Source organism: Primulina eburnea, chromosome 11, assembly GCF_022965805.1.
Source record: "Primulina eburnea isolate SZY01 chromosome 11, ASM2296580v1, whole genome shotgun sequence".
NCBI classification, from domain to species: domain Eukaryota; kingdom Viridiplantae; phylum Streptophyta; class Magnoliopsida; order Lamiales; family Gesneriaceae; genus Primulina; species Primulina eburnea.
The window spans coordinates 9,732,315-9,804,403 of record NC_133111.1 but is presented as its reverse complement, the minus strand read 5'-3'; the positions used below and the strand labels follow the sequence as shown (position 1 = coordinate 9,804,403).

The following is a 72,089-nucleotide window of genomic DNA, read 5'->3' as shown; positions in this document are numbered from 1 at the left end:
GCAATACACTCCTGAGGGAAATTTATTTTTCGCACTAGCTTGTTAGATAAAAGATTTAAAGTATTATGGTTAAGGAGTTTATCAGGGATTTTATGCTTTATTTTATTGTTAGTTGATCTTTCTAAAAGATCGATGTAAGATTTTTGGTTAGTTGACAATTTAGAGGTTTTTGGGCACTTGAGAATTTAATTGTTAATTTATTATGATATATGAAAATGTTAAGTTACTTTTATTAGTCATTTTTGAGTTTAGTGAACGTTTCATTTAAAGCATTAATTAATACATCCGTTGATTCGTCCTTTCTGAGTGTATCAACATTCTTCTGACAATAGTACGATGTTCCAGTATGTTGTTCGGCGCTCCTTCTGTTAGTTGCAGTATGATTAGTATGATTTGTCGATTTAAAGCTGGTTTAACTGATGACGTGTCAAACTGACTATTCGACTGATCAATTGAACTGACTTAAGGCTTCCAGTTCAGTTCCAACTGATAGTTTAGTTGTCTTATCAGATTCAGTTAGCTATGTTCAGTTCGATTTCGAAACCTTAATTCTAACAATTTCCCCCTTTTAGGTGTTTGACAAAACTTAGATTTCGAGAACTGATATAACTGATAGTAGATAAAATAATCTTCAATAGAAATGTACAGATTCATACGAAATAAGAATAAAGATCGAATTAACTGCTGAACTATTGAATTGATCGGACTATACATTATTTCTTAGCTTTCTTATCAGCTGGTCTTTGATCAGTTGGATATCCAGTTCTTTTCTTTGAAGTACCAATTTGACCTTGACTAAGCTGTTCCTCTTCCCCTTTTTTGTCAACACCTGCCATGTGAGAGAGAAGGCGGAGTTCTGAACTGACTTGAGATACTGCTTGAAGCATTTGTTCTTGCATTAAGTCCATTCTCTTGGACAAATTTGTATGCATGAAGTCAATTCTATTGATGATCATATCCTGGGCTTGGAACAAAGCTGGAACCGTGACTCTATCTTTCTTCAGTTGGTCAACGGCAAGGAACAAGGCAGTGATGCCTTTTGTGACCTGCTTGAAGTCCTTCATTGCATGATCTTTGAAGGAATCAAATCTTAGAGTACACATCAGTTGCATTGATTTGATTTCTGAGATTGTAGAGATCAAATTGTGAAAAATGGACTGAATGCCTTCGATCATAATATCAGCTGGAATTGGCATTTCAGAGGAGCTTGTTTCAGTTATAGTCGGTGCTTTTCCTTTGCTCTTCCCACTGAAAGTTATCGTTGCTAAGGCTTAGGATCCAGTCTCAGTTTGATTTTCCAATTCAGCAATGACTTCTCAACTTCATCTTGTTGTTGATCAAAAACTGAAGGATGATTCAGAGGAGCAGTTAAAGTAGATGGTGCTTCAGTTGCAGTTTCTTCAGTGATTGCTGCGTGTTGTTGCAACTGAGCCGCTCCCGATCGTTGTTCAGTCATAACAACCGACTGAAATTCTTCTTCAATGCATTTAAACATAGCCTCCAAAGCTATTTTTTTCTGATAAGCTTGGTTCCTGCATTTTGCTCAGCTAGTTGGACAAGTGCACAATTCACCTGAATATCAGTGGTAACTGATCTGACCACTTCGTCAACGTTGGGTTGTGATAACCCAACATCTGTGTAAAGAGTTTGTCCAGTTGGTGAAGATCTAGAAGGTGCAGAAGAAGTGGATGGTTGAATATCCTCATGAAAAGATTCAGTTATTTGCTCATAACCTTGTTCAACAACTTTCTCCTTGATTGGTTCAAACTGAGCTTCTGTTGGCTGAACCTGCTCAGCTGACTGAGGAATACTGATGTCAACTAGTATATACAACTGCTGATCCATCTCCCAGAGTTTTATCTTCATTTGAAGAGAGATAAGTTCAATTTCCAGTTGTTTAAATACTGCTTTGTCGGCATAGGCAGTTGGACTAGTTGGGTTATAGTTCAGCTTCAGTTCGGCAGTCACTTCAGCTAGCCTCTTCATCCTCACTAGATCAAATAAATAAATTTTCCTTTTCAAGGCATGTGCGATTGTTATTGCTTTGACAGTTTTCAGAACCATAGTCTCCAAAGCAATATATTTCTTCATAACTGACTTCTTCTTCAGGCGTTCGAAAAGACTACTGTTCTGAATTGAACCCATTCATCAAAATCCTCTAACTCTGATTCAGCAAACTCATTAATGTCACTCCAGATGAGATCAATGTGAGTCTGAACAGAGTTGATTGGCCTGTGTTCTTCAATTAATTTGCCCTTTCCGTTTGTATCAGTCAGAGTATGAGAAATACTTATCCCTAAAGTAGTTGCGTCCACTTTCTCGCGAATCACCACATCCTTAGGTCGTGCGATCATAAGAATAGTAGGTCGGATCACTGTGGTAGGAGGTGCTTGAAGACCTATAAGCTTCAAGATTTCACCAGATTCGGAGATGAGCTTTGAGGGATGACCAGCTGGTTTCTTCAATTTAGGTTCTTCAACTGATTGCGTGACTAGAACTGACTTGATTGAAATGGAAGCAATGGGTGCCTCAGCTCTAGTAGACCTCAATCTGATCTCTGGAATGACTTTGGAAATGACAACTGATTTGTTCTTCTGAGACCTCGGTTTCTTCAATATTTTAGGAGAGGGTGTTTTCTCCGAAGCACTGACATGGAAAATAAGTTTCCATTTGATTGTTAGTTGACAAGCCACAGCTTTGGCTTTAGCAATCTTCACAAACTTGGAGATACTATCATTCCAATCTCCTGCTTGATTTTCACGAACTTTACTCGTGAGATGTCCAGCTTCATTCTGGTTGGCTGAACATTCTTGATGTTGAACACTTTGAATTTGGACATCTTCTCAGATAAGGGTGTCAAAATCAGACACGGCCCACCAACCCGACGCGGTTCAACCCGAAAAAAATGAGGTTTGGGTTTGGGGTTTTCGGGTTCGAGTCAGATCGGGTTGGACCCTGACAACTGACACGAAAAGAATGATCGGGTTGGGTCGAGTTCGGATTGACCCGAAAATTTTAATTTTTTTAAAAAATATAATTAATAAATATTGCCTACATTTTTATATATTGAATGTCTCAAAAAATATTTATTATATATTTATATAATAAATTTTCATAATTTAGTAATTATTTTGAACATTTTTTTATTTTTTAAATAATTTTTTATTTGATTTAGTAAATTTATTTTATTTTTCCACAATTAGACTTTCAAATTTAAATCATATATATGAGGGTTGATTTTGTTATTATGTATTTAAATAAATTGTTTTTTGAATTTTATTTAATTTAATTTTTTAAAAATTCAAAATCGGGTTAATTGGGTTGATCAGGTTGATTCGAGTTCAAGTTTGGGTTGATAGTTTTCGGGTTGGCTAGGGTTCGGGTTGGGTTCAGATTGAGCAATTTTTTAATAGTAATATTGCTCAACCCGACCCAACCCACCCAACTCAACCGAATTGATACCCTTATTCTCAGCTGTGTCACTGAGAATACCTGAGCTCTCCAACAAATAGCTTAGCTACAGGGCGAATTCATTTGATTGCTTTGATGATTGAACCATATTTTTCAGAATGTTGAAGATGATTGCTGACCATTTAAAATTTGTGTCCTTCATAATTGCAGTCACCACTTTAAATTTCTCCAGAGTAAGGGCAGTAAAGGAACCTGCCTTGACCAGAACGCCCTTGGAAGCAATATCAGTCAGCAACTGTATCTCTGGCTTCAGTTCCTTCTTTGGGTCAGAGATCTTGATCTTATTCCCATCAGGAGATAGCAGAATCTGCATTTCTTCAATATCAGCCATGGTAACTTCAGAGAAGTGAGACAAACCTTCAGTTGATAGTTGGAAAAGATTGTTGAAAAACGCCTCATCTATAATTAGTGTCTGGTTGTTGACGTTTATAGTATTCTTGCCATTTTCAGAAACTGAGTTCATGTCATAGATTGCTTGAATCTCCATTGTATAGATATCTTGGGTTGCCATTCCCAAGATTTCCTCAAACCCGTAGCTTTGAGCTTCAGAAACATGCTGCGAATAGGTTCATTCGAGACGGATAGAATCGAATCGAAATCAATAGCCATAGCGTTGAGAATATAGGTTTGGTTTTGGCTTTTCATTTGCTTAGATTTTCTGCGAAAAGTATTGCTCTGAGTTTTAGGTGTGAATGAATGAACTGAGGAAAGACGACACGAATATATATGTTTGTGACTGTTCAAATTTTTGAATACGTGACAGTCCAAGGTTAATCCGTACAAGTATCATTTACTTCAACCGTAAATTTAAAGTGTAAATCAATGGAACTATTTGTAACCGAATTTCTATTAATATTCATTGAATGTTATAATTAATGAAGTAATATTAAAAGTCACAAAACTTGTTATGGAATCTTAACCGAATTGATAATTAGTTAACATATATGATAAGATTAGTTGGGCCGAGAACTGAATGATCTGTTGGGAACTAAGTCAGTTTAGTTCAAGACTAACTGATAATTGTCTTATCGGTTAATTAATCAAAATTCAATGTTCCTCCTAAATTAAGCATTAAGATAAATCGGTAAGCCCTAAAATATTTCTAAAGTAATAAAACTTAGTCTCGAGTAATGGCTTTGTGAATATATCCGGTGCTTGTTGTTCAACTGAATTATTCAGTCTGATGTCCTTCTTGAGAGCATGATATCTGAATAAGTGATGTCTGACATCTATATGCTTTGTCCTGGAGTGAAGAAATGAGCTATATATAATCGCAATTATGCTAGTTTTGTCACAAAAGATTGGTGAATCATCCGATAACACCATAGTCTCTTAGTTGTTGCTGAATCCAGAGCAGTTGAGCGCAACAGCTTCCAGCAGCTAGATATTCTTCTTCAATTGTGAAATTTGCGATGGATGTTTGCTTCTTGATGAACCAGGAAATCAGTCTGTCTCTCAGGAACTGACATGATCCACTAGTTCTTTTTTGATCAAGTTTACATCCTGCATAATATGCATCTGAAAAGCCAACTATTGAAACATGAGTCTTTAGCAAACAAAGCCCACATTTTGTGTGCCTTTAAGATATTTTAATATTCTTTTGACAGCTGAAAAATGCGATTGTTTAGGATTTGCTTGAAATCTAGCACACATACAGAAAACAAATACAATATCACGATGGCTAGCAGTTAGGTAAAGTAAGGAACCTATTATACCTCTGTAGAGTGTCATCTCAACTGATATTCCCCATTCATCTTCATTTAATTTAATTGATGAACTCATGGGATTATTTGCAGCTGAATATGTTTCCATGCAAAACTTCTTAAGCAGTTCCTTCGTATATTTAGTTTGACTGATAAATGTACCGGTTTCCATTTGATTCACTTGCAGACCAAGAAACATTGTCAGTTCACCCATCATATTCATTTCGAAATTATCCTGCATCAACTTAGCAAATTTCTCGCATAATTTAGGGTTAGTTGACCCAAAAATAATATCATCAACATAAATTTGTACAAATAAAATATGATATTTCTTTGTAATTTGAACAATATTTTATCAACTGTTCCAACAGTAAAATCATGATCAATTAAGAATTTTGATAATGTTTCATACCAAGCTCGGGGATCTTGTTTGAGGCCATATAATGCTTTGTTGAGATGATAAACACGATTAGGAAATAAATGATTTACAAAACCTGGTGGTTGTTCAGCTTAAATTTTTCTTGTAACTGACCATTGAGAAATTGCTTCCAGTCGAGCAACTGGTGCATAAGTTTTGTCATAATCGATTCCTTCCTCTTTTCTGTATCCTTGTGCAACCAACCTGGCTTTGTTGCACACAATGAACCATCTTCGTTCAGTTTGTTTCTACATTCCCATTTTGCACCTATAATTGACTTTGAAAGTGGTCTTGGAATTAAAATCCAGAAATTGTTATGGGTAAACTGATTTAGCTCCTCTTGCATAGAATTTATCCAGTTTGGATCAGCTAGAGCTTCATCAGTTTTCTTAGGTTCAAGTTGAGAAACAAATGCAGAGTACACAAATAAATTAAATGTTTGATTTCTAGTTTATACCAGATCAGATGGATTACCTATCACCAAGTCTTGTGGATGTGATTTACTCCATCTGTAGTTGGAACTGGTTGGATCATTTTTCGTAACTGTCTCAGTTTGTAACTGAACATTTCCTTCATTTTCAGAGTCAACAGTTTCAGTTTGTATTTGAATATCGTTGTGTTCCACAAACTGATTGTTAGGAATAATTTCATATTCAACTGTTTGATCAACCACCTCTGATTTAGGTGTTTGAAGGATGATTCGATTGATGTGAACTTTTTCTTCACTTTCATCGTCCAAGCTAATTTCTGTTAAGCGATCAGTCAGCTCAACTGGATCAGTTGACTTTGCAGTTAGAGTAGATTCATCAACTACAATATGAATTGATTTTTTTACGTTTAAAGTACACTTATTGAAAACTCAGTAAGCCTTGCTAACTGATGAATATCCAAGGAAAATTCCTTCATCTGATTTAGTGTCAAATGCCATTAAATGATTTTTTCCATTGTTATGAATAAAGCATTTGCAACCAAATATTTTGAAATAAGACACTACACTTTTCTTTCCATGCCAAATTTCATATGGTTTTTTCAAATGATTTTTACTAATCATTGATATGTTTTGAATATAACATGCAGCGTTTACTGCTTCTGCGCAAAATCTCAAAGATATAATAAAATCAGTAAGCATTGTTCTAGCTGCTTCTTTAAAAGCTCGATTTTTTTTTTTCAGCTACACCATTTTTCTGAGGTGTTCTTGCGGCCGAGAACTCATGTTTGATTCCAGATTTTTCTAAAAACAGAAAAAAATTTGGATTGTCAAATTCAGTCCCCCGATCAGACCTTCTTATGTCAATTTTTTCCAACTGATTTTTCATTTAATAATCGTTTGAAAATTTTAATCAGTTGTGCAGCAGTTTGTCTTTTGATTTGAGAAAGTAACACAAGTAAATCTTGAAAAATAATTGACAATCACTAAAGTGTATTTCATTCCCCCTAAACTCATGATTGGTATAGGACCAAACAGATCCATATGCTACAGTTCTAAGCATCTAAAGGAAGATATACTCCCTTTGTTTTTTTTTTAAAAAAATCTTACTTGTTTACCAAACTGACATGCTGAACATATTATATCTATTGAAATTCAATATTAGTCAGAGCGATATTTTTTAAATTCAAGTGGTTCAACTTTATATGCCATAACCAGTTCATGGATAGTGTTAGTATCGGTTGGGAGTGAAAAAAAAAATTTTAAGGAAGGGGGGTTGAATAAATACTTAACAGTTTTCACAACTTTTTCGAATAAAGAGTCAGTTTAGTGATAAACTGAATTCAGGAATCTTGTTATCAATATCAATCAGTTAACTAATGAAAGTGCAGAAATAAACTGAATGAAAAATAGAATAAAATTGAAATCAAGGGACACAAGGTTTGTGGATGTTCGGAGATTTGAAACACTCCTACGTCACCCCTTCTATATCAAAGATATGATATTCACTAAAATACTTTGATCTATACAATGAATTATACAAACCCACTTCAGTTTGGACTTAACAATGCCAAAACTGAAACTCTTAGATTCAATATGATTTATCAGTACTCAGCTGATATGTAACTTTCTTAGTACAACTGATCTCTACAAGATCGAATAATATAACAATAAGTGTTTTGCTTTTATGCTCAAGGTATAGCCTGAAAGCTATGAATGCGTATGTTGAGCGTGAGCTTTTGAAAGCTTTTAAAACTAAAATAGTATGCACAGAGTTCTGCTTGATAACTTGAACAATTTCGTAGCTTAATTATTCTTCTACTGATCTTTCTCGGCTATTTATAGGCTTTGCTTCCAACGGTAACAATGAATACATTTTGAATCTTTATATCCGTTGTATAGCCACGTCAACATTCTTCTGTCAATCGTACACTGTAGCTTTTCTAAAATGCGGCGTTCCCACTACATCTTGCAGTTCGCTCTTTTACAATGGTCGGTTGATAGCTACGTTCCTTAACTTTTGACGTGTAAAACTGATTTATCAGTTGACAAGGCCGATAGGATTAACTGATTGTTCTCAACTGATTGTAGTGTAACTGATCAGTTTCAACTCATCCAGTTGAATACAATGTTCAGTTAGCTTAGTTCAATTGCCTTAGATTATATGCGCACTAATCTTCAGTTCGGGCAACTATCAGTTTAACGAATCTTTCAGTTCAGTTACCTTCAGTTTCTCAATTAGTTGTTCACTTTTTTCACGCTTAATTTTTCAAACTCCGAAATAAAGATATCAACGATTTCCCATATTTTTGGCGTTTGAAAAAGCTTAGAATTTATAAACTAGCCAAACTGAACTTCTTGTAGATAACATACTCTTTTATTGATAACTTATTCAATGTACATATTCATACAAAGAATGAAAGAATAAAAGATTTTGTATAAAAGAATCTTCTACTTACTGATTGAAAATCTGCCAAAAAATTTCACTGAATATAAAGACTGTCTTCTAACTGATCTGGACTTCTTCATTTCTTTGCTTTCTTCTCAGGTGGTCCTTGATCATTTGGTTGACTTAGTCTTTTCTTGGATAGCTGCTACTGTTCTTTTTCCTCTTCCCCATTTTTTGTCAAACCCATCAACCTTGATAGATACTGCACGGACTTCCGAGGTGACATTAGATATAACAGACAATAAATGTTCTGGCATTAGATAAATTTTCTTTGTCACAATTGTTTCCAACAGTTCAATGCGATTTTTAAACATGTCTTGAGTCTGGAAATGTGCTTGAACCGTCACTCGGTCTTTCTTCAATTGATCTAGTTGGAGAAATAAGGAAGTTATATCCTTTGTAACCTGGTGAAGGTTCTTCATTGTATTCTCCTTCATAGATTCCATCTTTAATGTGTGCAGCAATTGGGTTGACTTAATATTTAATATCAAAAATAGATGAAATCAGATTATGGAGGTTGGACTAATGTCTTATATCATAGTTCAGTAGCCATTGGTATATGAGGAGACAGAGCTTCAGATGATTCGGATTCTTGCTCCTCATTTGCTTCATTAAAAACTACCAAGGCCCTATTTGGTGATTCAGTCTCAACCATTTCTGAAACCATTTCTTCAACTACTTTTTGTGGAGCTTGTTGAGAAGAAGTAGGAATCTGAACTGCAGTTGAGCTGATAGGCTCTTCAGTTTTTTTTGCAACTGATACGTCACTTGGTACTTCAGTTGGTGCTGATTGCAACTGAGTCATTACAGTTTCAGCTAGGACTACTTGTTCAGTCGTGGCAGGCGACTGAACTGCTTTTTCAACTGCTGATATTACTGGCTCTGAGGCTGGTTGTTTAGATGTGCTTGGGTCTTCAACTGATTCTTCAGTTATCACAGTCAGCTGGATGTCATCGGCAACTGACTGTATCACTTCATCAGTATTTACTAATGACAACTCAACATCAGTATAGAGTTGAAGACCTAACGAAGCAGAAGATGATGGTTGAGCATCCCTTGAAGAAGGAGCAGTTACTTGCTCATTTTGTTCAGCAACTGTTTCCTGAGATGGCTCTGGCTGATGATTTGATGGTTCCGCCTGCTTTTCTGAAGAAGAACTTTGGGAAGGTGTTAGAATATTACTCTATGAAGGAAAACATAATGAAGAACCTGCACCAGGTCACCAAGGACATCACTTCTTTATTTCTCCAGCTAGATCAATTAAAGAAAGACCGAGTGACAGTTCAAGAACATTTTCAGACTCAAGACATGTTCAAGAATCACATTGAATTCTTGGAAACTGTAGTGACAAAGAGAATGGATGTGATGCAAAAACAACTAATGAATGTCATATCAGATGTCACCTCGGAAGTTCGTGCTTTATCCACCAGATTTGGTGATTTTGACAAAAAGGGGAATAGGTAGAAGAACAACAGAATTTATCCAAGAAAATACCTAGTCAACTGACTGATCAAGGACCAGCCGATAAACAAGCTAAGCATTAAAGAAGTCCAGATCAATAAGAAGACAATATTCTTATTCAGTGGAGAAAATTTGGCAGATTTTGAGGATTTTTAGAAGATTCTTTTATTCTTTCATTCTGTGTACGAATCCGTACATTGAAAGAGTTGTTAATAAAAGATTAATTTATCTACGAAGAGTTCAGTTTGATCAGTTCATATATTCTAAGTTTTATCGAACACCTAAAAAGGAGAAATTGTTAGAAATGAACAACTGATCAAGAAGACTGAGTGTAACTGAAAGAAAACAAATCGTAAACTGACAGTTCTGTGTAATTAAGGCAACTGGATCAAGCTAACTAAATTGCGTAGTCAACTGGTTGATCAATTGGAACTGATCAGTTAAACTACAATCAGTTAATCATATCGGCTTTGTCAACTTATAAATCAGTTTGACACGCCATCAGTTAAGGAACGTAGCTATCAACCGACAATTGTACAAGAGCATACTGCAAAACATAGTGAGAACTCCGCATATCAGAAAAGCTACAGTGTACTATTGTCAGAAGAATGTTTACATGGCTATACAATGAATATAAAGATTCAAATGGATTTATTGTTACTGTTGGAAGCAAAGCCTATAAATATCCGAGAAGATCAGTTGATCAAGAGTAATCGGTGATCTAGAATCTGTAATCCAGAAATCAAGCAATCAGATATCAAGCAATATTTGTGCATACTCTTTCAGTTCTAAATCTCTCAAAGCTCACGCTTAATATATATTCATAGCATTCAAGGCTATACTTCAAGTTTAAAAGCACAAACATTCACTATTGTATTATTCGATCTTGTAGAGATCAGTTGTGCTATGTAGTTATGTATCAGTTAAGTACTGATAAACTATATTGAGACTAAGAGTTCAATTTGGCATTGTTAAGTCTAAAACTGAAGTGAGTTTGTACTAATCGATATATAGATCAAAGTCTTTTAATAAATATCATATCTTTGAGATATATGGGGTGACATGGAGTGCTCGAAATCTCCGAACATCCACAAATCTTATGTCCCGTAATTTCAGTTTTTATTCTATATATCATTCAGTTTATTTCTGCACTTTCTTTAGTTAACTAATTGATATTGACAAACAAGATTATTGAATTCAGTTTATCACTAAACTGATTCATTATTTGAAGAAGTTGTGAAAACCGTTAAGTGTTTATTCAATCCACCTTCTAAACATTTCTTCACTCCCAATCGATCCTAAGAAATAACATGATATTATTCAAATATATATATATATATATATGTACAATAAATAAACAGTAACACAATGAAAATATATAAACGGTTAATAATATAATCACAACACGTTATTATAATGAAGTATCATAGATTTTTTTTTATATATGACATGATATTGTATATTAAATATATACACAATAAAAATACATAAACAGTAAAATAAATATTCTTACTTTTGAATATTGTTACCTTGTGTTTTAGAGCTTGGAAAAATATGGAAAATCTTGGAGTATCGTGCTGATAACGTGTTAAAATAAAAAATATATGGTAAAAAGTAAAAATCTCAAACTCACAAAATATATTAAATTACACACTTTATAAAAATATCTTCAATCAATTGTGTTTTCTTCACATATAAATAATTACACTAATTTTCAATATTTCCAATTCTTATTTTCAACCATTATCACTTAAAAGTGAATTTTCTTGATTATCCTGCGAGGAAAAACGAAGATAGATGGTCCCTCACAATCAGACATCATATAGAGAGTGACAGCAATTGGGGGAGGCAAACAAGAATGAGGCTATCAGAAGCTAAAGAAATAATGGGACTTCATTCATTACCCAAAAGAAAGTCTCGAAGAAGTGAATACAGTAACCGTCATATGCCTCCTTTATATCAATACAAAGAAATATGAAAAACACGCTCATGCCTCTAAATGGGAGAAATAAGAAAAGATTAACAAGGACAAGTAAAAACAATACGCCCCCTCAAGATGGAGCATGGATGTTGTGAATCCCCATCTTGGACAATAACATGAGTAAGCGAGTCGGTAGTAGCGACTTGGTAAACAAATCAGCAAGCTGTAAATGTATTGAAAGATGCAATATCTTGATGAGTCCACTGTGAAGTTTTTCTCACAATATGGGAATCAATCTCAATGTGCTTCGTTCTCTCATTAAACACAGGATTGGATGCAATATGAATGACCGATTGACTGTCACAAAATAGCACAGCAGGTTCATCACAAGAAATGCAGAGGTCCTTCAATAATGATAACAACCAAATCACCTCACAAGTAGCATTGGCCATCGACCTGTATTCTGCTTCAGCGGATGACCTGGAAACAGTTTGTTGTTTCTTGGATTTCCATGTTATTAAGGACTCACCAAGAAGAATACTGTAGTAACCCGATTCCTAATTTGAGTTAATTATCGGATTAATTATATTTTCGGTGGGATCGGAAGGACCGAACAAGTTCGGATCGTCCGATGAGTTCGGATCGTCCGATGAGTTCGGATCGTCCGAGCCAGTGTCGGACCGTCCGAGACAGGTGGCTGGACACGTGGAAGGGTTCTGGACACGTGGTAAGGTTCGGATCATCCGATTGGGGTTCGGATCGTCCGAGACAGGTGGATGTACTCGTGGAAGTCATGCAAGGATCGGATCGTCCGATCCGAGTTCGGACCGTCCGAAGTGTGCCGGATCGGAGCTTCCGAAATGGTTCGGATCGTCCGAACATTGGCTATAAATAGAGGCGCGAGGCTTCATTTGTGACTCGCCAATTCAGAGAGTTCCATAGCATTTCAGTCGTTTTTGTGAGATTCTAGTCTTTTTCCGAGGTTCGGGCACTAGCGGGGAGCTGCTGGTCTTGTAGCGGAGCTGTGCTCTAGTTGGGAGCTAGCGGCATCAGTGGGCTAGCGACGGACGAAGGTTTGGAATTGTATCAGTATTATCTCAGGATTATCTAGTTAAGTCTGGTAGATAAGTTTTAGTGATGGTTTTCACTTGATGAATAGGCTTGGACTAGACCTGTTGTCTGGTTATTCCAGTGGATTAGGATTGCTGTGATAGAAGTACGAAAGTACTATCCGAGATATCCTGGTCGAGTATACATTCTTATATGTGTTGCATGATTATGTGGTGCATTGATATATGTCATATGATGCATGCTATTATGTCACGTTTATTACTGCATGTTGCATTTCATGTTGAGCCGTATCTCCTTCGAGATAGCCTTTACTGTTGAGCTGTATCTCTTTCGAGATAAGATATATATCTTGTGGGGCCGCTCAGCCCTGTCTTGTCTTGTGGACGCATGGACACCGAGAGTACACAGTGGCCGACGGGTCGGGAGGGCTTCGGTGATCCGGGACATTTTAGGTCCACGTCTGTTCTTGCAGTGGATGCAGTGACCCAGAGGTAGTACCGCGCGGCACTATCCACTTGGCGCCTCTAGACTGAGCATTTTGAGATCTTTTGTGACTCCTGTTTCTTGACTACCCTGGTATCATATCATAGCATGTGCATTTCATATAGGTTTGTATACTCATGCTTTTGTACTGGGCGTTCTTATCGCTCACGTCCTCGGTTTTGTTTATCTTGGACACCCCATTTCCACGGGGCAGGCCTCAGGTTGGATGGCTCAGGAGGAGCAGGAGGAGGACATTGAGTAGCTGGTTGGTTTAGTTTTCAGTGTTTTCCATTTGATTTGATATAATTGTAGCAGATTCTTTCAGTTAGTTGAGTATTTTGGATTTCGATTGGGTTGTATAAACTATTGTTGTTAACCATATTTCCGCTGTTATCTCTGATTTTTATTAATTAAGTTAATTGCATGCTTAGTTCTCAACTAGTAGGTGATTCTGGAACGGGTCACTACATTTAGGTGATTCTGGAACGGGTCACTACAAATACAATATCCAGAAACTTATCGCCGAGTGTCTTGACAAGCTGCCCAATCCGAGTCAGATAAAAAACTAAGTTTGAATGGGGTTGATTGTCCATAAAAGCGACCTTGACCAACCGTGCCTTTCACATACTTAAGCACTGAATACACAGCTTGTAGGTGTGGAGTTCGAGGCTTAGATTCAAACTGAGTTAGCTTGTTAACTGAATAGGCAAGGTCAGGTCTTGTGATGGTTAAATACAATAGCTTCGCCATTAGCCTTCGATAGAGAGAAGGATCACTCAATAAGTCACCATCTTCATTATTTAGCTTTGAATTGACATCCAAGGGTGTTGTGCGAGCATCCTAAAAGACCCGCCTCAGTAAGTAGTTGAAGTGCATAGTGTCGTTGACAAATAGAGATGCCACAAGACGATCTTGCAACTTCTATCCCCAGAAATTACTTCAAGCTGCCCAAATATTTTAGTTTAAAATGACTATTCAAGAACATCTTCAAGTCTAAGGCTTCCTTCTCATTATCCGTGGCAATAACAATGTCGTCCACATAAACCAACAATGCCAAAAAGTCATCACCCCGTGATCGAGTAAACAAAGAGCTATCAGCATGTGACTGATGAAAACCAATGGTGAGCAATGTAGATGAAAATTTGGAAAACCATTGACGTGAAGCCTGTTTGAGGCCATACAAAGATTTGTGGAGCTTGCAAACTGCATTCATGGGAAGATTTACCCCTTTTTTTTAATATCCTGAAGGCAATGACATGTACACCTCCTCATTTAAATCACCATGTAGGAAAGCATTGTTGACATCGAGTTGGGTAAGAGACCAACCACGGATTGCAGCCAACGCCAGTAATGTTCTGACCGTGACAATCTTGGCCACAGGTGAGAATGTTTCAAAATATTCCAACCCCTCCTGTTGTGTGTATCCCTTAGCAACCAACCGTGCTTTATACCTCTATAGTGTGCCATCGGCTCTAAATTTAGCCTTATACACCCAGCGAAACTCCACAACACTCTTCCCATGTGATAAAGAAACAATAGACCAAGTTCGATTGCTTTCCAGAGCTTGCAATTCAGCATCCATGGCTTCGCGCCACTCTGGTTTCACAACAGCTTGGGAGAAAGTATTTGGTTCAACAATGGAAGATATGTTGTGAACAAGAATTTGGTAAGGAATGGAAAGTTTATGGTTGCTAAGAACATAAGATAAAGGGTGAGTTGTGGAGGTAGGAGGGGAAGATGCAATGGCATAACATTGATAATCAGTCAACCATGCTGGCTTATTTGGAACTCGATGTGGACATGCAACAACATCATTATTGGAGCTTGCAGCCGGATCATTTAAAGGATGCGAAGAAAAAGGGGCTTGGGTTGGTAAAACAGAATCAGAGAAGAAATTAGAGTCCACAGAAGGAGAAAATTCACATTGGAAAGGGAAAACATTCTCGTGAAATGTTACATCTCAAGATATATAAATTTCATTAATGAGAATATTATGCAATTTATATGCTTTTTAACCAGGAGGATAACCGAAGAAAACAGATTTGATTGCTCGGGGAGAGAATTTGGTATGATGGCTAAGAAGAGTTGAACCATAGCACAGGTAACCAAACACCTTTAAATGAGAGTATGAAGGACTTTTATGAAAAAGTATATCAAAAGGAGATTTATTTGACAAAAGGGATGTAGGTGTACGATTAATAAGATAAACGGATGTGAGAATGCAATCACTTCAGTATGCTAAAAGGATATTAGACTGAAAAATTAAAGCCCTGGCCACATTCAAAATGTGTTGGTGTTTTCTTTCTACAACAGAATTTTGTTGTGGTAGTTCCACACAAGAATGAAATGGAATAGTTCCTTCGGACAGACTTGAAAAATTCAGAGAACCGAAATTCGGGAGCATTTTCGGATCGAATTGTTTTATTTGCTTGTCAAACTGTGTATGAATCATCCGACAGTAGGAAGGAAATATATGCAGCACATCGGATTTAGATTTAAGCAAATAAATCCATGTGTATCGAGATTGATCATCAACAATTGTGAGAAAATATTTGAAACCATCAACACTTAAAGGATTAAATGGACCCCAAACATCAATATGAATCAAATCAAAAGGACTATTGGACAATGAACTATTGGAAATAAATGGCAATCTTCTTTGTCTTGACAAAGGGAATATTTCACAGTTCAATATATCATTGTTATTGATGGGATTGGTGTCCAAAGCTTTTCCCAAAATAGATAACTTGGGAAAAGAAGCATGTCCGAATCTATAATGCCAAAGTTGAGACGTGGAAAGGGAAACATTATAAATGTAGTAAAAGCTAGAAAATGACATAAAATGTACAGGTCGCCCACTCTTCTATCCATCCCAATCATCTTGTCCTGGTTGAAAACCTGGATTTGACAAGAATCAGGAAGAAAAGAGACCGAGCAAGGAATTTGTTTGGTTAAGGAACTGATGGACAACAAGTTAAATTTGAAATGAGGGACATAAATAACATCTTTCAAGATTAGTTCACTGGACGATTTAACTGTCCCTATGTGGGTAACCGATGCAATCGAATTGTTAGGCAATGTGACACTAGAATGAAGCAGTTTGAAGGCATGGAAAGACTTCAAAGAACAACAAATATGGTGTGTGGCACCCGTGTCTATGATCCAAGATAAGGTAAGAGCAGAAGTAGAGTTAGTGAATAATGAGGATGTACCGGAAAAAGTGCAGTATCAGGTTGACACTGTGAAACCAAAGTATTGTTGTCACCAAGCTGAAGTTGCGAGCTTAAGAATGCAATAAGCTGCCGGCAATGATCTGGATTCAGAGTTTCACCAGTTTTTGGCGGTGTCACATCAGAGTAGCTGCGAGCATGATTAACATGGACTCTTCCTTCACTCTCTTCACCAGTAGTTGGCAGTGGCACATCAGAATAGCTGCAAGCATGATTAACATGAACTTTCCTTCACTCTGTTTCTGCTTATACCTTGGATGACTGAGGGTATCCGTGCAATTTGTAACATTTGTCAACAGTGTGATTGGGAAAATGGCAATGTGAACAAACAGGCCTATCAAACTTGGTTCCCTTAATGTTAGGAGCACCTCTTATAGCTGCAACGTTCGAGGTATTGAAGACTAGTGATTGATCAGGTAGAGTTACAGAAGCATCATGATGTATAGATCTTTGACTCTCCTCCTGAACAACCAAAGAGAAAGTCTTTGAAATCACTGGCAGTGGCTCCATCATTAAGATCTGAGCACGGATTTGAGCATATGACTCATTTAAACCCATTAAGAATTGCATCACACACTCCTGATTGTGATAATCCAACCATTCTTTTATCAAACCACAGTGACACACGAAAATCGGCTGGAAATCTTTCAATTCGTCAAACAAAGTTCTCATTCTAGTGTAATATGAACTAATATCCATAGAGCCTTGATGTAGTCCGGTCAAGAGATTCTTTATTTGAAAAAATCTTGGAGCATTACTTTGATGGAATCTATCTCTTAGATCATTCCAAATTTCATATGCCGTGGATATGTATAATAAGCTATCCACAATCTCTCGACTGACAGAATTCAAAATCCACGAGATCACCATGTTATTACAGCAAATCCAAACAGCATATAACAAATCACCAGATGGAGGGCGTAATTGTGTACCATCAACAAACAAAAGTTTATCCTTAGCGGTCAAAGCCATTGACATCGCTCTACTCCAGGTATTATAGTTGTTACCTGTAAGTAAATGAGAAACCAAGACCAAACCAGGATGATCGCCATTTTGCAGATAGAACAGTCTACTCGAATCTTCGTAAGATACTCGACCACCTGAGTTGTTTGAGCTTGTAGCTTGAGACGAAATTGGTACTTGATTTCCTCTCGCCATTGAAGATAATCAGAGTTTCAGCTTAGAGATTAAGCTTTGATACCATATCAGAAGCTAAGAAAGAATATCAGAAGCTAAAGAAATAATGGGACTTCATTCAATACCCAAAAGGAAGTCTAGAAGAAGTGAATACGTTAACCGTCATGTGCCTCTTTTATATCAATACAAAGAAATATGAAAAACACGCTTATGCCTCTAAATGGGAGAAATAAGAAAAGATTAACAAGGACAAGCAAAAACGTGTTTTGCTTGTTAATAGAGGCCACAGTGGGTATTGTTTGGAGACTCACTGACACAACGATCATTTGAATCAGGGGGTTGGGGTGCTGCTCTTGCTAACATTTATTCAAGAAAGGTGATCTTTCTCTTAATCTCCGAAGATTTTCATTTGGACGATCTACTTGTTTATATTTTTATTTGGGTATGCAGATAATCTATCAAAAACTTGGCGTTTTGACGTTTGCAGGTCGATGTAGCTCTTCGTGGGTATGGTGGATGTTGGATCTCGGTTTTCTACGTGTCCAAAAGCAGCGGAAGTTTTAAAAAATTTATTTTGACATTCAAAATTATTTTGGATACTCGTATGGTTTTAACAATTAAACATTCATAGGGTGTTGAAATTTTATATCTTTGGTGAATGATTCACATGGCTCCAACTATTTCGGAGTTAGCGGAGATAGCTCTTGATGAATTCCCTACGAACTTTCTTCGAATCTCATTTTTTCAATCTTCGAATCAGGTCCATGACCGGATTACTTGTTCCTCTTTAAAATTGCACTAGAAATTTAGAAGATATTTTTCGTTGGAGATTAAAATTAAAGGTGTCACAAATAACCCCTAAAATCCTAGGAGTGGAGGCCGAAAATTTTGAGAGGAAAGACGAAGTGTTTTTCGAAAATTTGGAGACTAGTGGTGGCTAGGTTTTTAGGTCTCCCCTTTAAATAAAACCTCCATGGCCCTATTACCATAATATAATACTTAGGCCTATTTAATTAATATTGATGAGCTTGATTAATTAATTGGACTAGTCTAACTAGTTTAATTAATTAATCAAAGTCCACTAAAACTTTAATTATTTAGTATGTTGGACTTGTACTCCTACAAGCACATTTAAACATACTTCTCACTATATTTAATAAACTCAACTTTTGAGCTTGATGATTTAAATTCCCAAATAATATAAATTCAACTCCTTGAGTTTATTCTCTTCAAATTTTATAAATTCATAAATTCAACTCCTTGAGTTTATTTTCTCAAAATTTATTTATCATAAATTCAACTCCTTGAATTTACTATATCATAATATAAATTCAACTTCTTGAATTTATTTTCTCAACGGCAACAAATGATCCAGTGCTTCTGTGACCCTCAATGGTTCAGGGATACAGCTAGCCATTGGTTCACAACTCTTTGTGACTCAGGACATAATCCTTTATTTGGACTTACCCTAATTCGTCTCATTCTATGTATCAACAATTTATCATGAGGATGTCAGAAATCATATTTCTGATTAAACCCATTGAATCATGGTAAGATCGTCTAGTAGCATCGGCCCATGATTCCCTAGGTATCACTGATAGTGCCTGCAAGAACCAGTCGATTATGATTAGTGTACAGTACGGTCCCTTCATATCATATATCGCGATCGAATCTGCAACCATTGGTTCATCGAGGGTGCATATTAATTCAATAACTATGTGACACATATAAATAGTGACATCACATGTACTATTGGAGAACTTTTTCTCCAACGTACATCTCATACTCTAGCTAGAGATTCCACACACTATTATTTCATCAGATCACATAGGATATCCACACCCGTAGGTGAGAGGTGAATCCCCGACTACAATGCACTGGCTCCTATATGTGTCGCAACTGTACACAATCTCGCCACCTGATGACTCTCCTGAAGCCGGTAAACGAGTCAAAAAACAGCCCTAGCATATAAAGCCTCAGTGTTGTCTCGGGTCGTAAGGACTATTGGTGTACAATCATAACCACATACTTATCCTTTTAATTAATGATAACCACTTGGAAAGTCCGATGGATAGTGGTTCGATATAATCATCATATGACTACCCATCTGCATGTTTGGACATCTCTATGCCCTTACCAAGAAACGTGGTACACAACATCACAAATGCTAGTCTCAAGCTCCAGCGAATTTTATCCATTTTCAGGCGGCTGAATCGAGTATGAACGAATTTAGATCATACAGTGTTTACAAATGAGTTTCAACATCGAATTACGATTCATTTGTATTAAAGTATAATCAAGGTCTTTATCTATGTTTGACAATATGGGTACACAGATAAAGAAATAACAAACCATGAAAAAATGAATTATATTAAAATAAAGATTGTTTATTACAACTGAGTTAATAAAATCACTAGCCAACAGTTGTCTTGCAGTGCATCTACTCTAACAGTGGATATAACACTAGGTGGGCTCTGTTCTTGTTGCATCACCTTTTGCCTCTGGTAATAATCAACATTCTTGACGTTTAACAAATGTTCATCTCGTGTTTGTTTAATCGTGTCGTTTTTTTTGTGATTCTTTCCCTTCGAATGAATTCGGTTCAAGTGTTCTCCAATAAAATTTGATTATTCCTATTTTTAGTACAATTTGCGGGATCCCATAAGTTGATGTAGATTGAATGGCTTTCTCTTTGGCCCATAACATATTGCATTGAAATGTGTAAAGATTAAGATGACTCCCGAACAATAAACTATCCTTTTGATTTCTATTTTCCTCTCAAACTTCTATCCTGATCTTCGTTGTTTTATTGATATCGGGGCTAATGATGCTGCTCTATTAGGAGGCACTGGTGAAAAGCAGCATGTGCCCATGGAAGAGTACAAGGAAAATCTTAGAAAAATGGTTCAGCATGTTAAGGTTTTATTCTCCATTGTGAACGCCAATGTAGCACGAACATTCTTAATTTTTTTGAAGTATCGAACACGGATACGAGACACAGATACGTGTGTCGGATACGGCAAAATCGATGTCATTAACTTTTGCATGTTTGACCAGTTGGATACGTCATAGACACGGCTAGGATACGTCATGAACACGGCGGGGACACGTTTTTGGATACATTTCGAAAAAAAATGAAACTTTTTTAGCATTTTATTTTTGAATCACTCCCTGAAGTTGTGCATTGTATATATTTACATCTATGTATATATAATTCTATAATATGTTTATATAAATACGTATATCTCAACAATTTTTAATACTATATATATATATATATATATATATATATATATATATATATATATATATATATATATATATCTTTTAATAATTGTCGTTACTTAGCCGTATCGTATCTTATATATTCAAAATTTTTCGTATTTGTATCGTATTCGATACGATATCCGTATCCGTATCCATGCAACATAGGTGAACGCAAATAATTCCATAGATTCCTATTTTTCATCAAAATCTTTTTTAAGAAAATTATCATTGCTGGGAACTATCTTTGAAGAAGTTTTATGCATCTGAAAGGACTTGTCTTGTATAACTTTACCCTTGCTTAGTTATAAAATAAAAGAATTTGTGACACTTCACATTCCTTTCATCTTCTATTTCAATAATTTTCTTGAAATTGATTAATATTTTACTCTGTAAAATATGTTGTCTGTTCTGGATTTCCGAGAAAAGCTAAATCCTTGGTGAAGAAATTCACGTAATATGATTTTAACCTGTTGTATATGATTAAATATGGACAATAAAAGAATTCAAGTGAGAAGTTTTATTTGTTTTAATGATAACTGCAGAGTTTGTCTCCCAAATTGGGAGTCCCAATACACTCGTTGTGTTCATATCTCCACCTCCCATTTGTCTTCAACGGCGCAGAGAGTTTGCAAGGTATCACTTATTTAGCATCTTCTCACAGTCCTTTTGTGAATTGTAAGATGTGCATATCCTTTGATAGCGGATTATTTCTCTTGATGTTTGTTACAGAGGCTAGATGGAAAGGATGAATTATGATACTTATAATGACATTCACTGTGTATCAATCCAACCGCATAATATCAAATGTCCAAGAACGAGCTTTTAACTTCTGACTGGCATGGGCCCAGGATGGATCACTTCATTTTTGTTAAAGTAGTCAGATTTAATTCACCTTCATGTTTTGATTCACAAAATTGTGTACATAGAATCTCAAGTCATAATTTGGGCCTTAAACTTCCCCCTTTATCATAAATACTACGTCAGCCACCTGCTTGGAACACCTCATGTAAGAAAATTGTGACCCGTAAAATAAACGTGTTGAAAATGACGACGGTCATTGCCAACAATTGTTGAAAAATTTGTACACGACAGCCTCAAATTTTGAAAATTAAGATGCGTATACAAATTTGGTTTGAATCTCGAGCTCCCAAAACACTCGGTGATCGTATGAGTGTGCCTATAAATACCGAAGGCATTGGGGTCCCTAAACACACAATCTCATATAGAAAACACACCATCTAAAGGAGTGTTGAAGTATTTAGAAGGCTTCAATCGAAAAGAAATCAGAAAGCTTCAACAAATTTTCAATGGCCGGAGGTAACACTCGATTTAAGTTTCCGCAAATTATATCATGTTTATATATACGTGAAAACATGATTTTTGAGAAAATCTCTAACATTTGGTATCAGAACAATGATACCTCTGCCTTGATTTTTTTTAATTTGCTTAATAAGCTTGAAGTTTGGATATGAACTTTAAGAAAGTTTACGTACCTGAAAATTTCTTCGGAAAATTTCTTCACGTTGCACTTCGGAGTTCTCGGATGAGATCTTGAAAAATTGTATAAAGTTTCTGAATTTGAAAATTAAAGGAGAAATTTGATATATGGAGAGCAAATTTTTTCGAAAGAAAATTTGCGAAAGAACAATTGCAGAAGAACAGATGAAATGAAATGTTATACAATCAATAATTTCAACGTTCATTGCATTGTAATAATTGAACGACAAGGGTCTAATTGAATGAGAGGAGACCCACATGCAAGCTAAGTCTTCAATTATAAATCTCTTCAATTGATTGACGGAGGTTATTGATTTTTTTTTTAAAAAAATTATTAATTAAGTGAGACCCACATATATTGATTGTGCATGTGTGATGTGTCGGTTAAAATATATGTGTGTAAATATATATATATTTATTTATTTTATTATATTTAATAATAATAATAATAATAATAATAATAATAATAAATAAATAATTAATGTGTAATGCCCAAGATTTAATTGTTGTAATCAGACGTTGATTAATTGACGGAATTGAGGTTATAGGAACTCAAATGAAAAAGCAGGGCATCGTTACATTATAAGTCAAGATGTTAGACCGAACATCTCGCGCCCGAGCGGTAGAAAAGAACCGCCTGAGCGCCAATTTTACTTCTTGGACAGAAAGTGTGGCACCCGAGCGGTAATTTGTGACCGCCCGAGCGCCAGAAGATGTTCAGTTGAGGATCTGGACAGAAATATATATATATATATGTATATATATATATATAAATATATATATATATGTATATATATATGTTGGAAACTTTCTTCAGACAGCAACGAGGAAAGAAAGGGAGCAACCGAGGGAGGTTTCAAGTTTTGAATTTAGAATTCGATTTGCGAACAATTCGCCCGTCTGATTTTGAATCCGAGTACGGTACCATATTCCTATCGACGAAAGCTTCAAATGTGCGTAAGATTTCTTATGTTTTGTGATGATTTGAAATTATGATGCTGTCAGAATTAGATATGATTCATATATAGTGTTCCTGATATACTAGACATCGTAGAATCGAAGCCAGACCAAAGAACAGATACCGTATGAAATTGTTATGATTTACGAAAGGAATTGATTGAGATTTGATATCAGATATGTGTCGTTATTGATTATGAATTGAGATTTCACTGTTATTATGTGTTCTGGATATACAGATCATTATATGATTGAAGTCAGATCGAAGAACAGACTGTTTATATAATTGTTATGATTTTTAGAACTGATATGATTGAGATAACACAGATTTGAGATTATGATCTGTTATTGTAACAGTATGATTCGTACTAATATCGATTATGAGTTGTGGTATTATATCTGGGATGTTGAAATTGACGGGGTTATCAAGACTTTATTGTTATACCGTTGAAACATCAGCAGATTGACATTTGATCAAATTTGTTATTGATTGAGATTGTATTTTGATTTGGGTATTGATCAGAACAGGTCTTGAATTGAGTATAAATTGATACAATATATTTGATATTGTTATTGCCAGATTTGGGTATGGACAGATTTGAATTCGAGACTTCGACTTCGTCAGATCGAGAAGATAAAGGTATAAATAAATGATGATTCGGGATTGCACAACTCGAGTTAAGTTTGACTTGAGTTTCCCAAAATCACATACTTTATTTTATTGCATTGATATTTGCAGATTATCAGATTGATATGTTTAGCCGATTGAATTATAGCAGAGCCATAGTTTGAGTCTAGGGCAGATCAGCCTAACTAAGGCAGAACCGCCAGGTCTTTGAAAGAACTGCTAAGACCCTAGACTTATGGTGTATCGATGAGCTTAGATGTAGATCAACTTCTATTGTAGACATTCGATACAGCATGCCAAAGTCTAACTTAGATCGGGATCCCTAGATTAGAAATAAGTTGAGATGAGATAACGAGTTATTGACTTAAATACAGATTTGTATTGATTCATGTAGTCAGATTGGATACATGTTTTAATGATTGTTTATGCATTTATATATGCTTTATATGATTGCATGCTTACATTGTTTATACTGGAATTTATTCTCACTGGAGTATCCGGCTGTTGTCTTGTTTTGTATGTGTGCATGACAACAGGTGGGACAAGATCGGGGTCAAGAAGATGATGAGAGAAGACGAGTTTAGAGTGGTGATTCCGGACTTATTGTAGATTTGGTTTAATACTTGAAAATTAGTAGTTGAACCTTAGACTAGTTTGAATAATTGTTGTACATTATTATACTTTTATACTGAGATGTATATTAGTTAAATTCCATTACGTTCCGCACTTATATTTAAAAAAAAAAATTTAGACCCTGTTTATCTTAATTGATAATTAAATCTCAAAGATGATTAAGAAGATGATTAGCGTCCGGGTCCCCACATAATGTGTTATTAAGTTATATGTATAATTTGGTATACATATAGCATTTGGTTAAATAATTTCTACACATTAAAATATTTCCAAATTCAGTGCAATTTTCAATACATGTCTAGAAATTATTTTTGCTTGTTAAATAATGTCAAACATTACGGATAAGTGTTTGATTTGTACATGCAAATTTAATATTGTGTTTGCATTTATTCTTGAAATTTAAATGCAAATTGTATTGAAAAATATTTTTGAAAATAAATATTCACATTATATTCATATTAAATTATATTGAGATGAACATATCAAGTAAGATGTGAATATAATATGATAAAATATTTCAGATATTCACAATGAACAAATAATCTTCACTTTATCACTACTCTGATAAAAGAGAAAAACTGATGAGAAGTCCACATTTTTATGTAAATGTGATCCTCACTTTATCACTACTTTGATTGAAGAGAAAAACTGATGGGGAATGTAATTGTTCATATTAAGTAAAAATGTGAATATAAAGTTATTTAATATGAAAAATTTTGGCTTATAAAGATTCACATAAATGTGGATAATTAAGTTGAATAATAATTATAAGGTGACGTAAGAAAACATGATCTGAGGGAGTTCTTCATAGACCGGTTTAAACTGCCTTGACTAGCCACTGGTCTCCCTGAGGAACGTTGCTCTGTCTAGGAGTTGGGTATTTAAAGGGCCTTAGCACTACCTATCTTTCCTGGGAGCACTCTTGGAAAGTGTTGATTGCGAAATAACTATTATATAGAGCATTAAGTAAAGCCAAAATTTTGTCCAGTGAACCGTATAATTTTAAATAATTGAGGAATAGCCACAACATCCTTAATTATGAAAAATTATGCATTAAGTGGATTTGGATCACATAATGGTCATCAATTATATTTAATTATATAAACATAATAAAATTTACCCCACAGGGATTTTGAAAGGATCGGTTAATCGAATAAAGAGTTTTTAGAAGGGGGGGTTGAATAAACACTGCTCTAATTTAAATATTCTTCGACAATATGAGTTCAGTTTTGTTACAAACTGAAACTAGATATCCTGTTGGTCAATAACAATCAGTTAAACTGAATAAAACAGTTGCGGAAAATAAACTGACTGAAAGATAGAGTATCTAACTGAAAATGAAAACTGAAGTAATGACACAATATGTTTCTAGATGTTCGGAGACTTGAATAACTCCTACGTCACCCCTTCTATCACGAGGATAGGATATCCACTAAAAGACTTTGATCGAATACACGACACTGTACTGACCCACTTCAGTTTGGACTTATCACTTTGCCAAAACTGAAACTCTTAGTATACAACACTTTTATAGATCGTAACTGATCTTAGCACCACTTAGAAAATCTATCAAAAATTACAAAGTGCTATATAAGCTCGAAAATGTAGTCTTGAATACTACTGATATGACTGATAAGCGTGAGCTTTGATTTCTGATTGTGAGTAAATATTTTTGCAGCGTAACAGCAAGTAGAATGAGATAACTGAAAGTCGGGTTGTTTCTTCAGTTGCTGCCTTCGACTATTTATAGGCTCTCCTCTCAACGGTAACATTAAAGAATGTTTGAATATTCTAACCGTTGATTGTCACGTCGATATATTCTGACAGTCGTACACTGTTCATTCTGCAATGCGGCGTTCCACTACTAGTTGCAGGTATATGTACTATTTTGTCTGTTGTCGCTTTCAACGGATGACGTGTACTGCTGAGAGATCAGCTGGTAAGAAATCAGTTGACGAGAATGAGCTTCAGTTGTATCGATCAGTTAACTGAGTTCAGCAGATGACGTGTTCAGTTGATGATCAATTCAGTTGCTTAGTTCAGTTGGTAAGTCTTTTGTCAAAGCACCGGAATTAAGCTTCCAACAATTTCCTCCTTTATGGTGTTTGACAAAACTTAGAATAAAATATAACTGAATAACTGAACTCTTGTAGATAAAATAAGATGTAGATTCAACTGAACTCATATTCTTCATAAATACAAGAATTTAAGATTACTTCTGCTTTTCTAAAATCAGTTTAAGTCTCTTCCCCCTTTTTGTCAAACAGCTCCATCTTAGTAGATAATTTTCGAACGTCAATTGATAGGAGCTTAACAGAGTCGGAAATATCGCTGATAGCAGTAGTCATTGTGTAGTAACCCGATTCCTAATTTGAGTTAATTATCGGATTAATTATATTTTCGGTGGGATCGGAAGGACCGAACAAGTTCGGATCGTCCGATGAGTTCGGATCGTCCGATGAGTTCGGATCGTCCGAGCCAGTGTCGGACCGTCCGAGACAGGTGGCTGGACACGTGGAAGGGCTCTGGACACGTGGTAAGGTTCGGATCATCCGATTGGGGTTCGGATCGTCCGAGACAGGTGGCTGTACTCGTGGAAGTCATGCAAGGATCGGATCGTCCGATCAGAGTTCGGACCGTCCGAAGTGTGCCGGATCGGAGCTTCCGAAATGGTTCGGATCGTCCGAACATTGGCTATAAATAGAGGCGCGAGGCTTCATTTGTGACTCGCCAATTCAGAGAGTTCCATAGCATTTCAGTCGTTTTTGTGAGATTCTAGTCTTTTTCCGAGGTTCGGGCACTAGTGGGGAGCTGCTGGTCTTGTAGCGGAGCTGTGCTCTAGTTGGGAGCTAGCGGCATCAGTGGGCTAGCGACGGACGAAGGTTTGGAATTGTATCAGTATTATCTCAGGATTATCTAGTTAAGTCTGGTAGATAAGTTTTAGTGATGGTTTTCACTTGATGCATAGGCTTGGACTAGACCTGTTGTCTGGTTATTCCAGTGGATTAGGATTGCTGTGATAGAGGTACGAAAGTACTATCCGAGATATCCTGGTTGAGTATACATTCTTATATGTGTTGCATGATTATGTGGTGCATTGATATATGTCATATGATGCATGCTATTATGTCACGTTTATTACTGTATGTTGCATTTCATGTTGAGCCGTATCTCCTTCGAGATAGCCTTTACTGTTGAGCTGTATCTCTTCCGAGATAAGCTATATATCTTGTGGGGCCGCTCAGCCCTGTCTTGTCTTGTGGACGCATGGACACCGAGAGTACACAGTGGCCGACGGGTCGGGAGGGCTTCGGTGATCCGGGACATTTTAGGTCCACGTCTGTTCTTGCAGTGGATGCAGTGACCCAGAGGTAGGACCGCGCGGCACTATCCACTTGGCGCCTCTAGACTGAGCATTTTGAGATCTTTTGTGATTCCTGTTTCTTGACTACCCTGGTATCATATCATAGCATGTGCATTTCATATAGGTTTGTATACTCATGCTTTTGTACTGGGCGTTCTTATCGCTCACGTCCTCGGTTTTGTTTATCTTGGACACCCCATTTCTACGGGGCAGGCCTCAGGTTGGATGGCTCAGGAGGAGGAGGAGGACGTTGAGTAGCCGGTGGAGTTATTTACTCTTTGATTCGATATGGTTGTACCGTATTCTTTCTTTTCATTCTGAGTTGTTATGGATTTTCGATGGGGTTGTATAACTATCATTTGTTGACCTTTTGCGCTATTATCTCTGATTGTTATTAATTAAGTTAAGTTGCATGCTTAGTTCTTGATTAGTAGGTGATTCTGGAACGGGTCACTACATTTATGGTATCAGAGCATGCTTACGATTTTGGGATATAGATTCTGTTTTGGGATTTTCGTTGACCATTTTACCATTTTCCCCATTCTATCTTGTAGCGATGGCTGACCACTTTGGTGATGAGAGTAGTCAGGGGAGTGTAGGTCGTTGGGGCGACCAGGATGATCATAGGCGTCATCGTGAGCATCGTCATCGTCGGGATGGTCCTAGGCGTTTTGATTTGCATCGTTTTATTCAGATGGGGCCTAAGCCTCTAGTCGGTGGAGAGACTCCCGATGATGCTGAGGACTGGTTAGAGCGCATGGAGAGTTGTTTCCGTGCATTTCAGTGCACCGAGGAGCAGAAGATAGAGACCCTTAGCTTTCTTCTCGAGGGCCGTGCGCGCAAGTGGTGGCGATCGACTTCTGCGCCGATAGTCCAGTCCCAGGGTAGGGTGACTTGGGCCGATTTCCGTGCAGCTTTCATGCAGCTGTATTTTCCTCCAGCCCTTCGCCAGGCGAAGACGATTGAGCTCCTGAATCTTAAGCAGGGGAGTATGTCTGTTGATGAGTATCAGCAGAAATTCTTCGAGTTGTTACCCTTCGCTCCTCATATCAGTGGCAGTTCTGAGGCCAAGTATGACCATTTTCTCCAGGGTCTTAACCAGGAGATCTTTGACCGAGTCACTGTCTGTGATAATCCTACTTCTTATGATGGGTTAGTGAACCGGTGTCGCCAGGCAGAGATCAGTCTCCAGCGTGGTAGGGCTATTTTTTCTTCTAGACCTCCGAGTACTTTGAGGCCTCGATCTCAGTCGTTCAAGAAATCTGGTTCGTCTTCTTCTGGATCTGGATCTCGATCTAGCGGTGTTTTTCGTTTTGGTAAGAAGAAGGAATCTTGTGCGCATTGTGGGAAGAACCATCCATCGGAGCAATGCCGAGCAGCCGCAGGAGCATGTTATCAGTGCGGAGAGATGGGGCATATTAAGAAGAATTGTCCTCAGTTGCGAGGTGGAGCAGGATCCAGTTCTGGATCTCAGACGACTGTTCAGCAGAGGAGGCAGGGTCAGGCAGTGGGTAGTTCGAATCTTCGACCTCGTGCCCAAGGTCAGGTGTTTGCGCTGAACCAGGATCAGGCTGCAGATGAGACCGAGAGAGTCATAGCAGGTACTTTTTGTTTATGCGGTATTCCTGCTTTTGTTCTTATAGATACCGGAGCATCTCATTCATTCATTTCTGCACGATTTGTTAAGCGTCATAAGTTACCGTATGTTTCTCTAGACGTTATTCTTTCTGTTTCTACCCCGATGTGTCATTCGGTTTTAGCCAAGCGTCTAGTGATGGGTTGTCCCTTAGATTTTGAGGGTAATGAATTGACTGCGAATCTTATGATTCTGGAGATGGAAGACTTTGATTGTATTTTGGGTAAAGACATTTTGACTACCTACCGAGCTACTGTGGATGGTTACCAGAAGCTTGTTCAGTTCCGTACGACTGAGAGCTCTAGTTGGTTTTTCTATGGTGAGGGAGCGCGACCTCCGATGCCAGTGGTATCTGCTCTGAAAGCCTGTCGTGCTTTAGAGGCGGGCGGGGAAGGCTACCTCATCTATGCGATTGATACATCCACAGGTAGTGTTGGTATAGAGGATATTCCAGTGGTTTGTGAATTTCCTGATGTTTTTCCAGATGAGATTCCTGGTTTTCCTCCGGTTAGAGAGGTGGAATTTGGCATTGAGTTAATGCCAGGGACTGCACCGATTTCTCGTGCCCCCTATCGTCTTGCTCCGTCAGAGATGAGAGAATTGAAGCAGCAATTACAGGATCTTCTTGATAAAGGTTATATTCGTCCGAGTGTTTCACCTTGGGGAGCTCCAGTTTTGTTTGTCAAGAAGAAGGATGGATCGATGCGATTGTGTATTGATTATCGCCAGCTGAATCGTGTGACGATCAAAAACAAGTATCCATTACCTCGTATCGATAACTTGTTCGATCAGCTTCAGGGTACCTCTGTTTACTCCAAGATTGACTTGCGATCGGGTTATCATCAGATGAGAGTCAGAGATGATGATATTTCCAAGACTGCATTTCGTACTCGTTACGGGCATTACGAGTTTCTAGTTATGCCATTCGGATTGACGAATGCGCCAGCGGTGTTCATGGATCTGATGAACCGAGTCTTTCGTGATTTTCTAGATCAGTTCGTTGTGGTTTTCATCGACGATATCTTGATTTATTCTCACAGTGTGGAGGAGCATGTCCAGCACTTGAGGATTGTGTTGCAGATTCTTCGCGAGAAGCAATTGTATGCTAAGCTGAGTAAGTGCGAGTTCTGGATTGATCGTGTAGTATTCCTTGGTCATGTGATTTCCAAGGAAGGAATTTCTGTGGATCCCAACAAGATTGAAGCAGTGCTGAATTGGTCACGTCCTACGACGGTGGCCGAGATCCGTAGTTTTCTAGGTCTGGCCGGGTATTATCGTCGCTTCATCGTGAATTTCTCCCAGGTAGCTAGACCTTTGACGCAACTTACTCGGAAGGATGTTCCATTTGAGTGGTCATCTGAGTGCGAAGATAGTTTCAGAGAGCTTCGTCGACTTCTGACTTCTGCACCTGTTTTGGCGTTACCGTCAGGATCTGATGGTTTCAGTGTTTACACCGATGCCTCTTTCCAAGGCTTAGGGTGTGTGTTGACACAGAATGGTCATGTGATCGCTTACGCTTCCAGGCAGCTGAAATCTCACGAGGAGAAGTACCCTATTCATGATCTAGAGTTGGCAGCTATAGTGTTCGCACTGAAGATCTGGCGTCATTACTTGTACGGGGTTAAGTTTGAAATCTTTACTGATCACAAGAGTCTGAAGTATCTGTTCACTCAGGCTGAGTTGAACATGAGACAACGTCGTTGGATGGATCTACTGAAAGATTATGACTGCGAGATCAAATACCATCCAGGTTCTGCGAATCTCACAGCCGATGCTCTTAGTCGTAAGGTGAGAGCCTCTGCACTTCAGACCAGTGCTATGATTAGTACTATTCAGGATTGTTGTTCGTTGGGATTTAACTTCAAACATCGGAAAGGTATGGAGAGCATTCGTGTTGCTACCATTTTATCTGAGCCAGTTTTGTTCGCTCGGATTCGAGATGCTCAGATGTCTGATCTGAAGACTCAGAGATTAGCTCGGTTAGCGGGTGGAGTTAGCGGTTTCCATTATCAGTCTAATGGTCTTCTATGTTTGTCTAATCGGGTTGTAGTACCAGAGGATGATAATTTGAAGGAAGAGATCTTGTCTCAGGCTCATCGAAGCAAGTTGAGTGTCCATCCAGGAAGCAATAAGATGTATAAAGACTTGAGGACACGATTTTGGTGGAAAGGGATGAAGCGCAGTGTTTATCAGTTTGTTTCCAAGTGTCTTGTTTGTCAGCAGGTTAAGGCAGAGCACCGTCGACCTGGAGGATTATTGTTGAATCTACCTATTCCTGAATGGAAGTGGGAGCATATCACGATGGATTTCATTACTCACTTGCCATTGTCTTCGAGGAATAGTGATGCTATTTGGGTAGTGGTGGATCGACTCACCAAGTCTGCTCATTTTCTGCCTTATAACCGTGACTTCACTTTCGATCGGATGGCTCGCTTGTACATTCAAGAGATTGTACGTTTGCATGGAGTGCCAGTCAGTATTGTTAGTGACAGGGATCCTCGTTTTACCTCACGATTTTGGGGTAGTTTCCAGTCAGCATTGGGCACTTCACTGAGTCTGAGTACTGCTTATCATCCGGAGACTGACGGTCAGTCAGAGAGGACTATCCGTACGCTTGAGGATATGTTGCGAGCTTGTGTTATGGATTTCGGATCCGCTTGGCAGGATCATTTGCCTTTGATTGAGTTCGCGTACAACAACAGCTACCATCGTAGTATTGGTATGGCACCATTTGAGGCGTTGTATGGGCGACGTTGTCGTACTCCATTATTCTGGGACGAAGTTGGGGAACGACATGTTGAGGGACCGGAGTTAGTCCAGCAGGCTATTGATAAAGTTGCAGTAATCAAGAAACGGATTAAGATCGCTCAGGATCGACAGGCTAGTTATGCGAACACCAAGCGGCGACCTCTTTATTTTCAGCCAGGTGAGAAAGTGTTTCTCCGAGTTTCGCCTTTTCGCAGGATTTTGAGATTTGGTCTCAAGGGTAAGCTATCTCCGAGATTTATTGGTCCTTTTGAGATTCTGGAATGTGTGGGAGATTTGGCTTACAGATTAGCATTACCTCCGTATCTGTCTGGGATTCATGACGTGTTTCACGTATCCCTTTTGCGACGATATGTGGCAGATGAATCACATATTTTACATCCATCTGAAGTTCAACTTGAATCGGATTTGTCTTACGTGGAGCGACCAGTTCAGATTCTCGATCGCAAAGATAAGGTGTTGCGGAATAAGATCATTCCTCTTGTCTTAGTTCAGTGGCAGCGTAGAGGCACTGAAGAAGCCACTTGGGAGCTAGAGAGTCGTATGCGTTCGGAGCATCCAGAGCTCTTTTGAGTTGTACTGTAGTTGTACTATGGATGTAAGCATGTTTTCCGTTGTAATCCAATTATCAGTTGTGTTTGGCAACAATTGAGATGTAATAACAATGTTGTTATTTCAGTTTTGTTCATCCTATAAACTTGATTTCGAGGACGAAATCTTTTAAGGGGGGGAGAATGTAGTAACCCGATTCCTAATTTGAGTTAATTATCGGATTAATTATATTTTCGGTGGGATCGGAAGGACCGAACAAGTTCGGATCGTCCGATGAGTTCGGATCGTCCGATGAGTTCGGATCGTCCGAGCCAGTGTCGGACCGTCCGAGACAGGTGGCTGGACACGTGGAAGGGTTCTGGACACGTGGTAAGGTTCGGATCATCCGATTGGGGTTCGGATCATCCGATTGGGGTTCGGATCGTCCGAGACAGGTGGCTGTACTCGTGGAAGTCATGCAAGGATCGGATCGTCCGATCAGAGTTCGGACCGTCCGAAGTGTGCCGGATCGGAGCTTCCGAAATGGTTCGGATCGTCCGAACATTGGCTATAAATAGAGGCGCGAGGCTTCATTTGTGACTCGCCAATTCAGAGAGTTCCATAGCATTTCAGTCGTTTCTGTGAGATTCTAGTCTTTTTCCGAGGTTCGGGCACTAGCGGGGAGCTGCTGGTCTTGTAGCGGAGCTGTGCTCTAGTTGGGAGCTAGCGGCATCAGTGGGCTAGCGACGGACGAAGGTTTGGAATTGTATCGGTATTATCTCAGGATTATCTAGTTAAGTCTGGTAGATAAGTTTTAGTGATGGTTTTCACTTGATGCATAGGCTTGGACTAGACCTGTTGTCTGGTTATTCCAGTGGATTAGGATTGCTGTGATAGAGGTACGAAAGTACTATCCGAGATATCCTGGTTGAGTATACATTCTTATATGTGTTGCATGATTATGTGGTGCATTGATATATGTCATATGATGCATGCTATTATGTCACGTTTATTACTGCATGTTGCATTTCATGTTGAGCCGTATCTCCTTCGAGATAGCCTTTACTGTTGAGCTGTATCTCTTCCGAGATAAGCTATATATCTTGTGGGGCCGCTCAGCCCTGTCTTGTCTTGTGGACGCATGGACACCGAGAGTACACAGTGGCCGACGGGTCGGGAGGGCTTCGGTGATCCGGGACATTTTAGGTCCACGTCTGTTCTTGCAGTGGATGCAGTGACCCAGAGGTAGGACCGCGCGGCACTATCCACTTGGCGCCTCTAGACTGAGCATTTTGAGATCTTTTGTGATTCCTGTTTCTTGACTACCCTGGTATCATATCATAGCATGTGCATTTCATATAGGTTTGTATACTCATGCTTTTGTACTGGGCGTTCTTATCGCTCACGTCCTCGGTTTTGTTTATCTTGGACACCCCATTTCTACGGGGCAGGCCTCAGGTTGGATGGCTCAGGAGGAGGAGGAGGACGTTGAGTAGCCGGTGGAGTTATTTACTCTTTGATTCGATATGGTTGTACCGTATTCTTTCTTTTCATTCTGAGTTGTTATGGATTTTCGATGGGGTTGTATAACTATCATTTGTTGACCTTTTGCGCTATTATCTCTGATTGTTATTAATTAAGTTAAGTTGCATGCTTAGTTCTTGATTAGTAGGTGATTCTGGAACGGGTCACTACACATTGCGACTTGAAGCAAGTCGATTTTTCTTGAAACAAGTGATTCCACACTGTCGACTCGTTTGTTGATAGAGTCTTGAGTGGCAGTGATACTTGAAAGTATCCCTCTGTTTTTCTGTATATCTTCAACTGCGAATGTCAGAGAGGTAACAACTGTTTGTATGGCGTTCAGTTTTTCTAAGTTGAACTGATGAGAATGGTCCAACTTCAGAGTGTGTGACAGCTGAGTGTTATGAATCTTTGATATGGCAGTAATCATTTGTTGCATACTGTTGTGCATATTCTGAACTTCTTCAAAAATAAGATCAAAATCTGATGAAGATGGAGGAGGAGACTGATGAGAGGTTCCTGGTTCTCTTATTGTGTGTTCAGAAATGACTAAGGCTTGGTTAGTCGAGACTGTAGCAGCAACATTCTGAACTGGAACATCAGTTACAATGATTTCTCCATGAACTGGAGACGATGAGGGTGGATTCTGATCGGCAGAAGAACTGGCTTGATGAATGGCAGATGGTGATGAAACCAAAACTGGTGCCTCTAAAGAATGAACTTGAGAATCAATCGGCACATCAGTTGAAATAGCTTGGTCAGCAAATAGATCTTGCTGAACTGGTTCTTCTGAAGAGATGGTGACCTCTGGATGGATTTGATCAGCAGAGTGATCAACTGGATTAGACATAGGTTCACTCAATTTAGTATCCTGCACCACTGCTTGGATAATTTCCTCAATGTTTTCAAAGGAAAGCTCGGCTTTAGTGTACAGTTGCTGTTCAGCAGGAGTTGGTTGAGGCATATCCTGAACTGACTTGTCAGTTGGAACCAAATCCTGTTCTGAGGATGGTTTTTCAACTGAATCCTCTTCATCATTTTCTGAATCTCTTTGATGAAGAACCAACTCCTGATCCATTTCCCAAAATTTTATCTGAGATTGTAACCCAAGCAAATCGGTATCAAGCTGAGTAATTACTGCTTGATCAGCAAACGCAGTAGGATTTGTTGGAATGTAGTTATCCTTCAGCTTATTAAGAATTTGTGCTAACTTCTTTGCTCTCATCTGATCAAACAAATAAGTTTTTCTTTCCATAGCCTGATCAATTGTTGCAGCTTTCACCGTTCTGAGAACAAATGCTTCCAATTTGATGAAGGTGTTCAGCTGTGATTTCTTCTTCAGTTGCTTGGAAAAAACTGGTGTGCGAAAAGCTGTCCAAGCATCATAGGACTGAATTTTTGAAGCTGCATAACTATTAACCTTTGCCCAAACCAGGTCAATGTGTGTCTGAATGGCATTGGAAGGTCTGGGCTCTTCAATCAGCTTACCCTTGACTTTATCAGTACTCAGAATGTGAGGGATTTCCAATCTTGTTCTAGTTGATTCCACCACCTCTATAAATTTTATCGCTTTGGGTCGAGCAGGTGCAACACTAGCAGGGCGAGTGATCTGAATCAGAGGCGCTTTGGTCCTAACTGATTCCTTTTTGGCACCATTTGAAGCTTTTGGTGGAATGAATTTCAAAGGGACTGCTTCTATTGGTTGTTGAGCATCCGAAGAAATAATCGTATAAGTAGGAATGGATACATCGGCAGTTGTTGATTTAACCCTTTGGGTTCTTGGTTTCTTGGCAAACTGTGGAGATGGAGTTTTCTCTGAATCAGATGCACTCAAAATTAATTTCCTCTTGGCTACCTTCAGTTGAGCCAAAGTTTTGGCCTTCTTTACTGATTTTGGGGCCACTTTACCAGTCCCAATCTCCTGTTTGATCTTGACAAACTGAGCAGGAGAGATGTCCAGTTTGGTCCTCAGTGGCATAGTGTTCTTCGCATTAAAAACTTTAAACTTTGATGATCTTTCTGAGTCATCAGCCACTAGCCCTCTCATTTTCAGCAGATAACTGAGTTGCATAGCAAAACCCTTTGACTGTTAGGAAGACAAGAACATATTCTTCAGAATATTAAATATAAGATGCTTCCAGTTAAGAGGACGATCAGCCATAATAACATAAATGGCTTGAAATTTCTCCAAAGTAATTGCCAAAAGCCCTTTGGCTACAACATCAGCAAGTAACTGAACTTCATACTTCAGTTCTTTCTTTGGATCAGAGACTTTGATCTTCCGTCCATCAGCAGAGAGTGCGGTTTGCATCTCTTCAATATCAGAGGCTTTAACGTCCGAGAGTTGTGCCAATCCATCAGAGGGTAGAGAGAAAATTTCTCCAAAGGAGTCTTCAGAGATGGTCAGAGACTGATTATTGACAGTAGAAATTATGTTGCCATCAGAGTCGACCATACCGGTGGAGTAGAAATCCTGAAGTTTTTTTGGGTAGATTTCTTGAGATGATTTTCCCAAGAACGTTCGTAATCCAGCAGTCTCAAGTTTTTGAAAAACTTTCATGACATCATCATCCCCGAAGGATAGTATTGACCCAAAATTGATAGCCATAGCATTTAGCATATAAGCGGGAATTTGAGTTGCCATTGAGAACTGAATGAATTCCTGAAAAGAAAAGTGAAGGGTGAAATTCGTTCTTGATCTCAAAAGATTGTGGATAAGCGTAAAGAGAAACTGAAATGGAGCGGGTAAAATCCTTTTGTAAGTGACTGTTCGAATTTTTGGACACGTGTCAGTCCAAGAAAATTTTAACTACGTGTGTCAATTGCGTGTGTATTTGAACGGTTTCAAAGGTGTTCACGTTGACACTAATCATTTACTGAAAAATAGCATTTAATGCTTGAAAGACAGTCACGTCGCTTGATTTTGAATATAATAGGTTTAATTAGTTAACTTATATGAGAAGATTAGTGAGAAGCTCAACTGAACGATCAGTTGTTACTGTGTCCTTTCAGTTGAGAGCTGACTAATCAATTGTCTTCTCAGTTAACCTCTTAGAACCAATATTCCCCCTAAATAAATGCATAAAATAATTAAAGCGAAAAATAAATATCAGAGATATTATATGCTGATGACACGTTGACGACCCTTCAGCTTCCTTGAAAGTCTGCTATAAATAGAAGTGACGTTGTTAGTTTCAGTCAAATTGGTGGAACAAGGAGAAAACATAAAAAATGGCAGATGCGAGTGGCTCGAGTGGTTCTCCATTTTCTCTGGAAGCTAGGAAGGCGGCTATTGAAAATGAAGTCTTCTACACCAGTTTTCCTACTGGGAAAAATTACAGGAGCTTGAGTTCCTGTATAACTCCGGAGAGGCTACCACTCCCAGACTGGTGGAACAGTTGACAGAAGTGCGGGAGCGCTTGAATATCGCTGTTTGGGTGGACGTCTTTAAAGATGGTCATATTCATCAGCTGATGCTTCAGAAGGAACTGGAGATTCTCAATCGCATAGCTTATTCTCATAGCTTTTGTAAGACGTCTTCCTCAGCTCTATCAGTTTGGTTGAGAATGTGGATAGACGATGTAGAGGAAAAATATGAGAATGTAATCCAAGCGAATATTTATCGTTGAATGAAATGTTTATTTTGGTGTAACTTTGATGTTTCTTTTTCCTGCAAGTAATTAGTTTTAATAACAGATGAACTAATGAACTGATGAAACACTAACTGATAGAAGATTAACTGACATCAGTTGAGAGTCATATAAATAAGCAATTAACTGAAGAGTCAGTAAATGACAGTAAAATTGAAAGATGAATTAAGAACCAAGACAACAAAAACAGCTGATTAGGATAAATCAATTAATCCAAGTATATTGCGAAAATGAGAAAACTTAGTCTCAGCCAATGGTTTGGTGAAGATATCAGCTGCTTGCTGCTCAGTTGAGACGTATTCCAGTCTGATGTTCTTCTTTAAAGCATGATCTCTGATGAAGTGATGTCTGACATCTATGTGCTTAGTCCGGGAGTGAAGAACTGGGTTATAGGTGATAGCAATCGTGCTTGTATTATCACAGAATATGGGCGATTCTTTAGCATCAATTCCATAATCTCTCAGTTGTTGCTGAATCCAGAGCAGTTGTGCACAGCAGCTTCCAGCAGCAAGATATTCTGCTTCAGTTGTGGAAGTTGCTATGGATGTTTGCTTCTTGCTGAACCATGATATCAGTCTGTCCCCTAGAAACTGACATGATCCACTAGTACTTTTTCTATCAAGCTTACATCCTGCATAATCTGCATCTGAATATCCAACTAAATTGAAAGATGATTTTTAGAATACCATAACCCAACATTTTGTGTGACCTTAAGATATTTTAAAATACGCTTGGCAGCTGTAAAATGTGATTGCATAGGGTTTGCTTGAAATCTAGCACACATGCATGCAACAAATACAATATCAGGACGACTAGCAGTTAGGTACAGTAATGAACCTATTAAACCTCTGAAAAGTGTCGTCTCAACTGATATTCCCCCTTGATCAGTGTCTAATTTAACTGATGAGCTCATGGGAGTGCTTGCAGCTGAACATGATTTCATGCCAAATTTCTTCAGCAATTCCTTAGTGTATTTGGTTTGACTGATAAAAGTTCCTGAATCCAGTTGCTTCACTTGTAAACCAAGGAAGAATGTCAGTTCACCCATCATGCTCATTTCGAACTTATCCTGCATTAACTTATCAAACTTCTCGCATAATTTGTGGTTAGTTGACCCAAAAATAATGTCATCAACATAAATTTGAACGAGTAGAATATGATCATTCTTAGAAAATTTGAACAAGGTCTTATCAACTGATCCAACCAAGAAATCGTGATCAGTTAGAAATTTTGAAAGAGTTTCGTACCAAGCTCTTGGAGCTTGTTGAAGACCATATAAGGCTTTGTTCAAATGATATACATGATCAAGAAGGTGATGATTGATAAAACTTGGAGGTTGTTCAACGTAGACTTCTTCCTGCAACTGGCCATTCAGAAATGCACTCTTTACATCCATTTGATAGACTTTGAAGTTTTTGAATGAAGCATAGGCGAGGAATATTCTGATTGCCTCCAGTCTTGCAACTGGTGCATATGTCTCATCATAATCAATTCCTTCTTCCTGCCTATAGCCTTGTGCTACTAGCTTTGCTTTGTTACGCACAACTGAACCATCTTCATTCAGTTTGTTCCTGTACACCCATTTTTTTACCTATAACAGTTTTTGAAATTGGTCTTGGAACTAAGTTCCAGACATTGTTATGAACAAACTGATTTAGCTCCTCTTGCATTGCATTTATCCAGTTAGGATCAGCAAGAGCTTCATCAGTTTTCTTTGGTTCAATTGAGTTACAAAGGCTGAATGAATAAATAGATTGAGCATATGATTTCTGGTTCTTACTGGATCAGATGGATTACATATTACCATTTCTGGAGGATGTGATTTCTTCCATCCGAGTTCAGCATTTATTGCTTCTGAATCAGCAATTGTTTATGTGGGTAACTGAACATTTTCAGTCTCAGTTGGAGCAGTTTCAGTTGGTAACTGAATGTCATTTGATTGCTCTATTAACTGATAATTGGGAACAGCTTCTGGTTCTTCTGGTTGATCCAATACTTCCGGTTCAGGTGTTTGGAGGTTGCTTTGATTGATATGGACGTCTTCTTCATCATCATCATCATCCAAGTTATATCTATAAATCTATCAGCTAGCTCAATTGTATCAGTTGGCTTAACAGTTAGTGCAGATTCATCAAACACAACACGAATAGATTCCTCAACGTTCAAAGTATTTTTGTTGAAGACTCTATAAGCTTTACTTACTGAAGAATAACCAAGAAATATTCCCTCTGCAGATTTAGCATCAAAGGCTTTTAAATGAGTTTTACCATTGACAAGTATAAAACATCTGCAGCCGAATATTTTAAAGTAGGAAACCACACTTTTTCTTCCATGCCAGATCTCATAAGGTGTTTTCATATGATTCTTATTAATCATTGATCTGTTTTGAGTGTAACACGCAGTGTTCACTGCCTCTGCCCAAAACCTTTGAGAGATACTGGAATCAGCAAGCATTGTTCTAGCAGCCTTTTTGAGGGTCCGGTTTCTCCTTTCAGCTACATCATTTTGCTGAGGAGTTCTAGCTGCTGAGAGCTCATGCTTGATTCCGGTATTCTCTAAATAATTTGAAAGAATTTGATCGACAAATTCAGTTCCTCGATCGGATCTGATTCTGTCAATTCCAACTGATTTTTCATTTAACAATCTTTTGAAAAGCTTAATTAGTTGAGCAGCAGTTTGGTCTTTGGACTTGAGAAATATAACCCAAGTGAATCTTGAAAAATCATCTACAACCACCAAGGTGTATTTCATTCCCCCTAAGCTCATGACTGGTATTGGACCAAATAGATCCATATGTAACAGCTCAAAGCATCGGGAAGAAGATTTACGACCCTTGTTCTTAAAATAAGATTTGATTTGTTTACCAAACTGACATGCTGAGCAAATTTTGTATTTGATAAAATCCATTTTGGGCAGTCCAGTAACAAGATCATGGTTACTCAAATATGCAATAGACTTGAAATTCAGGTGGTTTAATCTCTTTTGCCACAACCAGTTTTTAAAAGATTTTGAAGCAATAAAACATACTGGTGCATAAGGTTGATCATTCCAACTGACTTTGTAAGTGTTTCCACACCTTTTGCCAGTTAGGATGATCTCTTCAGTTGAGTTTTTGACTGAACAGGAATGTTTGTCAAACTGAACTGAGAATCCATTATCGCATAATTGACTGATAATGATCAGATTATACTTAAGATTCGCAACTAATAATACATCATTAATGGTGAAGTTACCATGGATAAGCTTACCCTTACCCACAGTTTTACCTTTAGAATTATCTCCAAAACTGATGTTTGGTCCAGTGTATTTGACCAGTTGAGATAATAAATTTGAATCTCCTGTCATGTGGCGTGAACATCCACTATCCAAGTACCATATAGATTCAATGCTTGTACCTGTTACCTGCAATCACACACAATATAAGATTCTGGTACCCTTTTTCTATTTGGGTTCAAAGTTGATTAGTCATTTGGGAATCCAGACTTGGATCAGTCTGACTGACCGTCCAGTTGCTGTATTCCAGTTGTTCTTTCCCTGTTTGTGTGTGCTTGGTGTATGGTGTGTAGGAGATACAACATGTGATTTGCTCTTTTTCAACTAATTGTTCAACCAGTATCTTTTTTGAACTGGCTTACTGTTGTAGTAATTTGAGTAGCCATTTGAGTAATTTTTGCTGAAAATTTTTGGTTGCTGACTTCGAGAGTCAGTCACAACTTTTGTGCTATAACCAATTCCACATCTTTTGCCCTTGTTCATACTTTGAGTTGGCTGTTCAATCAGTTTACTCGGCTCAGCTTGTTCTTGTACCATAACTGATTTTACAAAGTAAATGTATTTCCCTTTGTTTATATTCAGTTTTGGCTGAGTATCTTTGGAAGACGAATCATCTTTACTACAGAATCCTAAACCAGTTTTATCAGTAACTGATCTCTGAGAATTCTGTATATCAGTTAAAGCATCAGACGATTTGTTCCAAGCCCGAATAAGCTCAGTGTGCTTTGAATTTTCAAGCAACAACTTTTGAATCATTAATTGATCCCTGCTTCTTTCATTTCTGAGCTCAGCAATTTCCTTTTTTAGACTCAACATAACAACTGATTCATCAGTTTTTGTTTTATCGTCTTTGGGATCATTTTGCTTCGCTCTGGCTTTTTCAAACGATAAAGCAAGCTTTTGATACTCATTAACCATGTCATGCAATGTTGAAATAAGTTCTTCTCTGGTAAACTCAGTTGAACTAAAATCAAATACCTTTGACTGCTGGACTCTAGTTCTGTATCAGCAGCTATCAGACATTTTACTTCTTCTTCATTGTCACTTGAACTGCATGAAGTTTCTGGTTCTAATTCCTCGCTGTCCGTGTTTGCCCATTTGGCTTTGCTATCTTCAGCTAATAGTACTTCATGTTTCTTTCTGTAAGGCTTCTTGTCGTCCTTAGATCTCCTCTTGTGCTCATACACTTTCTTCTTTATTTCAGTTGAAACTTGACTGTCCTTCTTAGGTTTGGGACAGTCAGCAATATAATGACCTGGTTTGCCACAGTTGTAGCATGCATTTGACTCTTCTCTGGAATTGTTTCTTTGATAGTGCTTCTGAAAATTCCCTTGATTCTTCCTCATGAATCTTCCAAATTTTTTAATGAACAATGACATGGAATCATTGCTTAGTTGATCAGCAGCTTTCTCAACTGAACCAGTTAGTTCTGTTCTTACAGCAGTTAAGGCAGTAGTAGCTGCTAGAGTAGATGGTTCTCCTTCTCGAGTTTGTAATTCAAACTCGTATGCTTTCAAATCAGCAAACAGATCATGAAGCTCAACTTTATTCAGATCATTGGATTCCCTCATTGCCATGGTCTTCACGTCCCACTCCTTGGGAAGACCTCTGATTATCTTCAATGCAACTTCTTTGTTTGAGTACACTTTTCCAAGTGCATTTAGTTCATTGATGATGTAGCTGGTTCTTTCATCATAATCATGCATCGTTTCACCAACTTTCATTTTGATATTATCAAACTTCTGAACAACAACAGAAAGTTTGTTTTCTTTGGTTTGTTCATTCCCTTCGCAAAGCTGAATTAACTTCTCCCAAATCTCTTTGGCTGTCTTGCACATCTTGATTTTGCTGAACGTTACTTTGTCCAGTGTTTTATACAATATGTCCTTTGATACATTGTCGAGATTTGCTTTCCTCTTGTCCTCAGTAGTCCACTCATCTCTGGGCTTTTCTATACGATGAGGTGCCCCATCAGTAATGGCAACAGCTGTATTAGCTTTCAAAATCTTCATAGGTCCGTCAGTTATAACGTACCACATATCATCATCTTGTGCAGCTAAGCGAGCCTGCATCCCGATCTTCCAATCATCGAAGTCTTCTCTAGAGAACATAGGAATCTTGTTGAATAAAGACATAATGAACAGTTTGAGTATAGATATTCTGAGACGAGATATAACTGCTCTGATAACACTTGAAAGGATTGGTTAATCGAATAAAGAGTGTTTAGAAAGGGGGGTTGAATAAACACTGCTCGTATTTAAATATTCTTCGACAATATGAGTTCAGTTTTGTTACAAACTGAAACTAGATATCCCGTTGGTCAATAACAATCAGTTAAACTGAATAAAACAGTTGCGGAAAATAAACTGACTGAAAGATAGAGTATCTAACTGAAAATGAAAACTGAAATAATGACACAATATGTTACTGGATGTTCGGTGACTTGAATAACTCCTACGTCACCCCTTCTATCACGAGGATAGGATATCCACTAAAAGACTTTGATCAAATACACGACACAGTACTGACCCACTTCAGTTTGGACTTATCACTTTGCCAAAACTGAAACTCTTAGTATACAACACTTTTATAGATCGTAACTGATCTTAGCACCACTTAGAAAATCTATCAAAGATTACAAAGTGCTATATAAGCTCGAAAATGTAGTCTTGAATACTACTGATATGACTGATAAGCGTGAGCTTTGATTTCTGATTGTGAGTAAATATTTTTCCAGCGTAACAGCAAGTAGAATGAGATAACTGAAAGTCGGGTTGTTTCTTCAGTTGCTGCCTTCGACTATTTATAGGCTCTCCTCTCAACGGTAACATTAAAGAACGTTTGAATATTCTAACCGTTGATTGCCACATCGATATATTCTGACAGTCGTACATTGTTCATTCTGCAATGCGGCGTTCCACTACTAGTTGCAGGTATATGTACTATTTTGTCTGTTGTCGCTTTCAACTGATGACGTGTACTGCTGAGAGATCAGCTGGTAACAAATCAGTTGACGAGAATGAGCTTCAGTTGTATCGATCAGTTAACTTAGTTCAGCAGCTAACGTGTTCAGTTGATGATCAGTTCAGTTGCTTAGTTCAGTTGGTAAGTCTTTTGTCAAAGCACCGTAATTAAGTTTCCAACAGATTTTTATTATATTTATATAACTAATTAGTTTAAAATATCAAATTATATTTTTCTTAATTTACCCAGAGGAGTTAAAGAAAATACATTTTGATAGTTTTATCATAGAGTTCCAGAAAAATCTTATTGAATTAAAATTTTAGCCCACATGCAAATTTTATGTCACTAGATTTTTTAAACATGAATTACATTGGTAAAACATGATATTGTCTCAAAATTTTAAGCATATGATATTTTGTGCAGTTATGCAACCTGTGATTTTTTCTGATATGAAATGTGACATTCCCGAACTAAAGGGCGACAACTATAAAATATGGAAAGAATGAATTCTTCTTCAATTAAGGTGGATGGATATTGATTATGCTATATGGAAAGACGAACCATCTGCTATTACTGAAAACATCATTCCGGATGATGTTGATCTTTTTGAAAAATGGGAGCGATCTAATCGACTCTGCGTAATGTTCATAAAGACCAAAATCTCTGCTGGTATGCGTGGTTCTGTCGATCAGCATAATAATGTCAAAGAATTACTGAAGGCTATTCACGAACAATTTCAGCCTTCAGATAAGGCACTTGCAAGCACCCTAATTATGAAATTCTCTTCATTAAGGCTCGCTAGTGTGAGAGGTGTGTGAGAGCACATAATGAAAATGCGGGACATAGCGGCTCGACTAAAGACACTTGAAGTGGAAATGTCTGAAACTTTTCTTGTGCACTACATTTTATGCACTCTTCCACAACAATATGGACCCTTCAAAATTTCCTACAACACACATAAGGATAAATGATCAATTAATGAATTAATGACCATGTGTGTTCAAGAGGAAGGAAGGCTGTTGATGGAAACAAGTGATAATGTCTTTATGACCACACAAGAAAAGTATAAAAAGCAAGCCAAAGTCAAGGGAAAAGGGAAAGGAATAATTCCACCCCAACCTGACATCAAGAAAGAATCCAAGTGTTTCTTCTGTAAAAAGACGGGACACATTAAGAAGGATTGCAATAAATTTAAGAACTGGCTTGAAAAGAAAAGTATTCTTACTTCATTTGTCTGTTATGAATCTAATATGGTTAATATGATTTATAACACATGGTGGATTGATTCTGGTTCTACAATCCATGTTACAAATACCTTGCAGGGTATGCAAAACCTAAGGAAGCCAATAGAAAATAAGCGAAGCATCTATTCAGGAAACAAGATGTCTTCGCATGTGGAGGCTGTTGGGACTTGTTGCCTAATGTTGAATAGTGGTTATATTTTAAAATTGGAAAAGACCTTTTATGTTCCTAGTTTTTCTAGGAATTTAATTTCAGTATCAAAACTTGTACCTTTTGGTTATTCATTTCAGTTTTTGGATATAAATCAAATCTTATTGGAAATGGTACAATGGTTGATGGTCTTTTCTCTATTTCTTTACAAAATAATAACACCACTATGCATGTTCAGGGAGGTATTAAAAGATGTGTTATAAATGAAGATTCCTCTATATTGTGGCACAGGAGATTGGGACATATCTTCATAGAGAGAATTAAAAGATTAGTAAATGATGAAGTACTTAGTACTTTAGATTTTACTGATTTTGAGACTTGTGTGGACTGCATTAAGGGAAAGCAGACCAATAAGTCTAAAAAAGGTGCCAAGAGAAGTACAGAAATATTAGAAATCATACATTCAGATATTTGTTGTCCAGATATGGACATGCAAAGTCCGAAATACTTAATCTCTTTTATTGATGATTACTCACGATACATGTATATCTACATGCTTCATAACAAAAACGAAGCACTAGAAGCCTTTAAGGTTTTTAAGGCTGAAGCGGAGAAGCAATGTGGAAAACATATTAAGATCGTGAGAACTGATAGAGGTGGATAATATTATGGTAGATACACTGAGAATGGACAAGCACCTGGTCCGTTTGCGAAGTTTCTCCAAGAACATGGGATTGTTGCCCAATATACTATGCCTGGTTCTCCGGACCAAAATGGTGTAGCTGAGAGGAGAAACCGAACATTATTGGACATGGTGAGGAGCATGTTAAGTAGCTCAAAACTTCCTAAATCCTTGTGCACTGAAGCTCTTAAGACAGCTGTGTATATATTAAACAGAGTTCCAACTAAGGCTGTCCCAAAGACGCCATTTGAGTTATTTAAAGGTTGGAAACCGAGTTTACAACATATACGAGTTTGGGGTTGTCCTTCAGAAATAAGAGTTTACAACCCACATGAAAAGAAACTGGACCCAAGAACTATAAGTGGATATTTCATTGGGTATGCCGAAAAATCCAAAAGGTACAGTTTCTATTGTCCATCTCACAACACTAGAATTGTGGAATCAAGAAATGCAAAATTTCTTGAGGATGATTTGATTAGTGGGAGTGATCATTCAAATGACATAATTTTTGAGAACGATCACATTAATGCACAACCCTCTTATTCAAATGACAGATTGGTCGTTATTCACACCCCTCAAGACCAAATGGGTGTTAGACAACCAGTTACTGAAGTTCCACAAATTGCTGATGAAAATCCAGTAGATCCAGTTGTCAATGAAGAACAACAAGAAATTGTTGATCAACCAAACAACCTTAGGAGATCTACTAGAATAAGGAGATCAGCAATATCTAGTGATTATGTTGTGTATTTACAAGAATCGGATTTTAACATCGGAGCCGAAAATGATCCTGAAACGTTTTCACAAGCCATGAGTTGTAATGAGTCAAAACTATGGTTTAATGCTATGAAAGAAGAGATGAATTTTATGGGAGTTAATGGAGTCTGGGAACTTGTTCAGTTGCCTGATGGTGTAAAAGCCATTGGATGTAAATGTGTCTTCAAAACAAAGAAAGACTCATTAGGCAACACTGAAAGGTATAAAACAAGACTTGTTGCTAAAGGATTCACTCAGCAGGAAGGAATCGACTACAAGGAGACGTTTTCTCCTGTATCTAAGAAAGATTCTCTTCGTATCATTCTAGCATTAGTTGCACATTTTGACTTAGATTTACAACAAATGGATGTGAAAACAGCTTTTCTCAATGGAGAACTAGAGGAAGAAGTTTATATGAAACAACCTGAAGGATTCTTCTCTAGTAATGGTGAGAAATTGGTTTGTAAGCTTAAGAAATCTATATATGGATTGAAACAAGCTTCCCGTCAATGGTATTTAAAATTTCATGATGTTATCTCTTCATTCGTATTCGTTGAGAACCCCATAGATCAATGTATATACCAGAAGGTCAGTGGGAGCAAGATTTGTTTCATTATTCTATATGTGGATGATATATTACTTGCAACCAATGATAAGGGTCTGTTATACGAGGTGAAACAATTCCTCTCTAAAAACTTTGATATGAAGGATATGGGCGATGCATCTTATGTCATTGGCATTAAGATACATAGAGACCGAATTCGAGGTATAATAGGTCTGTCTCAAGAAACCTATATCAACAAAGTTTTAGAGAGATATCGGATGAAAGATTGTTCACCAAGTATAGCTCCCGTTGTGAAAGGCGATAAATTCAATTTGAGCCAATGCCCAAAGAATGATCTAGAGCGGGAAAAATTGAAAAACATTCCTTATGCTTATGCTGTCAGAAGCTTAATGTATGCTCAGGTTTGCACTAGACCTGACATTGCATTTATTGTTGGGATGTTGGGAAGATATAAGAGTAATCCAGGTTTAGATCACTGGAAAGCTGCAAAGAAACTCATGAGGTACCTTCAAGGGACCAAAGATTATATGCTTATGTTCAGACGAACTGAAAATTTGGAAGTAATTGGCTACTCTGATCCAGACTACGCTGGCTGCATTGACTCAAGAAAATCCACTTCAGGATATATTTTCATGCTAGCTGGTGGAGCTGTATCTCGGAGAAGTGCAAAGCAGACATTGACTGCTACTTCCACTTTGGAAGCTGAGTTCGTAGCTTGTTTTGAGGCAACCTCACATAGTGTATGGTTGAAGAGTTTCATTTCAGGGCTTAGAATTATGAATTCTATATCTAGGCCATTAAGAATATATTGTGACAAATCAGCTGCTGTTTTTATATCTAAAAATAACAAAAGTGGTAGTCGAAGCAAGCATATCGACATTAAGTATTTAGCCATACGAGAACGTGTTGAAGATAAAACCATGGTTATCAAGCACATTAGCACTGAATTGATGATTGCAGATCCTTTGACTAAAGGCATGCCACCATTGAAATTTAAGGATCATACAGAAAGAATGGGACTTGGTTCTTTTATAAAATTTTGTTGTAAAAACAAAATTAATGAAACTCATTAAGTTATGATATTTTTCATATTCAGTTATGTACATATTCAGTTATCATGAAAAATATCAATAAAGTTGGACCTCGAATAAACATAGGGTTTATTCATTAAGTTATTTGAGATATATAATACATTGTGATACATTAAAGATAATAATCGTTTTTAGATGACCTATTGCCATGATTCATGTATTTTAATTTCTCCTATGATAAATGAGATATACAGGTCAAGTGGGAGAATGTAAGAAAATTGTGACCCGTAAAATAAACGTGTTGAAAATGACGACGGTCATTGCCAACAATTGTTGAAAATTTTGTACACGCCAGCCTCAAATTTTGAAAATTAAGATGCATATACAAATTTGGTTTGAATCTCGAGCTCCCAAAACACTCGGTGATGGTATGAGTGTGCATATAAATACCGAAGGCATTGAGGTCCCTAAACACACAATCTCATACAGAAAATACACCATCTAAAGGAGTGTTGAAGTGTTTAGAAGGCTTCAATCGAAAAGAAATCAGAAAGCTTCAACAAATTTTCAATGGCCGGAGGTAACACTCGATTTAAGCTTCCGCATATTATATCATGTTTATATATACGTGAAAACATGATTTTTGAGAAAATCTCTAACACCTCAAACTCAGATGACTTACTCGAGCTTTTAGCAAAAAAAAAGGCCCTTTTCTTGATTTTATTTTGAAAAGGAGTAATGCTGATTTGTATCTGAGGATATCTTGGCTGTGTGGTTGGCATGAAAATTTATGTTCTATAACTTGATCAGGTCTCAGTATGTTGATAAGGCGTCAAACACGCCTGATAGGACGAATGAAGTGACCGGAGCATATGCTGAACAATGTGTTGGTTTAGCCAAAGAACTCGGTATCCCATCAATTAATTTATGGTCCAAGATGCAGGAAACCGAGGGTTGGCAGAAAAAATTCTCAAGGTTTGTTTGTTCATCTGAGGCCTGTATAATACTAGTCTGATACTAGGACACATACTAGTAAAGTTGAGCACGAACATAACTCACTTAAAGTTGAGCTCTAGTAGTGCTGACCTCAAGCGCGACTACCTATCTAACTACACGAGGACTTGAATATTCAATTGTTGTATTTGACGCCCAGTCACGTCAAGAAGGCTTGAAGTTTTTTGAATAGCTTGAATTGGCTCAACTATTACTTATGTTTCTTGAATCTCTTGCTGAATCAAGTTCCTTATCAAAAAATTTATAATGTATTGTAATTATGTAACATTGAGCATCTCGACGATCACTTGATATTAACTACGTGCGCTTTATTTCGACCAAGATGCTCATGTGTTGGGTTGGTGCACTCACAATGATGATCTCCTGACGTTGGCCATTCAATGAATTTATAAACCATCATGATCAAACCATTGTAGAAGTAATACCTGCTCTTTTTTTACAGTGACTGGCTTACACCTTACGCCGGAAGGAAACGCTATCGTTTTCCAGGAAGTTAATAAAGTTTTCGATGAAGCCGGATTCTCAACCCTGTCGTATGATTTCCCCCCTCATACGGAGATCGACTGAAAGAATCCCGGAAAAACTTTCCTCAGCAACGCTCTGGGGTGCAATATATAGTTCATTTGTTAAAGGCCTTAAAGCCAACATCTTCTTCTATCTGCATTATATGATAGATGAGATACTACTGTGGGCGTTACCCTAACTTTATTTCGACGAGTAAGATCTTACCACACATACAATTTAAAAAAAAAAAAAAAAGTGGATAAGATCTTGCGACACATACAATTTAAAAAAAAAAAAGTGGGTCTTATACATGCATGGACAAATCTTGATAATCCATCCTATCATGTGCTTAACATGTTTTAACTTTTTTGTTTATAACTTTCTTTATTATTCTTTTTATTTCAAATTAACTTCTCCTCTGGCCTAGATTTAATGTTTTTATGTAAAAAAAAAAACTAGAATTTCCAACTTTTGGGCCTTTCTCCACGACAATTAGATGTGCACAAGTATGGACTTATGGTATTGTATTATAAAATAAATGACAAAATTAACAACCAATTTTGGCATTAATATTCACTTTGAATACCAATTAAGTAATTCTGAATTTAATGTCATTAGTAAGAAAAGATAATTTCTACGGTTACCAGCTTTAATTAGTCAGCATTTCTTTCCTTCTAATTAATGTTATTGGGGATAATCACGTCATTTGGATAGTATTCCTTCATAGATTTTTTTTTATTAAAAAAAAGTTATTCGTTCAAGAGAAGTTGGATAATAAAGTTCTAAGGTACACAAAAATTAGATAGACCTTGTATTTATACATATAAATAAATTAAATTAAATTTTTAAAAGAACTTTAGTTTGGTGAATAATGCCACTACATGTGTATAAATTGACTTGCACATATAACATTGTATATTTATTAAGAGGATTATATTCACAAATTTAGAAGAATATAAAACTATATATTAGAAAAATTACATATTCATCATTCTACTTGTGAATTGTTGCAACTTGCAAGCTTAATGCAATTTAGATAAAGGCGAGTTTTCTATGAGATGGTGTCACATATCTTTATCGTGAGACGTGTCGACCATGTTCATACATACAATAAAAATTAATACTTTTGACATAAAATATAATATTTCATGGGTTGGTTCGAGGTTGAGATTTGTTTAACAAAATTGACCTATTAAAGAGTCTCATAAGAGTTTTTGTGTTTAGATAATTTACAGTTAGAGTGGGTCTCATATTAGACCTTCTCACGGATCACAGGTCAACCCTACCCATATTCACAATAAAAAGTAATACTCTTAGTATAAAAAATAATATTTTTTCATGGGTGATCCAAATAAGAGATCCGTCTGACAAATAGGACTCATGAGACCGTCTCAAACAAGTTTTTGCCTTATATTTATTGGTCAATAAATAAAGACAAAAATTTGTGTGAGACGGTCTCACGGGTCTAATTTATGAGACGGATCTCTTATTTGGGTCATCCATGAAAAAGTATTATATTTTATGCTAAGAGTATTACTTTTTATTGTGAATATGCGTAGGTTTGACCCGTATCACATATTAGTATCCGTGAGACAGTCTCACATGAGACTCACTCATGAATAAATTCAACAGTATCTTTATCTTCGTATTTAATCTTGAAATTGTTCTCACTTGGTAATTACCCATTTTTTGGAATAAAGTTCTTTGACTAAAGTCAATCTCGTGTGCATGAATGCAACCCCCACCGTCAGATCAACCCACAAATCAATGGTCAAGATGAATTTATTACAACATTAAATGTCTCTTTATTCATAAATAAATACATAAATTCAAAGGAATTCCGACAAAGATTTGCAGCATAGCATTCTTCTTCATCCCTTCAAATGCTCTTCAATGGAGTCCACTTCAACGCGTGGAATTGACCATCATGCCCCTCTACCAATTTGTTCGTCCAACAATATTATTGACTTGAAACTCGAAATCTCACACCAAGATTTTTGCATGGAGAATTTACAGTCTTCAAAGAGTTACCTCCAAGATTTCAACCATCTTGATCATTTCCCTGTGGCTTCGTCGCCGTTTAATCCGGATATGGGGATCCGCATGGATGATGATTTCAATAGTTTTGAACCCTTTTTCCACGACTCTTCTTCTGATTTCGAATTATACAAGAATGATCAGGAAAATTGTAGAGCTAGCACTGGTGCATTAGTCATGCAGAATTTCAAAGATGAAGGATTGTTCCTGAATTTTTTGAATAAACCAATGGGGGTCGAAACATCCATAATCTGTGAAGACCCTCAGCCATTGTCCTTTGTTTTTCATGACGATCATGATCGGAATTCGCGTGTTTCTGATGGTGATGTAACTGTAAGTGACAAAAAGGATGGTGTAAAAAGAAGCAAAAATGTGAGAACTAAGAATAGTGATCACATCAATATTGAGGGCGAACCGGCAACCGCTAAAAAGTCAGGTAGAGACCGGAAGAAGACCAAATCAGCCAAAGGGCAATGGACCATTGAAGAAGACGAGTAAGAAATGAAGAAACGAATAAGCAAAATCTATCCCAGAAACATATATATCTTTTACTATATATTTATATTCTTCAACTCTTTTTGGGATTTTGTTTTTTGTTTTTTTGACAGTTTGAATTCTTTATTATGTGACTGTGCAGACTTTTGATCCAATTGGTGGAGAAATATGGAGTGAGAAAATGGTCACAAATTGCGCAAGTGCTGAAGGGGAGAATAGGGAAGCAATGCAGAGAGAGATGGCATAACCACTTGAGGCCTGATATTAAAGTTGGATTTAATTATTTCTCATTCTTTAAATATTTTTTTTAAAAAAAAAATATCTACACTGATCAGGCTATGATATACAATCTAGCATTTTGAATATTGAGATTCACGGACATGCTCATTGCGCTTGTCTTCTCATAATTTTACTTTTAGTCTTTAGGCTTTATTCTAAATATAATTAATATATTTTTGCAATTGTTTACATCCCAGAAGGACTTATGGACAGAGGAGGAAGACAGAATTTTGATCGAGGCTCATGCGGAAGTAGGTAACAAATGGGCAGAAATCACCAAAAAACTACCCGGGAGGACTGAGAATTCAATCAAGAATCATTGGAATGCAACTAAAAGAAGACAGTTTTCCAGAAGAAAATGCAGGACAAAATGGCCAAAACCAAGTTCCCTCCTCCAAAACTATATCAAAAGCCTTAATTTCGATAAAGGAAGTAGTAGCAAATCAAAAACCGGTGCACAAACTGATCAAAAGGAAGGCCTGAATGTTTCTTCACCACAGAAGTTAGAAACAGAGTTATGCCCAGTTGATCAGATGTTGCCCGAATATGACTTTGATGAGATTCCAGAGTTCAGTTTTGATGATGATCGTGACTTGTTCGAAGACAGAGGTATGGAGTCCTTTATCGGTGATACACCGAGAGATCAATTCTCAGAAATTGATGATGTTATGTGTTTTGACGTGGAGTTGCCATTTGATCTGCATGGTGGAGTGAAGAAGGAGGTCGATTTTTTCGACGACGAGGATATAGAGCTCATGGACTTGATCTCTTGAAAGCCAAATTTCCAAGAGGCGAAAAAAATATCGTGAGAATTCATAATAATTCAGTGTAAAGCATTTGGGAACCTGAAAATGAATTGATCAAGTTCGAGTATAGAACTTGGTTCTGATGGGACTATGTTCTTTTTTCCTATTTCCACAATTTGAATTAATGAATCCTTTGGCGCACCTCTGTTTCTGCATGTATTTATATGGGTTTTATTTCCTTGTGAATATAAAATCACCATGGGAGTTGAAGGCGCGCAGACTCAAACCAGGTCAGAAAAGTACATTATAGACAGGAATCGAACCTGACTTTCATATCAAAGAGTTCAGATTGTCACCGAATTTAATTACGGTCAGCCGCCAACTTACGAAACTCACCTGCGAATCTCATGAAAAATCTTGCAGGATCCAACATTATCAATAATCTGTAAGTTGCAAGCAAATAAATTTACAGATGTTGGTAAGAAGTGGCAAACTTTTTCGACCACTATTGTCCAGTAATTTACACTATATTACATGGCATTGCAATGGAATAATCACAACTATAGTTATAGTTAGATACATAAATAAAAATTACACATGCAACGGAATATTTCAACTCAAAAAACTTTACACAAATAAAATAACATACAAAATATTATGCACAACTGAACACAGTTGTTGTAATTAGGTGTTGTGTCTGTGATTAGGTTGTTGGATCTCGATTTTCTCGTGCTCAAACGCAGCAGAAGTTTAAAATTTTGATTTGGGCTATCGTATGATTTATATGATCAAACATTCATAGGGTGTTAGAATTTTATACCTCTGGAGAAGTATTCACACGGCTATGATGAAATATTCACACGGCTCCAACTATTTCGGAGTTAGCGGAGATAGCTCTTGATGAATTCCCTACGAACGTTTTTCAGAAACTCCTTTCTTTATTCTTTTAATCAGGTCCACGACTAGATGATTTGTTCCTCTTCTAATTTGCACTAGAAAAATTAGAAGAAATTTTTAAGTTAGAGATTAAAACCGAGAGGCGGCTCAACCCTAAACTCTAACCAAGGTGGTCGAAATTTGGAGAGGAGTAGGAGAGTGATTCGAAATTTGTGTCTTGTGGTGGCTAGGGTTATGGCCTCTCAACACCTTTTTATAATTAAGTCATGACCTTAATACACATAATTAACATTAATGAGCTTGATTAATTAATTGAGCTAGGTCAATTAATTTAATCAAAGTCCATTAAAAACTTTAATTATTTAGTATGTTGGACTTGTACTCCCACAAACCCATTAAACATATTTCCTACCAATTTTAATTTAATATTTAACAAACTCAACTTTTGATCTTAATAAATTAAATACATTATAAATTCAACATTTGAATTTAATATTACAAATTCAACTCCTTGAATTTACCACCTCCAAAATTTAATATTTAATAAACTCAAATTTTGAGTTTAATAAATTAAATTCTCAAAATTTATAAATTTCTTCTCTCAAAATTTAATTATCATAAATTCAATTTCTTGAATTTACTATATCATAATATAAATTCAACTTCTTGAATTTATTCTTTCAACTGGAACAAACGATCCAGTGCTTGTGTGACCCTCAATGGTTTAGGGATACAGCTAGCCGTCGTTTACAACTCCTTGTGATTCAGGACATAATCCTTTATTCATGCTCACCCTTATTTGCCCCATTCTATGTATCAACATTGATCATTAGAATGTCAGAAATCATATTTCTGATTAAATCCATCGAACCATGGTAAGAGCGTCTAGTAGCATCGTCTCATGATTCCCTAGGTATCACTGATAGTGCGTGCAAGAATCAGTTGATTATGATTAGCGTACAGTATGGTCCCTTCACCTCATATATCCCGATCGAATCTGCAACCATTGGTTCATCGAGGGTTGTATAATAATTCGATAACTATGTGATACATATAAATAGTGGCATCGCATGTATCATTGGAAAACTCCTTCTCCAATGTACATCTCATACTCTGGCCAGATATTCTATGCACTATTATTTCATCAGATCACATAGGATATCCACACTCGTAGGTGAGCGATGAATTCCCGACTACAATTCAATGACTCATATATGTGTCGTAACTGTACCCAACCTCGCCACCTGATGGCTCACCTGGCCGGTAAACGAGTCAAAGCACAACCCTAGCATATAAAGTCTCAATGTTGTCCCGGGTCGTAAGGAATAATTGTGTACCATCATAACCACAGGCCTCTCGATGAATGATAACCATTTGAAAGTCCGAGGGAGGTTTGTTCGGTATAATCATCATATGACTACCCATCTACATGTTTGGACATCTCTATGCCCTTACCAAGAAACGCAGTACACAACATCACAGATGCTAGTCTCGAGCTCAAGCAACCTTTATCCATGTTTTAGGCGGCTGAATCGACTTGCAACTTATTTAGATCATACAGTGTTTACAAATGAGTTTCAACATCGAATTATGATTCGTTTCTATTAAAGTATAATAAAGGTCTTTATCTATGTTTGATAACATGGGTATACAGATAAAGAAATAATAAATAATGAAATAATGAATTATATTAAATTAAAGATTGTTTATTACAATTGAGTCAATGAAATCACTGACCAACGGTTGGCTTACAGGACATCTACTCTAACATAGGTGTTGTGAAGCCGAAGATCCTTTTGATGAACAACTCCAGGGGTGGAGTCAGGATTCAAAATTACCTGGGGCTGGTTCCGTCTCATGATGTATTTAATAAATAATTAATTAACTAAAAAAGTTTAAATAAAAAATATATAAACATTGATTTCATTAAAGCATAAAACAAGAGTATTTAATATGTAAACATTGACTTCACGAAAACATAAAACAAGAGTATGTAATATTTAATACCTTCAAAATAATGGAGCTAAAACACTACTAAAGTTGTGCTCTTTGATTGTTCTTAGACTAAAACTCATTAATTATTAAAACGTTATCAGTTTTTTCTGCCAAATCTCGTTCGATGTAGATTATCATAGAATCTCCGAAAAAATCTACTTCCATCTTGTTACGAAGGGCTGTTTTAACAAGTTTCATTGCTGAAAATGTCCGTTCCGTTGTTGATGTAGAAACGGAGAGAGTTAAAAACAAAACGAATCAACATGTCAATTAAATAAATATATCAGATTCGATAAATTAGTAAACAATAAAAACATATAAATCACCTGTCAATCAACTCGTAGGTTCCTGACTTATTTGTCTCAATTAATCTTCGACATAATTTAGAAATAGTTAATATATTCTGAAATCTTTCGTGGCCAGCAACATCAAGTTTATAGTGATCCAATTGCATTCTCAAGTGATGCAAATATTGTGAATCGAAGTCAAGATAATAGAATTTCTCAGCAAGTTGATAGATATGATAAACATTAAGAATCTTAAAGTTTTCTTTAGGTTCCAAAGCACAACTAAGTTTAAGAAGTTCAACTGCCTCGTCCTTGAATCTATTAAGCTCTTCAACTAGAAAATCTATAATAGCTGTAAATACATCAAATCTATAGTGGTGCTCAACTGTGATTGAATCATTATGTTAACAAGAACGACCTGCACCAGATTTATAACAAGCTTCCATCTGAGGTATCTCAATGTCATACTTGACACAAAGTTCTTTCACATGACTAAGTAGGAGATCAAATCTTTCTTCTCTCAAAGTACCAAGCAAAGTTTTAATCGCTAAAACATAATCCATTGCACTTAAATATATAGAGATTTTTCTTGCAATGCTCGACAAAGCAGATTTGTTATCCCCCATTATCTTATGCATCAAGTGTAATATGAATATGAAATCAAAAGACTTCATCGGAATCAATGCACCACTAACTTCACCACGATTGGAATTAGAAGCTCCATCATTCACCATATTTTCTAACACAGTAATCACAGAGCTATACATATCCATCATGATACAAAGTGAGTCGAAATTAGAACTCCAACGAGTCTTTCCAAGTCGTAATAAGTTTCCAATTTGTTTACATCATCTACCTTTATCATGTTCACCAGTAGCTACCATATGTGCAACTTCAATTCTTTGAGCAGAATGTAACTCACCGTGCCGTTTAGGAGATGCATTGATGAGATTACAAATGGAATTCAATTTTGGAAAGAATAACCAAATGGATACCTCTTTTTCAGCAACTACAGTTAATGCTAGTTGAAGCCGGTGAGAAAAACAATGTACATAATATGCACACGAGCAATCTTTCAAGAAAAGATCCTGCAATCCATTCCAAGAACCGCGCATATTGCTAGCACCATCATATCGCTGTCCACGCATGTTGTGCATATGCAAGTCATAACGACCAAGTGCATCAGATATTTCTTTCTTCAGTGTTGCAGCAGTTGTATCTATCACGTGTACAATGGAAAAGAACCACTCTCGTAAAAATCCTCCAGTATCCACAAATCTTAATAAAATAGCCATCTGCTCCTTGTTAGATGCATCTCTCGCTTCATCAACTAAAATGCAGAATTTTGCATCCCCAATTTCTCTACGAATCTTGGCTCTCACTTGGTTGGAAATTGTAACATCCCGAAAATATGAAGGTCCACGTAAACCACATGCATACAAGTTATTAAATTTTTTTGGTATTTTATTAAACTGTTTTAAAGCAGTAAATGCATGTTTATTTCATTAATTACGTGTTTAATTATTTTTATGTATTTTATGTATAATTCATGCATGATAGGATTTAATTCATGAAATTTTAAAAGTTCATGCATTAGGGTTTCTAGATGCATTTTACGCTCGAACGAGGAACGGAGACCGGAGAATTTTCAGGAAAATTATTTATTACATGATTTATTTTTATAAATTAATTTAAGGTGTTTTAAGTGTATTTTTCAAAAATGGGATTTTATTGGGTATTTTTACCCGCATGAATTTATTTTAACGGTGCACAAATTTTATCGAATCGGAGGAATTTTTGAGGGTTCGACTAATATTTTCAAAATCTTTCCAAAACGAAATATTTTTTTGGGAGTGCATTTGGATTCAATGGGGCCACCTTTAAACTTTTGGGCTTAAATAATTCTTTTAAACTTTTGATTTACATCTAAGGCCCATTTATTTAATCCTAAACCTTATATTTAGCAGCTAAGCATTTCCCTAAGCTCCCACTAAACCTAATTACATTTGGGCAGCCGCCCACCCCCTCCACTCACAAGCTTCCTCGTGATTTGCTGCTGCAATTTTTCGGTGAAGCCATTTTCCTCCTCAAGCAAAGATCTTCTTCCTTCGGTTGTTGGTTCCTCGATAGTTTTTCCTTAAGCAAACAGCAGGCACGCATGTATCCTTGTTCCTTTGCATCACTCACGCTATATTGAAGAGAAATGTGTGATATATTGTGTAATTCTTTCGGTCCATGCATAAACGTTCCTCGGCATTGACTTGAGTTCCATCCGTTGCATTTTTCTTTGTACCTCTCACGTTTTTCTTACTATGATGTAGAGGGGCTGCTGGTGTAGTGTATGAGGATCATTTTTGTCGAAGGTGTTTGGGCTAAAAATAATTAATTATGAAGCTCACATTAATCACAAGCCAAATTAAATTGTATAGGTCTGTTAAGTGTGGCGGATGGATTTTTAATCAATTCAAAAACTAGTAAAAAGCGCCAAAGGAGAGAAAAACGTGGGAGGTTGAGATCGTGGCGTGAAAAGCGGGGACGTGAATCATGGGGGAGTGGAGTGAAACGGCACAGCGATGGAGAGAAAAGGGATCGGCAAAGACTGACAAAGGACACACAGACAAGACAACTCAACTCTACAGACAAATCTGCAAATACTCTCTGCAAAAAATTCAATCTTCAAGTTTTAGTTTTTCAAGCGTTTCAATATATTTCTAGCATTTTACGTCTTCTCATTCTAGATTTCAGCAACAATTTATTATATTTTTCATGTCTTTGATGAATTCCTACAGTTTTGTAAATTCAAAATCATATCAGGGGTTTATTTGCATCAATTTCCAATAGTTTTCTTTATTTTTGGCATTGCATTTGTTTTAGGAGACTATAACTGACGGTCGAATTTAGAATTCACGTCGCTTGGTTTTAGAAGTTAGATTTTTATCATTTCACACAAATCGGTGCACTTTCGCACCTGGCACGCCCGCAACACCAAATATTGTGCAAACATATTTTTGGCACGTCCGGTGGGACCTCACTATGCCGCCAAGAAGAAAAGAAAACGTGAATCAGGAGGGTGGGGAGTCTCTGGCGAATCAAGAGGGAACTCAAGCGCCTCAGCCAGAGCAACACGCTGTTGAACCACAGGTTGAAGAAATGGATTTACATATTCCTACTACGTATGATCAAGTCTCAAACAGAGTGATTGAAGAACTGACTGCTACAAAGATTGAGGAAATCTCATTGGCATTATCTAAGGCGATGGCTGACTGTTTGAAAACCATTTTGTGTAAGCCGAGTCAGTCCCTTCGAGGAGAGCAAAATACCACTGTCAAAGAGGCTGACCAGGGAAGCAACCAAGTTCATGAATCCGATCAGGGAGTGGGAAACTCTCCTAAATCATCCAGAGAGAAGGTATACACCACCTCACAAGAGAGAAGAAACCTTAGGGGGGAGATCTCAGCCATATCCACGTGCTCATGGAGTGGGGAGCTTGAAACAACCAGTTACTCAAGTGTACAGCGTGACCAATCCTCTGTACCAACCGGGAGTTTATGATGACATATTGCACATGGATCATCAAGGAGTGGATGAGGGCTTCCCAGGAGGTAATTTTGGTTTAAATGCAGGGTTCCAAGCTCGGGGGGCAAATTACTACCATCACCAACTCCCCGCTCGGAACATGCACGGGATTGATCCAGAAATGGTGAGAGAAGCTGTTCAAGAGTTATATGGGCCGGCCTTGAAACAGATTGGCCGCCCAGAGTTCCACAAACACTATCCAGACTACATTGACGTGAATAACCCGTACCCAAGGGGTTATAGAGTTCATGATTTCAGTTTATTCTCTGGGGAGGATGGCCAGTCCAGGATGGAACACATAGCCAGATTCACCATCCAGTGCGGGGAATTAGCCAACTTGGAGAACTTCAACAATCTAAAGTTGCGGCTATTCCCGAATTCCCTCACTGGGACTGCATTCGCCTGGTATGCCTCACTCCCCAGAAATTCAGCGATGATTTGGCAAGAGATGGAAAGACAATTTCACATTCAATTCTATAGAACAGAGCCTGAAGTGTGCATTGCGGACTTATCCAGAATCACTCAAAAGAAAGGAGAGTCTGTGGAATATTTCTTAGACAAGTTCAAGAAGATGAAGAATAGGTACAAGGTGTTCATACCGGAGACCGAGTTCGTGAAGATGGCACAAAAGGGGCTAGATTTTGAATTGAGGAAGAAATTCCAGGGAATCGAGTTCAGGGATTTCTTCGAGCTAGCTGCCAAAGTGGCTGAATACGAAGAACTATTGCGGGAAGAGTCATACAAGAAGAAAACTACTATGGGGTCTTATTATCAGGAGGTGGAAGAGGTGCATTGGCAGAGATTCAATCGGCCGGGTCTTGCACAGTTTCCCTGCTAAAAAAGAAGCCAACAGAGAAGAACAACTCCCAACTCCCCAAAGACATGCCGTATACATTCGATGTATCAAAGACCCAAGAAGTTTTCGACTTCCTGGTGAAAGAAAAGTTCATCACATTCCCGCCTGATCACAAGATGCCACCCACAGAAGAGCTGAAGGGATGAGAGTATTGTAAATACCACAACTCCTATAATCATGCCACCAAATCTTGTTGGGCGTTCAAGAACATTTTTCAAGATAGAATTAACAAGGGAGTTGTGAAATTCCCCAACAAACAAGAGTTTATGGCGGTGGATGATGATCCTTTTCCCCCGGTAGCTTTGGTTAATGTGAGTGTGACAGATTTGAGGGGTCTTCTCAATGAGAAAAGAAGCCGATCCTTTGCAGTGAAAGACCGAGTAATCAAGAAATACTGCATTCCAAAGGGTCAATTGTTTGAAGCTCATGGAAGACATAGTGCCGATCAAATACGAACAGTTCAACCGCGTTTCCCCAGAAATGTTGGTGAATCCGCGGCCTTTAGGCCGAGGAATCAACATTTCCTTGAAAGACCAGTGATGGAAAAACAAAGGTTTAGAGGGGAGTCATCTTGCAATCATTGCCAAAATAGGTATTCGGACAGGAGAAATGCATATGAATTTGAGTCACGAAGGGTGGAAACTAGAAAGTTATCACCTGATCAAGGCAGAGAACAGCGTTCATACGAAATCTCAAAAGGAAAAATGATTGAGAGCAGTGGAGTAAAGCCGAGATATGTCCTTCCAGCCAGAGGGGAGTTCAGTGAGTCTTGGAGAGTGGCCCAACACAAAAAGTTCCCTAGGCCACCGACTAGGACACAAAAGAGACGACTGTTGAGAGAAAGAGCAATTGCAAGAAGAGAGGAGTCCGCTAAGTTGAAAAATGAATCCACAATTGATGTTCCAGCCTCCAGGGAGCCAGTGGGGAGTAAATCCAAGTTCGGAAGATCGGCTACTGAGGATAAGTTTGTTGAAGATGATGATGATTTGTTAAGCGAAGAGGATGATCAAGCAAGAAAAACAATTAATTTTCGCGTTGGAGAATTTCACATCACCGTGAACTGTGCCACAGGAGTGGTGATACTACCCGAGAGATTTAAAATGATGGAAGAAGCGAGTGGGGAGTTGATGCCCCAAGGATCAGTGCAAAAGAAAGAGCATGCAAATAAACTCCCTGAAGGGAGTTCAAGAGTGATTATCAAGGAAGATCACCTGAATAAGCCTAAACAAGTGATACTTGAAAAGCCTACACCGGCCATGACCAAGCACATAAGGCCGTTGTATATCAAAGCCCACTTGAATGGGAAGCCAGTGTCCAGGGTGTTGATTGACAATGGTTCAGCTGTGAATGTTCTTCCAGTAAGAATGCTGAAAAGTCTGGGCAAAAATGAAGAAGACTTGATTCCTTCGGAAGTTTCGGTTGCTGCATTTACAGGGGAAACTACCAAGACCATTGGGGTACTCCCCGCTGATGTTACTGTGGGGAGTATGTCATCTTTATGTGCATTCTTCGTGGTAAACTCCTCCGCAAACTTTCAAGCGTTGTTAGGCAGAGATTTGATCCATGCAAACCAGTGCATACCATCCTCAATGCACCAGCTGTTGTTATTTTAGAAAGGGGATGACGTGGAGGTCATAGAAGCGGATGGACAACCGTTCCAAACAAGTGCAAGTGCAGTAGAGGCCAGATATTACAATGGGGATTTTGGGCCCATCAAAATCCGTGGCAATAGCAAGAAAGAAAATCCACTGTACATGCAAACACCAACTCCAAGCTCGGTGTTGGAAAGAATCCTCAAACCTACTGTTATCGTGCCGTCTAGGCCGATAATTCAGCCGCTGATTGAGAAAATTGATGATTAATTCAAACCAAAAAGGAAAAGAGGTAGCTGCAACCTCTATATGGAAGGCACATGTGCAGCAAGTACTGGACAAACTAAAGGAAGAGGAAGCATGGGACACTTATGGAACTGAAGTTGTCCAAGAAGAAGAATACGAAGATGATGAGCTCCAAGTCGATGAGTTGTTGATGGCGCCATCTCAAATGGAAGATGGCCAACATGAAGTGCAAGACCCATTGGAAGAGATTAACTTGGGGGAGCTTGAGAATCCAAAAGTGGTATAATGTGAGTAAGCTACTGGAAGAGCAGTTGAAGCAAGACTTGATCAGCATGTTGAAGGAATACAGAGATTGTTTTGCATGGAGTTATGATGACATGCCAGGGTTGGACCGAAAATTGGTCGAACACCGACTTCCACTCAAAGAAGGTTTCAAACCATTTCAACAGCCATCTCGTCGCATGTCAAAAGAAGTTGAATTGAAAGTGAAAGAGGAAGTTGAGAAATTGTTAAAGGCCAAGTTTATAAAGCCAATCAGATATACCGAATGGCTTTCGAACATTGTGCCAGTCATGAAAAAGAATGGCAAGGTAAGAATATGCATCGACTTCCGAGACTTGAACTGTGCAACTCCCAAAGATGTATATGTGATGCCGATACCTGATATGTTAATTGATTCAGTGGCTAGACATGAATTGTTATCCTTCATGGACGGATTTTCGGGCTACAACCAGATCAAAATAGCAGAGACTGACACTCACAAAACAGCATTCAGATGCCCGGGAGCTGTTGGTACGTTTGAATGGCTTGTTATGCCATTCGGGCTAAAGAACGCAGGGGCCACGTACCAAAGAGCTATGAACTCGATCTTTCATGACATGATAGGGCATCACATTGAAGTATATATAGATGATATCGTTGTGAAGTCTAAACAAGCCGCTGATCACATTGAACACTTGAGGAAAAGCTTTCAAAGAATGAGGCAACATGAGTTGAAGTTAAATCCATTGAAATGTGCCTTTGGTGTCAAAGCAGGAAACTTTCTGGGATTTCTTGTACATCAGAGGGGAGTTGAAGTGGATAAGAACAGAGCCAAAGCTATTATGGAAGCAAATCCACCTAGAAACAAGAAAGAGTTGCAACGCTTCCTTGGGCAAGTGAATTACTTGAGGCGTTTTATCTCTAACCTTGCAGGGAAGACAAAGGAGTTTTCACAGCTGTTGAAGCTCAAAGACAGCGGAGAGTTCAAATGGGAGGAGCCGCATCAGAAAGCTTTTGATGTGATCAAGAGATATCTATCTAACCCACCTGTCCTCCCAGGTATGGAATGCCCCTTAAATTATACATCTCTGCTGCTCATGAATCAATTGGGTTTCTACTAGTTCAAAATAATCATGAAGGAAATGAACAAGCCATCTATTATTTGAGTAGATTCCTTACTCCAGTAGAGGTGAAATACTCTGTGATTGAAAAGCTATGCTTAACACTATATTATGCATGTACTAAGTTAAGACATTATTTGATTCAATCAAGAGTGTTTGTGGTGGCTAAAACCGATTTGATTAAATACATGCTTAATAGACCCATCCTCTCTTGGAGAATTGGCAAATGGTCTTTAGCATTGGCCGAATTTACATTGACATATTATCCTCAAAAATCAGTAAAAGGCCAAGCTATTGCCGATTTTTTAGCTGATCACCCTTCACTTGATGAGTTTATTGGAGAACAGGTTGGGTTTCCAGTTTGTGGAGTGGGAGTTCAACCCTGGGAGTTGAAGTTTGATGGATCAAGCACAGAAACAGCAGCTGGAGCTGGTATCGTGATCACCTCCCCAAGAGGTGTGAAAACCGCTCTATCCTTTAATTTGGATTTTCCATGCACCAACAATCAGGCAGAATATGAAGCACTGGTCATTGGATTGGAAATTCTGAAAGATTTAGGGGCAAGGGAATTGTTAATATCAAGGGATTCTCAGCTGGTACTCAAACAGCTGACGGAGTTCAAATGCACAAGTTTGTCCTTGGCTCCGTACTATACAGCTGCATCCCAACTTCTAGATGATTTCGAGGAAGTGTCATTAATACACGTCCCAAGACAAGAAAATTGGGAGGCAGACGAGTTGGCACAGTTTGCTTCGGGATTGAAGATGTCTCCGGAACTTACACACAGGCTGGTGTTGATTCAAAAGAAAAACCACCCTTCAATTCAGCAAAGAGGGATTCAGGTAGACACGCTCAACTTGGATATAAACTTAGCTGGTGACTGGAGGGATGACATGAAACAGGTGCTAGAATCAACCGGGAGAGATATTCCACATGGTTTAAAAAAGAGAGCTCTTAATTATGTTCTAGTGGAGGGAGATTTGTACAGGAAAGGGTTAGATGGTTTGCTCCTCATATGCATAGGCTTTCCAGAAGCGTTGGAGATAATGAAGCAAGTTCATGAGGGAGTGTGTGGAGCTCATCAATCTGGAATAAAGATGAGATGGTTGATAAGGAGGTATGGCTACTATTGGCTATCCATCCTGAAAGATTGCATCAAATATGCTAAGGGATGCCAGCCTTGTCAGAAACATGGGAACATCCAAAGAATCTCGGCTGACGAGCTTCACAGCGTCGTCAAACCATGGCCGTTCAAGGGCTGGGCCATGGATTTAATAGGGAAAATCTACCCCTCATCATCTAAAGGCCACTCATTCAATCCTGGTGGCCACAGATTTTTTCACCAAATGGGCAGAAGCAGTGCCTTTGAAGAAAGCGGAGCAAGGGGATGTCATTAACTTTGTGAAAGAGAATATTATTCATAGATTTGGAATTCCAGAGTCATTGACCACGGATCAGGGAACTATGTTCACAGGCTCAGATATGAGGGAGTTTGCAGAAGACTATGGAATTAAATTGATAAACTCATCCCCTCATTACCCACAGTCAAACGGGCAAGCCGAAGCGTCAAATAAAGTGTTGATAAAGATTCTACAAAAGATGATGGAAGAAAATCCTAGGGATTGGCCAAGGCTGTTATCAGAAACTTTGTGGGCATACAGAACATCCAAGAGGACTGCCACTGGAGTGAGCCCTTTTTCACTTACCTTTGGCCATGATGCAGTGCTCCCATTGGAGATTATGGTGCCATCAATGCGAGTGGCAAAGCAAAATGAACTTTCCCTTGAGCATTATAATGAATCAATGATCATGGAGCTGGAAGAACTAGATGAGTTGAGAATCCAAGCGTACAATGCTTTGCTGTTACAGAAACAGAAAGTGGCGATGATCTACGACAAAAGAGTTAACAAGAAAAGTTTCCATGAAGGAGAGATAGTGTGGAAGACCATACTACCACTAGGAACAAAAGATAGGGAGCTGGGCAAATGGTCTCCCAACTGGGAGGGACCATTCAAGGTACATAAGGTGTTAGACGGAAATGCATATTGGCTATCAAGCATAGATGGCCATCCACACAGAAGATGCATAAACGGCAAGTATCTCAAGCCGTATTTTCCAAGTATGAGGGAAGAAGTAGGAAAAGCTTGCGAGTAAAGCAAACACGAAGGCTGATATTCAGTGGGGAGTTGGCCTTCATGGCCACTTTTGTATATATTATGTTCTTTAATTCAAGATTTCATGTGAGGTAGGCCTTAGGGCCACTGAAATAAATTGTTGTTGCTTATGATTCAACAATAAAATTTATTGGAGAGAGTGGGACAGTAAGCCACTCTCGCTCATTATCATTGAAGGTCCTTTATTTCACTAGGGAGTCGGCCTTATGGCCACTTATTTCCAATGTTTTTATGGTACCAGAAATCCTGGTGAAATATACCATACCGCCATTATAAATTGGTTGTTTGCATGTGCAGTGACAGACTCATGAAGCAGGCCTTGAGGCCACTTAGAATGTGGGAGGAAAGGCACACAGCCAGCGGGGAGTTGAGCTCACTGGGCGGACGACGAGTAATAAAAGAAGAACTGAAGAGAACAAAGGCAATATGCAAACCCCAAGAAGACCCAGAAGTTGATTTTGGAAGAAAAATAGGCTAATCAGCCATTTTTGCATGTTTTTAGCTTCATGTTGTGGGATTTTGTTTGAAGTAGGCCTTAGGGCCACTAATGTAAATATTTGTTGGTTATGATTCAAAAATGACAACGATCGATTAAAGTTGGCCAGTAGGCCACTTTTATCATACTGGATCCATTGTGTTTCGATAGCCAAAGAAGGGAGAGAATAATCTCGAGTGGGGAGTTTTAAGCCAACATATGGTTTTGATTGAATCTATTGAAAATGAGTTGGGTTAAGTGAATTAAGAACGAATAGAAACTCCTTCACAACATCCAATACACAACACCCCATACAAATCCACCTTCGTACCACACCCATTACCCAACAACCACAACACCAAACCAACAATTAACAGATAAGAAGCGGAGCCACCGCATGCAAGAACATTAAGTAAACGTGTATGCGGGAAAGGGGTCCGACTGAAGTGCAAATGAATATACGTGTATGCGAGAAAGGGATCCGACTGAAGTGCAATGCATAATGTAAAGGTCAAGGGAGTTGTCTTGAGTGGATGCAACACGTAAGAGCACGTAAGGGCACATTAGAGTTGAGAAGTACCTGTGTTGCAAAAGCCTCAAATGACACCAAGGCTTAGGTGTCAAATACACCGGAAAACTGAGGCCAACTCATGGCCAATTCATGCTACCTGCTAAGAATACATATGCCAATGTACACGAAAAGAATGAACCAACAAAAGAAGATACATGAGAATAACAGCCAAGATAGAATCAGAATCAGTAGATTGCTTGGGGTCGAAAACCACTGCATAAATGCAAGAAATATTCAGAAAAATCAATGGCTACTGATGTATAGCACAAGGCCAAATAATGGCCACTTTACCGCACCTACAAAGCAAGGGCTAATGAATGACCTAATAGTACCAAATTCATAGTTCCTCACAAAAACCCGATGTCAAGAAAGTTAGCCCAACTATACAAGTGAAACCAATTGTCCATCCTTTGGTTTCTAGGATACCAAATCACACAAAGTAGGAAATAGAATTGCAAGTCAATCAAAACTACAGACAATATTCAAGGAATCGAGAAACACTAAACGAAATTCGAGAAAGAGGAAAAGAAAGATACCCATGGCCGTGGAGAGTGAAATCGGTCGCACTGATAAACCCACGGAAGCCGGTGCAACAACTAGGGAAGTCGGCACTGGCATGAGTCGTGTGGGATGAGCTGTGCGTCTAGAGGAGAGTCCAAAGTCGATATAGCAGTAGCCGAGTGATAACCCGAGCCAAGAGGTGCGCTCGCCTTCGCCGAGAGAAATCTGTCAGTGCCTATTTGAGAGCCCATCGACGATTCAGAGACAACAAGGAACGGATTGGGGCCAGAAGCGGAGCCGGCGAATGCAACGAACGGCGAAGCGGAGACACGCGGAGAGTCCGCGGTGTTCGATCCAGTTGGGCGCGCCTGAGATGATTCCTGAGCCATTGAGAAATCTTCAGAAGCCGCAGTGTGGGGGAGATGACGGCGAAGGCGAAACAAATAGATTCCAATTAACAGCGCGCTTCCTGGCTAACAGTGGTGAGAAATCGAACGAAGAGCAGGGAGTGGCGAAAGGGAAGAAGAAAAGATGGCCGAGAAATCTCGTTTGATTTGAATCTGTAGGAGAGTAGGAGGTAAGTGATAAAAGCCATCAAGAATTGGGCTGGGCCCAAGAATTAAAAATAGTTCACAAGATTAAAAATACTCACGGGCCACGTCAAATGAATGATTAAGCTTGGATACCTACAAGCATTTTGGCCCAATGGGCCAATGCTTGCGGGGGGCAATTGTTTGGACTAAAAATAATTAATTGTGGTAGCCCAATTTAATTACAAGCCCACTTTAATTATATAGGCCCATGAACTGTAGCAGACTGACTTGTATCGATTCAAACTGATCACAAATGATCGTGGCATAGAGGGTTGAGATCATGGCGTGAAAAGCGGGGAACATGGCTCATGGGGGAGTGGAGAGAAACCGCACAACACTTGGAAGAAAAAGACTTCGGCAAGCACATGAACACACAGAAACAACACAACTCTACACAGACAAAAATCTGCAAAAAGCTTTCTGCTAAATTTACAATCTTCAAGCAATAGTTTTTCAAGCTTTTCAGTATATTTCTAGCGTCTTCTCATTTTAGATTTCAGCACAAGTTATTATATTTTCAAGTTTTGATGAATTCTTACAGTTTTGTAAATTCAAAATCATGTCAGGGGTTTATTTGCACCGATTCACAATAGTTTTATTTATTTTGGCATTGCATTTGTTTTAGGAGACTATAACTGACGGTCGAATTTAGAATTCACGTCGCTTGAATTTTTAGAAGTTAGATTTTATCATTTTATACAAATCGGTGAATTTTCGCACCTGGCACGCCCGAAACACCAAATATTGTGCAAACAGAAGGTTTAAGTGGTACAGCTGCTGGAGTCGTGGATGGTCGAGGGAGTGAGGGATATAGGCTGGATCGGTGAGTTTTGAAAGGTGCCGTGTAGATCGAGAGTCGGGGAGGGAAGCTGTCGGAGTAAGGGTGATTCCAGGCGTGGGACCTTCCTCTGATGGGTCCAAACCATGACCTGGAAGAGCCCCAACCCTGCTTGTCTGAACCTTTGAGCAGTACCAATCTCCTAGTGTAAGGGAACACGCGTTGGTGATGTTTCGGTTGCTAGCGAGTAAGCTTAGTGTGCAGGCTGCATGGGGTTGGTTGGGTGGTTAAGGTAGGTTCTTTAGGGTCTTGCCTAGGTCCACGGCAGGCTGGTTAAGGACTGGTGCATCGGGGTGAAGTTGATGGCTTGAGATTTGGGGAAATGGTGCGCACGAGGGGTGAAAGGGAAAAGGGCCGAGAGTTTTGTAGGCTCTGAACTATCAACCGAAGGTTTGAGGGCTGGAGGTTAAGATTTTAGGACCATTATAGTGTTTTTAATATATGATAAAAAGTTGGGATGAATTCGGTTAGTTCCGGGTCGATTCGGGTTAAAACCGGGACCCCGATCCAAGTTTTAAAACGAATCGGTTAAATCCTGTTTTTGACTCGAGTTTACGTCTAGGAATGATTTTTAAAATGTTTGGGATATTTTAAGGGGTTTGGTAAGCCTCGGGTCAATTTTAGAGGTCCAGGGGTAAAACGATGATTTTTGGGTTTCCAAGGGCAAAATAGTCATTTTGTGCCCAGGGTAAGATTTTGGTCCTGGCAGCGCCTTGAGCACAAATTCATGATATTTTAAATGTTTATGCATCATGTTTATGATTTTTACGATAATATGATAATTATGATGCATGCTTGGTTTAAACAAAAAAAATTACGTATACGCATGCTTTTATTAAGTGATGAATATGTTGACACGTTTTGAAAGAAGTGATTTAGTTGTAACTAACACGATGACATGTAAGGCCCGGACTCAGTGGTCGGGTAATGCCGTCGCTGATGATCCTCGCCGCCGGATACCGCGGTTATACGTAGATGGATTCATCCACTGACATGATTATATGATGATATGAAAGTTACAGCTAATGAACGAAATTCAAATTAAGATTTTAACACGTATATTTGATGCAATGATACATGCTATTACCATGTTTTGACAGGTCACGGTTACGAATAGGATATGATAAAATGATGAGACATGTTTGGCACATTACGATTTTACATGACACGCTTATGTTCATGTTTTTAAGCTCATGAAATGTATATTGATTATGCTATTTTTCACTGTTGTGTTACGTATATGTACTTGTTATTACTGGTACGGGTGTGTTGAGTCTTTAGACTCACTAGACGTGTGTGATGCAGGTGATCATTTTGATCAGGGGACCGGAGGTGCTGAAGACTGAGTAGGCAGGCGGGATGTGCGGTGACACGACTCGAGGACCATTATTTCCGCATATTGATTCATGTTTTTTAAGAGGAGTTACATATTTTTATATGTTGATGATATTACGATTTTTATACGTTTACGTTGATTTTGGATAATTTAAACCGTGTCATTCTTGTTGGCAAATAAAAAAGATTATTTTAAATGTTATTTTGTAAATGCGAGATTTAAAAAAAAAATTCACACTTTTAAACGGTAGACATTTCAGAAATGATATTCAAGACATCTTTCTGAATATCAAGTGAAGTATACTTTGCATTATTTGGAGCTTTCTCTAAGATGATGTCCGAATACTCTTATTCATTTTTCCTATAAAATATATCATCTCGATAAAATTTCCACGATTATTAAAAGATGAAGATTAACCATGCTCTCTAAATGCACATGCTTGCAAAGTGAGTCATCGAGTGCTTTCGATAGTTGTTGTAAGCCGCAATCTATTCTTCTATTTTTCTTCTGAAGATTGTGCATTTATCACTTTGTCAATATGACGAGATATATTCATCAAATTATCAAGATATTCCACAATATTGTTATGTGGTGAAGTATTGCATCCTATATGCATAAAATTGTGCATCTATCGCCATCATTAACTCGCTTCCAATATTTGAATCCATCCACTGTGAATCCAGGATTACGAGGATGCTTATGTTCAAACAAAAAGCACGGAAAACAAAATGCAGCATTTTTCGAAGAAAAGTACTCTAACCAAGTAATTTTTTAAACCAGTGACTTTGGAATCGTCGATTTTTACTTC

The 72,089-nt window shown here is 38.0% G+C and overlaps 3 protein-coding genes and 1 long non-coding RNA gene across 4 annotated transcripts; 2 read left to right on the top strand and 2 right to left on the bottom strand.

Moving 5' to 3' along the window:
* Positions 1-14,857: 14,857 nt before the first annotated feature.
* On the bottom strand, positions 14,858-17,792 carry LOC140805374 (uncharacterized). Its single transcript, XM_073161646.1, has 5 exons — positions 16,978-17,792; positions 16,617-16,836; positions 16,253-16,302; positions 15,775-16,175; positions 14,858-15,363 (listed from the first exon to the last, which is right to left on the bottom strand). Exons 1-5 carry the CDS (start codon positions 17,790-17,792, stop codon positions 14,858-14,860), a joined length of 1,992 nt encoding a protein of 663 aa, XP_073017747.1.
* A 2,794-nt stretch (positions 17,793-20,586) lies between these two features.
* Positions 20,587-50,556, top strand: LOC140804785 (uncharacterized). The gene is made up of 4 exons (XR_012112201.1): positions 20,587-20,690; positions 21,581-21,671; positions 49,698-49,862; positions 50,344-50,556. It is a non-coding gene; the product is annotated as an uncharacterized lncRNA (long non-coding RNA).
* A 1,742-nt stretch (positions 50,557-52,298) lies between these two features.
* On the top strand, positions 52,299-53,994 carry LOC140805373 (uncharacterized). Its single transcript, XM_073161644.1, has 3 exons — positions 52,299-52,936; positions 53,080-53,206; positions 53,414-53,994. The coding sequence occupies exons 1-3, from the start codon at positions 52,299-52,301 to the stop codon at positions 53,987-53,989; spliced, it is 1,341 nt and encodes a 446-aa protein (XP_073017745.1). The 3' UTR covers positions 53,990-53,994.
* Positions 53,995-57,176: 3,182 nt separating this feature from the next.
* On the bottom strand, positions 57,177-57,914 carry LOC140805372 (uncharacterized). Its single transcript, XM_073161643.1, has 2 exons — positions 57,560-57,914; positions 57,177-57,475 (listed from the first exon to the last, which is right to left on the bottom strand). Exons 1-2 carry the CDS (start codon positions 57,912-57,914, stop codon positions 57,177-57,179), a joined length of 654 nt encoding a protein of 217 aa, XP_073017744.1.
* Positions 57,915-72,089: the final 14,175 nt, after the last annotated feature.

What these genes read in the sequence shown, in the direction of transcription:
- LOC140805374 (XM_073161646.1), bottom strand. Translation starts at nt 17,792, where the DNA reads ATGGCGAGAGGAAATCAAGTACCAATTTCGTCTCAAGCTACAAGCTCA. An exon ending in CTGATACTGCACTTTTTCCG is followed by an intron (nt 16,303 to 16,616) that starts GTACATCCTCAT and finishes TGTCAAATCCAG; the next exon opens with GTTTTCAACCAGGACAAGAT. An exon ending in GATAGAAGAGTGGGCGACCT is followed by an intron (nt 16,176 to 16,252) that starts GTACATTTTATG and finishes TTGGCATTATAG; the next exon opens with ATTCGGACATGCTTCTTTTC.
- LOC140805373 (XM_073161644.1), top strand. Translation starts at nt 52,299, where the DNA reads ATGGAGTCCACTTCAACGCGTGGAATTGACCATCATGCCCCTCTACCA. An exon ending in TGGACCATTGAAGAAGACGA is followed by an intron (nt 52,937 to 53,079) that starts GTAAGAAATGAA and finishes GTGACTGTGCAG; the next exon opens with ACTTTTGATCCAATTGGTGG. An exon ending in ACTTGAGGCCTGATATTAAA is followed by an intron (nt 53,207 to 53,413) that starts GTTGGATTTAAT and finishes TTTACATCCCAG; the next exon opens with AAGGACTTATGGACAGAGGA.
- LOC140805372 (XM_073161643.1), bottom strand. Translation starts at nt 57,914, where the DNA reads ATGGATATGTATAGCTCTGTGATTACTGTGTTAGAAAATATGGTGAAT. An exon ending in TTGTTATAAATCTGGTGCAG is followed by an intron (nt 57,476 to 57,559) that starts GTCGTTCTTGTT and finishes TAGATTTTCTAG; the next exon opens with TTGAAGAGCTTAATAGATTC.